This window comes from Benincasa hispida, chromosome 8, assembly GCF_009727055.1.
Source record: "Benincasa hispida cultivar B227 chromosome 8, ASM972705v1, whole genome shotgun sequence".
Taxonomy (NCBI): domain Eukaryota; kingdom Viridiplantae; phylum Streptophyta; class Magnoliopsida; order Cucurbitales; family Cucurbitaceae; genus Benincasa; species Benincasa hispida.
In genome coordinates, this window is record NC_052356.1 from 28,776,533 (window position 1) to 28,848,621 (window position 72,089).

At 34.9% G+C, this 72,089-nt stretch overlaps 2 protein-coding genes across 2 annotated transcripts in view; both read right to left on the reverse strand.

Annotated features, from left to right (window-relative positions):
- LOC120083454 (protein PHLOEM PROTEIN 2-LIKE A9-like) overlaps positions 1–537 on the reverse strand; it is a 1,800-nt gene extending 1,263 nt beyond the window's left edge. The window contains exons 1-2 of the mRNA XM_039039223.1: positions 406–537; positions 1–75 (exon numbers count right to left, since the gene is read on the reverse strand). The exon at positions 1–75 is cut by the window's left edge and continues 17 nt beyond it. Coding sequence (XP_038895151.1) covers positions 1–75; positions 406–471 — 141 coding nt within the window. The 5' untranslated portion in view covers positions 472–537. The remainder of the gene's footprint in view (positions 76–405) is intronic.
- Positions 538–28,452: 27,915 nt separating this feature from the next.
- LOC120084207 (protein PHLOEM PROTEIN 2-LIKE A9-like) lies at positions 28,453–32,169 on the reverse strand. The gene is made up of 3 exons (XM_039040102.1): positions 31,604–32,169; positions 31,114–31,199; positions 28,453–29,243 (listed from the first exon to the last, which is right to left on the reverse strand). The coding sequence occupies exons 1-3, from the start codon at positions 31,652–31,654 to the stop codon at positions 28,850–28,852; spliced, it is 531 nt and encodes a 176-aa protein (XP_038896030.1). The 5' UTR covers positions 31,655–32,169; the 3' UTR covers positions 28,453–28,849.
- Positions 32,170–72,089: the final 39,920 nt, after the last annotated feature.

Sequence of the window (72,089 nt, forward strand, 5' to 3'; positions counted from 1 at the left end):
GGGCAAACGCCAATAGCGTTTGTCGTTGCCCCATGTGATGGTGAAGCCTTTTGGATAAATTATTGTTTTTTGGTTCTGTCAAAATTTAAATAATTAATAATGTAAAATATTAATAAATAGGGGATTTTCAAAAACAGAACAATAAAAGAAATTATTTACACAAAATAATAAAAATTTAATCTTCTTTGATAGAGGCTAATAGAAACTGATAGAAATTTATCGGTGTCTATCAATAATGGGCTATCACTGAAGGCATTAATAAAAATCTATTAGTGTTCAGTATTTTTTTATTATTATTTTTGTAAATAGTTTGACATTTTGTCTATCACTGTAAAAATATCCAATTACGTACAAGATAATTATATTATTAATGAAGTTATAGATGATTAGAGGTTTTCAAATTACCTTGACCTTTTCAATTGCCTTTGGATCTCCATAGAAGTGAGGTGATGAATAGAAAAATCCAACCATTTTTGTGCTTGAGCGAACAAGTACAACTCTCTCTCAAAAATAATTGTGAGAGAAGAGATATGTGATGAAGCTTTTTATAGCTATTTGGGAACCTCGAGTATTATTATTATTATCATTATTCTTTTTGAGTTCATGGTGGAATAATTTTGAAAAAAATACAGGAATCTAGCGAATTCCAAAATATTATTAGATATAGCACAATATAGAAGAATTTGCAGACATAACAAAATTTGTATCACTATACAAAAGTCTATTAGCAATAGAATATAGATTTGGTTATATTTACAATTCTTAAGAAAAATTACAAAAAGACATAAAGACATGTGACCTAACTAAAAAAGCCAATAACTAGTACATGCTAAATTTAAGTTGTAATTAAGGTTGGTTTGGTAACTATTTCGGTTTTTTGTTTTTAGTTTTTGAAAATAAAGTTCATTTCCTCCATATTTCTTACAATTATTTGTATCTTTTTTAAATACGGTGGTTGAATTATTAACTAAATTTTAAAAAGAAAAATGAATTTTTATATATTTCAAATGACATATAGTTTATAGTTTTTATAGCTTTATAATTTCGATAACATGTATACTAATGGGTTTATGTTTAATATGTATATTTTTTTCATTCAGTCTACTATTTTAATTTTTTATATTATCATTAATATCCATAATACTAGTTTTTGGAATTTTAATGGATATTTAATTTTCTGATCATATCTACAAGTGAGAATTTTTTTTTACTACAATCTACTTAAGTGAGATTTTATTTATTTTATTTTTTTAATTTTTTTACAGTACACAAGTGAGAGTTAAGATTGTTAAAAAAATATAAATTAAACTATCAAACTTAAGGGTTTCAATAAAAAAAAATTGTAAATGAAAGGTCTCAAATTCACGTTAATTTTGTTTTAAGAACTAAGCTTGTTAATTAATATTCCTATATTATTTGTAAAACTTTAGGGACAAAAATGGGCGTTATTTTTCCATAGAATAAAATTTATTTTCAGTTTAAAAAACTATAAAGAAATTAACCTATTGTGATATTTTATACTTTACTCAATAGGATAATGGTTTTAAATAATAAAATTACTGAAAATATTTTCAAGTATAGCAAAATGGTATCGTGGTCTATCGCTCAATGATAGAACTCTAACACGGTCTATCACTTATAGACAACAATATTTTACTATATTTATAAACAAATTATCTTATTTTTCTTTATTTGAAAACAATCTCGTTCAATATTTGATTTTCGCTTTTCACTTATGAAAGAAATTGAAATATTCTTTCAAAGTCTAAAAAGGATAAATTTAGATTCTTTCTTTTTTTCCTCATTCCCTTTTCTGTTTTGCTGTTTTTATTTCCAGATTCTTTATTTCTTCTTTTTATAAGAAAAAAATATATTTTTTTTCAAAATTTCTTTTCATTCTCTTTAATTGCTTTTAGGCTTTCATTTCAATTCTATTGACTTTCAATGTATCACCTCAAATTAACTTTGATTTAATTTTAATTTTAATTTATTAAGTTTTTATGGGTTTCCAACTTTGACCCTTCTCTAATTTTCTATTGGTATCCATCCATTTCATTACTTTTAACATAAAATTAAAATTCATAACGGTTGAAGTACCCAATAAAGTAGTGAATTTAATTTAGGGGGAAATAAAAAGTAGATCTAACATAGATTTGGGTATTACATACGATATATTATGTTCATAAACTTTTATTCGTTTATGTCGAATGATTATTTTAATAAAGCTGAAATTTTATTTAATAAGTAGAGGGAATATTATTTAATAAAACTTAAATTTTATTTGATTTATAACTAATATATTATAATTAAAAGAGACGGTTGGTTTTGCTAAAAAAAAGAAAAAAGAAGAAAGAAAAAAGAAGAAAGAAGAAAGAAAAAAGAAAACAAAGCAAAAACAAAAACTTTTTGGAAGGTTCATAAACTTTATTCGTTTATATCAAAAGATTGGTTGACTTTTTCTTCCCAAGTGGCCGTTGTTTAATGAATATTATTTAATCTCTAAAAAAATAACAGAAAAAAAAAAAATTATCCGTAGTAGCCTCGAAGGTTTAGGAAGAGGAATTAGAGGGACCATTTACAAAAGTTTTTATTTTTAAGTAAAAATGTAGGTAGAAAACTAAGAGATTCGTGGTTTAAATTTTTTACATTAAATTCATATTAAAAAAATGTTTATAGTAGATTAAGGGAAAGTTGATATTCAAATTATCGATTGTAGGATCAACCTAGAACCAAACTATATTGATTGATTTTACTAGAAGAAAATTAAATTGATGTCAAATAAAAACAAAAGTATTATATTAGATTTTTTTACATTTTTTCTTCAATTTTTTTAATTTTTATTCTATTTTTGCTGTGAATTGGATTGTTTTGTTCAAACTGACCTGTTTCTCTAGATCCAAGCAGTTTTTGAAGAAAAACGTGCATGTATCATTATAATTTTTTTATGAATTTAAATCCGTAATTTACTCTTAATTTTTTTATCTAGAAATTACAAATATGACAATTTAATGTAAAATAATAGCAAATCTAACGCAAGGTAAAAATGTTTTACAAAAAGGACACAATTTAGTCTTATCAATTATTGATATACCTACTAATTAATAATAAACTAATCAATGATTAAGGTCTATCACTAACATACCTATCATTAACTAAGAAGTGTGATAGTCATATTAACATGTTATTGAATAGAGGTGACTTACAGTGTCTTGGGAGCTGCTTGAGATCTGGAGTTTTATCCAGGCAGTGGGGCCTAGGGTGAGGGGAGAGGATTATTGGGTTTGGGTGCCGGATGCTAGTGGTCGGTTTTCTATCGCTAGTGATTGGGAGAGTATATGTCCTCGTCGTCCTAGGGTGTCTTGGGCTGGTATTTTGTGGGCGGGGGTGGTATTCAGAGGGGGTGGTTAGCAGTGAGGGACAGGTTGGGTACGCGGTATTGGTTGAGGAGTTGGGGTATGTTGTCAAAGGAGGGTGCCTTCTGTGTAGGGGAGGTGTGGAGTCGTGGGATAATTTATTTTTTGAATGTGGGTTTGGGAGAGAGGTGTGGTCTAGTGTGTTGCGTCAGTTGGGTTCAACGCATCGGGTGGCTGGTTGGGATGTAAAGTTGAGTTGGTTGTGCCGAGTGGGGTCGGGTAAGGGGGTGCGTAGTAAGTTATTTCGTGTTTTCTGGTATGCTTCCATATACTACATCTGGCAGGAGCGTAATCGACAACTGCATGGAGGTCAACCGAGGTCGGTGTCTGCTCTGGTTCACCTTATGGTCTCTACGGTTCGTGCTCGTGTTACTTCTTAGCGGGTTGACCTTCTTAGTCTTATCTAGTGTGTGTACGAATGTTTTTTCTTTTGAGCTTTACATTGTTCTCTGTTTTGTTGTTGCCCTTAGTTTTGTGGGGTTTTGGGTTCTTTTCTTTGTCTTTCTCCTTGGTGGTTTGCAAGTTTGCATTTATGTGTTGGTTTTGTTCTTGTCTTATCCTGTTGGCTTTGTTGCCCTGTCTTTGCTTGTGCTTTGTTGCTTTGATGCCTTGATTCCGGGTTGTGGGATCCCCCTTGTTGTTGTATAATAATATCACTTATTCTAAAAAAAAGAACATGTTGAATATATATTGATATATCTATCATTGATGATTTTTTGCATGCTCGTGTTTGTTAGTATGTATGTTTACTATAGATATTCCACATCAATAAAGTCTAAATGTGGTATATAAGAACACTATTTTACTTCATTTTCTGTTAGGTAACTGGTTGCATGCGATTCTTTTCTGTTTAGGATGGAATTACACTGTCAATATTAATAAGAAAGATTAAAGGAATTAGCCTACTACATGACTTTTCACACAAATTTTGTAACATTTCATAACTAGGTTTCACTAACATTTTGTGACATTTTTAATATTTTGATAGATTCTCTCATCAATAATTTTTTAAATATTTAATTTAAGTTTTATTAACATTTTTAAATTTTAACTTTATTTTTGTTATTTATTAACTTCGGTTGATATTCGTTTAATGCATGACATTTCAAATTAATGTTTTCTTCATTTAAGAAATTTTGTTTACTTTTTTCCGTATTAACAGCTGAAAGTCGATCACCTGTCCATTAAAATATCAAGTATATGTCGAATATACTGGTAATATATCTAAAAAATATAAATATGCATCGCATATACCATGATTTATTTTATGGTGTATTTATAAATAGACTGTAAAATGTAAGTATACATCGCATATATTGTTCGGTATATAAGACAATATATTTTATAAATTGTCTTGTTCATACACTTACCAAAACACCCTAGTTTGTTTATAAGAAAAAAATCAAATATATTTTGTTATATCCTTCGAACGGTCAATTATGGTTTTCATTTATGAGGGCAATGATTTTTCAATTTTTGGAAAAATTTTCCTTGCTTTAGACTTTGAAACAAAAAAACCTTTTTGAAAAGTTCATAACCGCAGGAAACTTTTCTTTTTTAAATGTAAAAAAGAAAAAAAAAAACAAAATCTAATCAAATAAAACCTAATCTTCTTTTGGTGTTAATATATATATATATTAAAAATAACTTAATGGTAGGAAGAATTGAAAAGGTAAATTGGATAAGACTTTTGTCTAAAATAATAGACTATTAAGCTATTCTTGTTAAAAGAAAAAGAAAAGTTGAGATAATTGTGTATTTTTAGATTTATTTATTTAGATTATATGTGTAGAAAACCTGCATAATAAATTAAAATAAAATTACTATGCCAATAATTCTACAATAGTTTCGGCTTAGATGCCATTTGACAATTTGTAAACGATGATAAATGGAGGTTATGAAAAATGCATCTCATTTGATCTTTTTTTCTTTTTTCTTTTTTTTTTTTTGTAAAAACGAAAGAGAAAAAAAAAATGGATGTTCGGATTAATGGAAAATCATAAATGAAAGAACAAGAATGGGTGTGTAACCGAAAAGAGGAAGAGGATAACATAACATGCTATACATCTTTCCAAAATCACAATGATTTTTTTTTTATTATTATTTTTTTTTTACAAACATCAAACGTCAAAGATTAAAATGAATCTTATAGATATTTGGGATATAATTAAAGGCAATCCTATAGCTTAAAGTACTCTTTTTCTTTTTCTTTTTTTGGGATAATTTAACCTATATTAAAAAATACTTAGAAAAATTACCCATTTCATTTGTTAGGGCTAAATTGAAATTAAACGCAAAACTTAAAAGACTAAGAGTGTAACATTTTAAAACCTAGTGAAGTTGAAAATAAGACCCAAAAAAAATATTTTTTTTCATACTTTAGTTAAAACTTTGGTTTTTCCAAGATGGGATTCCCAAATATATCCCCTCATGATAGTACCTTTTTTGGATTCATCTTTCTTTATTGAATCTCAATGTCTTTTAATTGGATTGAATACCCATTTGGGCTTTATGGACTTTGATACTTTGTTTGATAGCATGACTTCCATCTCAAAACCAATTGGGTAGGGGAAGAGTAGCTCATCAATCTTATGAAAAACGTGATGTCCCTCAGTTTTTCCAATGTGGATTCTCAATATTCCCCCTAAGATGGTATCACTTTTGAGTCAATCAATGATTTAAGATGGTACCATAGTAGGTAGTCTAGAGAGGTTTTGTGTTCAAGTCCCTACAACGTTATTTCCTCTCCCATTTAATATTGATTTCTACTTGTTGGGTCTTATTTATATATTTTAAGCCCACAAGTGAATGAGAATGTTAGTCATATATAATTAAATTTAACTTTACCCGCTAACTTAAATCTTTTGATCAATAGATGATTTAAGAAAATGAAGATAACTCAACTGGTATCAAATATGTACCCTAAGTTTGAGGTTTGCTCACTCCTCCCATTATTATCAAGGAAATAAATAAATAAAAACAAAACCGAGTAGCAAAAGAAAAGAATAACGTACAAAAAGATGGTGGGAATGGAACAAGCCATTCCATGGCTAATTCCATATTTTCCATAGAAAGAAAAAGCAAAGAAGAGAAAACTAGTATTTATTTGGGGGTACTTGAGAAACAATCTTTAAATATTTTAAGGTAAAAGCACTTTTTCTTTTGGGTCCCTAGCTATGTTTTCAATCTAGTTTTTATTTGGTCTCTAGATTTTAAAATGTTATACATTTAGTTCTTAACTTTTGAGTTTTGTTTCAATTTAGTTCCTAGATTTCAAAATGTTATAATTTTAACATTGAGATTTGAGTATTGTTTCAATTTGATCCTTATGTCTCAAGATTTTACATTTTAATTTTAATTTTTTTATTAAATATTCATAAATCCTATTTGATCCTTAGATTTCAAACTAGACATGTAACACGTTTATGAAGTTGAAATTGTGAGTTACCTAGTTGCCCGTGGTTACTGTACCCATTACAATTCCCCTCATGAAAATTCTCAACTATAGAAGTGTAAACTAAATATATAAAATAATTTTTTGGTCATTAACAAAATTCAAAGTACAATTATCGTTAATTAACCTAAAAAATGAAATACGTAAGCAAATTAATTGTCGACCCCAAAAGAATCAAGGTAATGCGCATGATTTTTAAAGCATATACAGCTATTAATTGGGATTTACATGCATTAATCTTTAGAAAGATGTCCATCAATATAAAAAGAAACAAAAAGGAAAAAAGGGGGAAAAAAAAAGAAAAGCAAAGAAAAACCAAGTGGGTGCGAATAGAACAACACATTTTATTGACTAATTTAAGAAAAATAAGGTATGTAGCGCATGCATGCATGTGCGTAAGTTAATTAATTAAATTAAAGAAATAATTTATTTTATTTGTTAATATATCTCATCCACAGAATAATTTTGGGTTAGGAATATAATTTTCTAACATTGAATAATGGAGAGTGGAAAAAAACATACACAAAAACAAAACAAAGATATGTATTTTAGGTAATGTTTGGTTATGTGTTGATTAGACAATAACCCTCTTGTCAGGATGGAGTGAATAAAGGAGGGGTCAGTTGTGTTCATTTAAAATCATTTAGAAAATTATTATATATATAAAAAAGTTAAGTTTTTATCATAATTTAGAGAGAGATGATGCAAAAGAAAAAAAAAAAAAAAGATGTGTTGTCCCAGATAACTATCATCTTCTTGTTTGTAGTCACAAACTACTCAGAATTAACGGTCAAGTACACTTTAAGACTCAAGGGAGGCTATATGCTTAAGGTTTCAAAGCTCTTCAATCGTTTACCTGAAGGTAGCTCAATCGTGTAGACGAAGCTCCAAAGAACTAGACGATAGTTCAATTATCTAAAGATATTGAGAAGCACTAGACGATCGTGTAGACGATAGTTTTGTAGAACTAAACGATCATATAGATGACAGCAGAAGAGCTAGATGATCGTATAGACGATGCGATGTGGAGCTAAACAATCGTGTAAACGATGTGATAGAAACTAAACGATCGTGTACACAATACTTTACTAAAAGCTAGATGATCGTAGAGTAAGAAAGAAAGAACACAAGTGTTTAAGTGGTTCGGCCAAAGGCCTACGTCCACTGTGCAAATCGAGAGAGTCTCTTTTATTACTTCTTCTTCAAACTTATTACAGAATGAATTCCTTACTCTCTCTCTCTGTCGTTATTCTCACATTCGTTTTCCTTTTATACACAGGCGCTCATGGTCAATGAAGAAGCTCTGGCGGTTACAACAATATAACAAAAAGAAGACGACACTGTTTCAACTGCCTGCAACATCGTTTCTTGTCTTCGGTTCTTTCTGTAACAATCTCCACCTTTGTAAGCATCCAAAGTACCTTTTCCTCTGTTCTTGTTGAGCTGACTTGAGCTAAACTTTTTCAGGTAACTCGAACCCGAGAAGGTCCAAGCATCGACCAAGCTTGCTTAGTGGAATTTTTTTGGTCAGCATATCAGCAGCATTGTCTGAGGTATGTATCTTTACTACCTCAACGTCCTCTTTCTCAATCTCCTGTCTGATAAAATAGTATTTGATATCAATATGCTTTGTTCTGCTGTGAAAGTGTTGGTTTTTAGATAAGTAGACTGTGCTCTGGTTGTCACAATGTATTCGGACCTTTGTTTGTGTAATGTCGAAATCGTTTAGTAAACCATTCAGCCACAAACTTTCTTTCACAGCCTCAGACAATGCTATAAACTCAACCCTTGTTGTGGAAAGGCCCACAACAGACTGCAAACTAGCCTTCCAACTTATCAAATTGTTTCCCCATAGGAAAACATAGCCTGATAGTGAGTGCCTTCTATCCAAATCCCTTGCATAATCAGCATCAAAATAGTCATACATTTCATCATTGGAAGGATCATTCTATTTATATAAGACCATTGCTTCCTTTGATGAATAGAGATACCTCAATATCCATTTGACTGCTTCCCAATGTCGTTTACTAGTGTTTGCCATGTACCTACTGACCATACTTGTAGCATAGGGCAAATCTAGTCTAGTTGAAGTCATTAGGTACATCAGAGATCTCATTGCTTGGGAATAGGGAACAACCTTCATATGGTTTATGTGATCTTCATATGTGCTTTTAGGATTGTTTGCAGTCAAGAGCATGAAATGAGGTGCAAGTGGAGTGCCAACTGGTCTAGCATCTTCCATTTTGAACCTTTGCAGTATTTTTCCATAGTATTCTGATTGACTCACATACAATCTATTATTTCTTTTTTCTCTGTCAATCTCAATGCCTAGAATCCTTTTAGATTCTCCTAGGTCTTTCATATCAAACTCTTTCTTTAAGATCATCTTGACTTGCCCCAATTCTTTTTTGGAACTTCCGGCCAGCAGCATATCATCTACGTGGAGGAGTAGATAAACTGGTTCCTTGAAGCTTCTAAAGTTTGTATATACACACCAATCATAGAAGCTTCTCTTGAATCCCATTTTCAAGATTACTTCATCAAATCTCTCATACCAACACCTTGGTGACTGCTTAAAACCATAGATAGACTTATTTAGTAGACACACCGAGTCTTCTTCTCTTTTCTTCATATACCCTTGAGGTTGTTTCATGTAAATCGTCTCATTCAACAATCCATGTAGAAAGGATGTCTTCACATCCAATTAGTCTAACTACAAGTCCTTTTGAACAACTAAGGACAGGAGTAGTCTAATGGATGTGTGTTTCACAACTAGAGAAAAGATCTCAGTGTAATCAATACCTTCCTTTTATGTGAACCCCTTAGTAACTAGTCTTGCCTTGAATCTAGACTTTTGTACCCCTGGAATTTCTTCTTTGAACTTGTAAATCCACTTACATGAAATAGGCATGTACCTTTTAGGCAAAAGTACTAGTCTCTAGATATCATTTTGGTTGAGGGACTTCATTTCATCATTCATTGCCTCAATCCACTATCTAGCATCAGGGTTGTTTGTTGCTTCCTCAAAGCTGGTGGGTTGTGGCTTAATGAAATGGCAGCACTTAAAGCAACACTAGGAAAGTCAGATTCAAGATATGTTACTGGTGGCACAATGGTTTTTCTAGTTTTGTCTCTTGTTAGGGAATAATTCTATAAATCTCCATGTGTCTCTACTTGTTCACTTGACACAAGCTCACTAGTCTCAGCAGTGTCATCACCTTCAATATCTAGATTTTGAGAGGAAGTAGAAGCTTCATGATCATTTTGAGGCTCCACCTCAAACCTTGTGCTACTTGTCTTTGACATAGATGTTGATGGTTGCTCGGACATCATAAACATTTCATTTTCTCTTAACACAAAATCTCTACCATTTACACATCTTTTCTTAATAGGATGCCACAACCTATAACCCTTCATTCCCGGTGTAAAGCCTAGGAACATTCATTTTACAGCTTTAAGTTTTAACTTACCTTGGCTTTGATGCACATAGCCTACACATCCAAACACCTTCAAGTGATCCAGCTTGGGAGGTTGTCTTGTCCACCTTTCTTTTGGAGTTTTTAGCTCTATGGACTGATGTGGGCACCTATTTATAGTGTAGATTGTGTAGGAAATAGCTTCAGCCCAATACTTTTCAGGTAAAAGAGCATTGGACAGTTGGCATCTAATCCTTTCAAGCACTGTTCTATTCAACCTTTCAGCAACTCCATTTTTTGAAGTTTATAACTCACTATTCTGTGCCTCACAATGCCATTTTCCTTGCAAAACAAATTGAACTCCTCTCCACAAAACTCTAAACCATTGTTGGTTCTCAAGTGTTTAATATGTTTAGAGGTCTGTTTTTCAATCAAGGTCTTCCATTCTTTGAATCCACTAAACACTTCATCTTTGATTTTTAAGAAGTAAACCCAACTCTTCCTTGAGTAATCAACAACAAAGGAAAGAAAGTACCTTGCTCCACTTAGAGATGGAGAGTGAGTTGGCCCCCATAAGTCTGCATGCACATATTCAAGGATCTCTTTGGAGGTGTGTTGTCCTTTAGAGAAGACTTGCCTTGTTGCCTTGCCAAGTATACAATGTTCACAAAACCTCAAGCTGTCTCCCACACCTTTAGGAAGAATCCCCTGTTTTGAGACAACTTGATGCCCTCTCACACTAATATGAGATAGCCTCTTGTGCCATAGCTCATCTTCTGTGTTTCTTCATCAGTTGCTAGCAAGGCCGAATGTGCCATTTGCATATTTTTAATGACATACAAGCCATTCACTTTGGTTGCCACCAATACTACTTTTGAGTCTTTAATTATTTCAAATATACCTCCAACTTCTCTATATTCACAGCCAATGGAGTCGAACATCCCAAATGATAGAAGATTCCTCTTCAATGTAGGAACATGCCGCACATTCCTAATCAACTTCACTGAACCATCTTGTATCTTCAAGGATACAGATTCTATTCCAACAGCTTTGCAGGTATTGTTATTTCCCATGTAGATCATTCCTTCATCCCACTTCTTGTACGTACATAACCATCCTTTAGATGGTGCCATATGGACTGAACAACCAGAATCTATCACCCAATCTGAAGTCTCCATAGATTTTTGCTCTTCACACTCTTTAGTTGCAGCTAAGGCATCTGAATACACAAGGGAATTCTCCCCCACAGCAGCCTAGGCCTGTTTTCCTTTTTTGTTTTGTTGGTACAGGTTCCTCTTCATGAAGGAAATCGGATCCGAGATTTCCATGAGCAGCGGAAGAAAAATAATTCCAAATCACAATCATGAATGAACATAACATTTATAGTCGACTTCAAAAAAGCGGTTATGCAAATCATACAAAAATTACAGCACGAAAAAACTCAAATGCACAAAGGGAAACACTGTACGAACAGTCACAGATGTGTCTCCATGCTATTTTTCGCACGACCGCTGAAACAACAGCAACTTCAAACGCTCGATCTACACGACCGCAACACGGCACGAACTCTTCGCACTGTCCTTAATGATCGCTTCGGCTGCGAACTCCTCAGCAACACGAATGTCCTCAATAGCATCACGAACGACCTCTAGAAAAACCTCGACAGTGTCGAGTTGAGTCTGACACCACCAATAAGGCTACCTTGGTATTCTCGGTGTGAAAATCCAGAGGGTGGACTCTGTTCGGACTTCGTATGAGGAAGACAGAGGAGGAACACAGATCGTGTACACGACTGGCTAAGTGGGAGATGCGGAAACCTATCGTATAGGTCGATGCCCAATCGTTTTAGATAAAGCTAAACGATCATCTAGCAAAAACTATGCGATCGTTTAGCTCATCGTTTAGCTCAGTCTATCTTCTACAGACACTACACGATCATTTACTTAGGGCAAGCGATCGTCTAGCAAAACTATGTGATCGTTTAGTAAATACTGTACAATCGTTTAGCTCGCCTATTCGTTGTTAGTAAATTCGTATTTATTTGACGACTATTGTGATATCCCTTTTTTTCGCTGAGAGAAATTTAAAAAAAAATTCAATCTTTTGTAAAAACTCCTTTTCAAAATAGGAAAACCACTTTCCTTTTAAATTTACGGTTACCATGAATCCAATACCCACCCACTCATTTGGTTATTTAAAGAAAAAAAATTAATTATCTAATAATTAATATTATTATAAATATAAATGATAACCAACTTATCATACTATATTTATAACCAACTTATCATACTATATTTTATAACCTATAGTTTTAATAATTTTATCTCATGAAACATATAAACCATAGTTTTTTTTTTCTATTCTTAATGTAAATCTCATTTACATCAATCCTCCACTAGATATATCTCATACATCAAACCGATTATATCATATATAATCAAAATACCTTTGTCAATTTGAACATTTCAAATCAACACCAAGATCTGATCCTCAGCTGAACCATTGAGCTACCAAGGAGGCCTCATGGACTTGTAGCTCGAAGCTCCAACTGTACATGAATAACTAACTAAACTCTTTAGTCACAAGATCCACCATCTGTTAACTGTCAGGCACTCTACTAAAGACCAACAGCTGAACTCTTCTTACCACAGATATATTATGTGTCCATCTTAACCAATCAGTAGTGCGACAACCCTTCACAGATTGCCTCGTAAGTACAGCTGCGTCAATAATCGTTATGTACCTGTAGTTACATCTGTCTCCTTAAGTACCACTGATCCCTCTAATGAACATAAGTCATAGTCTTACTATGATTGAGTGCTCTCTTCCAAAGAGAAGCTGTGGCCACTATGTTCAAGCCCCGGAATCAAGCCCTTAAAGAAGCAATCTCTCTACTTATCCATACTTCGGGAAAGGAGTGAATTCCATCTTATGGATTGAGTTTCCAACTCCCAGATCAGACATGTTCCCAAGAAGGTAGTCATGTTGAGTTGGCAAACTGGCCTCTCACCCATACTAATCAAAGGACTACCCTCAAAGGCAAGAGTTCCCAAAACACTCAGGATTGAGGTCGTGTCACCTATGGTCGTTTAGGTGAGATATAATTCTCTAGTATCAATGGCATTATATATAGAGTATAGTCATCTCGTGGTTCAGGTCTTGTACAAACCTTTTGTATAGGACACCCTCGCTCACACATCTCCACATGAATGGTCAGGATCAACTATCTGTAGTAGTTTACAACACTTGTAAACCTCTACAAAGTGGGCCGTATCTGTAGTGTTACCAGGATCAGTATCCCACCTTAATCCTTATACTACAGACCTATTTGGGTTATCACTTAAGACATGATCCACTTGTATATCATTTATACATACTTAAGTTCACATAAGATAACCAAGAACCTTTGTTTATTGGATATGAGTAAATGCCAGAATTAAATAACACTTATTTTATTCATTAAACAATGTGTATCTTTACAAAACAACGAGACTCCGAGAGAATTAAGACACCAATCCCAACAATTTCCCACTTGTCCTAATGACTCGGGAGACTAATGTATAATACAATATAAATCTGTACAATATACAATAAACTAGGGCATACCCCAGTATCATCTCCCACTTGCCCTAGATAAGATGTCGCATGTCCCGCAGACCCAAACTTTCCAGGTGACCCTCGAACACTTTAGCCACGAGGGCCTTTTTTAAAGGGATCAGCAACATTGTGCTCCAATGCGATCTTCGTGACTATCACATCACCATGATGCATAATCTCCCTGATTAGGTGATATTTTCGTTCTATGTGCTTACCCTGACGATGACTCCGAGGTTCCTTCGAATTTGCCATAGCCCCACTGTTATCAAAATATAGTGTAATCGACAAATCCATATTTGAAACAACTACCAAATCTGAAAGGAATTTCCTCAGCCAAACAGCCTTCTTAGCTGCTTTACAAGCCGCTACGTATTCGAATTCCATAGTGGAGTCCGCGATGCATCCTTACTTGATGCTTCGCCAGACTACAGCCTCTCCATTTAGAGTAAACACTGACCCTGATGTCGATTTACGAGAATCTCTATCGGTCTGAAAGTTAGAGTTCGTGTATCATGTAAGGATCAAATCCTTATCTCCATACACAAACATGTAGTCATTCATTCTTCGAAGATACTTGAGGATCGTCTTGACCGCCGTCTAGTGATCAAATCCTGGGTTGGACTGATACCGACTGACGAACCCTACTGCATAGCAAATGTCAGGTCTAGTACACAACATGACATACATCAAGCTTCCTACAGTAGAAGCATAAGAAATCCGTCTCATCTTCTCAACTTCTTGAGGTGTCTCAGAATATTGATCCTTAGATAGAATGATTCCATTGCCTGAAGGGTAACAAACCCCTCTTGGAATCCTCCATCTTGTACCTGATCAACATTTGGTCAATGTACGAAGCCTAAGATAGGGCTAACCGTTTGTTCTTGCGATCTCGAATGATCTGGATCTCGAGAACTGTTGGATTTTATGTCCTAAAACTCATAGTTTGTAAATTAATAAACATATTCTGTTTTGTTTTTCGATAAAGCTATTATTGAAATTGTAATCTTGAATCCAATAAACTAAGGTCCTGAGGCTATTTAATGTAGTTTGAACTTTATGTAGTGACATAAAGGTGGATCAAGTTCAAATATATAGCCAAAATGGTCTATCGTATATGAATAAGGTTGGGCACCTTGTTCTGGGGACACTATGGATTTGGCCCACTAGTTAGTACAAACGATGTGATCCTAAATCATTCATATAGAGATATGTGAGTGGAGGCATCCTATGCAATGAGTTTGCATAAGACTGAACCATGAAATAGTCACTTTTTACGTTCAAAATGCCGTTTTATGTATAAAACTGACTATTTCGTTAATTGATGACCTAGATAACTTAATCTTAATCCTGAGCTAACTATGAACTCCTGTTCACTCGGAATTATCCTTAGATCTGCATAGGTGAGGGCAACTCATCATAGCTGGCCCAATAAGCCTCTCATTTTAAGGGTAAGATCAAGTAGATAGCTGGGAACATAGGGCGCAAGATGGAATTCACTCCTACCCGTTATAGGGATAGTAGATAGGTTGTTCCCTTTAGTACTGAATCCAGGTCTTGAACAAGGGGTCCCACCCTCTCCTTGGCCCGAGAAGGATTCGGTTTATAGGTTGGATCTTAAACCAATTGTTTATTAGAGGATCAGTGGAACTTAAGAAATAAGATGTAGTCTTGGGGGTAAAACAGTTTTTATGACCCAGCTGAGATTACGAACAACCTATGAAAGATTAGCTTACTAATTATGGTTATATCAAATGGACACAAATATATCTATAGCGAGGGGAGTGCAACTACGGGACTATAGTGAAATGACCCGTTAGTTAATGAATGTTGATTAGCTCCGTCTAAAGATATTAGCCAGCTAATCTCGAATCGTTGGAGCCCATGATCTATAGGTCCATTAGGTTCCCCTACTAGCTCATATGGAATAAACTTAGAACAGTATGATAGAATAATTCGAATTCTTCGAATTAGGTTATGAGAGAGAAATCGACAAGTATATGTGATATAGTGGTTTCAGTTTAGAGATACAGCTTTAATATTTAAATATGATTTAAATATCAAGAATATGAATACGTTCATATTCAGAAGCTCGGAAATAATAGAAATGGTCAAAGATGTAAAAAGTCAAAGAGTTGACTTTTGACTTTGAAAAGTCAAACTTTGACCGACCTTATATTCAAATGTGATTTGAATTTTGAGAAAATGAATGCGGATTCATGCTCGGGAGGTCAAAATTAGTCAACACGGAAAAAATCATAAAAAGTCAAAATGTAAACTTTTTGGTCAAAGTTTGACTTTGACGAAATGACTATTTTGCCCTTTGACTAAAGTTAGTGGAAAAATTCAAACTTTTGTTAGATAATTCCACTAACAAAATAGTGGGCTAAGTGTTGGCTTATAGTGGAGACATTAAGCCCACTTAGATAGTGGATTCTAGGTGTTGGGTTTTTATGAATTTATTTCATGCAATTGTTGTATGGTTTTTTCTATAAATTGGGCTTTTTAATTTTGTTCAAAAACTTTTGCCCATTTTGCCAAAAAATCTAAACTCTTTTCTTTGAGGAAAATTCATAACCCAATCCGGTTCTGAGTCTAGAGGGTAGTAGGTCAACTCTAGTGGTGGTCCGAAAGAATTCGGGTCGAGATTCAGCGAGGAAAAGCGAGTTTCAGGAGCTTCAAAGGTAAGGTTTCGAATATCCTATCCACTTCAATTTGCATGCTTATTTCCTTTTGTTTAGAAGCAATTAGAGTGTAATTAGGTCCTAATTCCTCTGCGTAGGTCTCGTGTTCCATCAAGAACATACTAGGACTTACCCAAATCTTTAATTTGGAACTGGGCAGCTAGCCAACTTTTAATGTCAATCAGATACCTTACATCATTCCTAATGAGTAAGATATCATCCACATATAGTACCAGGAAAGCTACAGAGCTGTTGATGATCTTCTTGTAAACACAAGGCTCATCAACATTCTGGTCAAAGCCAAATGACTTGACAGCAGTGTTAAATCTGATGTTCCAAGATCTAGATGCTTGTTTCAGCCAATAAATGGACCTATTAAGCTTGCAAACTCTTTGCTCTTGATCTGGAGCTATGAACCCTTCTGGTTGAGTCATATAGATGGTCTTTTCAAGATTACCATTAAGAAAGGCAGTCTTGACGTCCATTTGCCATATTTCATAATCATAAAATGTGGCTATGGATAGGAGAATCTTGATAGACTTTAGCATGACAACAGGTAAGAAAGTTTCCTCATAGTCAACTCTCTCAACCTGGGTATAACCCTTTGCCACGAGTCTAGCCTTAAAGGTTTGTACCTTTCCATCTACAACTCTCTTTTGCTTAAAGATCCACTTACACCCAATAAGTCTTACTCCATCAGGTGGATCAACAAGTTCCCAGACGTTATTGAAGTACATTGACTCCATTTCCTGGTTCATGGCCTTAACCTATTCATCTTTGTCAACATCCTCCATTGCTTTCATAAAAGACAATGGATCCTCGACCCCATCATTCGTAATGATGTTATGGGCTTCAGTCAAACCCGTGTAGCGATCCGGTGGGTTCATAACCCTCCCACTACATCAAGGCAGTCTCAACTCTTGAGCTGGTTGACTAGACATTCCGACCTCAACAACTCTTGTTGATCTGTTGGCCTATTCAACAACTCTTGTTGAACCCTCAGTAGTCTCAATCTCACTAGAGATCTCACGTATAACGAGCTTACTTCGTGGCTTATGATCCCTCATGTGGTCTTCTTCCAAGAAGATAGCATTTGTAGAAACAAACACTTTGTTCTCACTTGGATCATAGAAGTATCCACCTCTCGTTTCCTTGGGGTACCCTACAAAGAGGCAAACATTCGAACGCGGTTCCAACTTCTTTGGGTTAGTCACTAGCACATGTGCTGGACAGCCCCAAATCCTGAAGTGGCGTAAACTACCTTTACGGCTGCTCCATAACTTAAAAGGTGTTGCAGAAACACTTTTTGAGGGAACGTTGTTTAAGATATAACATGCAGTCTACACTGCATAACCCCAAAACGAGTCTGGAAGATGAGCATAACTCATCATAGACCAAACCATGTCCAACAAGGTTCTGTTTCTCCTTTCTGATACACCATTCTGCTCAGGTGTACTAGGGGCTAAGAGTTAGAATGCAATCCCATGTTCTATCATATAGTTCTGGAAGTGGAGGTTCATATACTCTCTACCATGATCAAATCGTGGTGTTTTTATCTTCTTACTTAACAAGTTTTCAACTTCAACCTTATACTCCTTAAACTTGTGAAGGGTTTCAGACTTACGTTGCATTACGAAGAGATACCCAAACCTTGAATAATAATCTATGAAAGAGATTAAATATTCATACCCACCTCGAGCTTTAACATTCATCGGACCACGGAGGTTTGAATGTACAAGCTCCAAGGCTTCCTTGGCTCTGTAACCTTTTCCAGTAAAATGTCGTTTAGTCATCTTGCCTTTGAGGCATGATCCACATACTGACAAGGAGTTTTCTTCTAAACTCTTTAGAAGTCCACTTTTCACCAACTTCTCAATCCTGTTGAGGTTGACCTACGTTAGGTTTTAAGAAAATACCCATTGTAAAACAAAACAACATCCAATAAGGTTTTAACAAAACTAACATGAACCCCGTGTGACATCTAGTTTCGCAATGATGCTTCAAAGGTTTAGGACAAAAGCTGTCAAAAGGAGGTCAGTTATCCCTCCTCTGAATTGAGAAGTTCTCAACTAGTCATTAATACCATAATAACTCTTGTTCCTATAACGACAAGTCATCGTTGATTTGGCCAAGAGATCATTAACTTACTTAACAATCTCTCGTAAGTGTGACCTGCCATTTTAAGCCCTAAAGGTCCATCCCAAAAGGCCAATCCGAAGGAAAAAAATCCGATTGGGGTAAAACCTAAAGCGATCCTATCCATTTCTTGAGTTCACCTTGATATTGACCAAATGTATAAAACCCATCCAAAGGGGGGCGCTTCGAAGGCGACACGAGGGCGTACAGAATGATCTCACAGTATGAACCAATGACAAAGACCATAGGACATGTTGACACACACCCTTCACCCACTTATTATAAAGACTCTCTCCATTCACCTTGATATTGACTCATGGAAACACCATTCGAAGGGGGATGCATCCTGGGCACCACGAGGCCAAGCATGAATCTCACGGTGTGAACATACAAGGAGAAACGTGAGTGGAATCATAGACATATCTGATACGCCTCTTCCTCCCACTGAGTATTTTATAACCTAGAGTTTAGCTTACTTAGAAAAAAACACGGCTATGGATTTTAACTAAGTGACTTTTAGGTTTTCCCAAGAGTAACATTTACCTTGGATAGTGAAACAACTTTTGATCATCATACATTAAACTCTTTAATGGAATCTTTGACCAAACCATCGTATGCTTGTTGAAAATCTATCCAATTCACCTTTCCAAGTAGGTTCTCAGGTAGGGGTGTTACGTCTCCGTCAACTTAAGAACCCCAGCCTAGCCAGAACCCACCTTAGACAAAAGGTCCCTTATAGATAGGCTTACAACAAATTTAATCTTTTATTTCAATCAATTTAATCCTATTAAACCATTTTTAAAAGATTAATCTAGGTTACTAAACTCTTTAAAACCACTTGAACTTAGGTCTATCTCAATCCAATTTTAAAACCCTATAAAAAAGTTTGAATTCACTCTAAGTCTGCAGGAAATTCTGAATTATTGATTTTAGGTCTAATTTCCTTTGTAACGCTTATAAACGGAAACAACCACAATGTTAAGCTAACACATGCAAGGTATTCATAACGCTTATAAACAACATAAGTGTCATGCTCAATGCATTGTCCATTCATTGCTACTTCTTTTATATAACACTTATACAAAATCGCAATGAAACAAGCAAAACATGTTTCCATCCACCTTTAGACTATAACATTTATAATAAAAGGATGATGCATGATAATGCTGACTGCATGCAAAATATAACTCTTATATTTCATGATGCATGCACATGCTTTCAAGTAATTTTTTCATGCTCGATTATAACAGTAATACATGATGCATGACCTAAGGTGGGTTTTAACTATATGACAAACACTCTGACATATAAGCACCATACATCACATGTATAAGCAATAAAAGTGAATGAAGTGGGTGAAATTGCCTTAAAAACACAAAAGAAAAGCTAACTATTACAAAGACAAGGAGTCTTCGGTTCAAACAGGAGAATCGGGTCTTGAACCGCTTGGGCAAAGCATCGCTTCTCCAACCATCAATCGTGTACTAAACACCCCGCGATTATATACACAATAAAACAAACTCTTTACTCTATAGCTTACTAGTGCTCCCAGAGTTAAACGATCATTTAGCATTTCCTAACGATCGTTTAGAAAAATCCAAACGATCCTTTAGCTATTACTATAGGATTGCGTACCTTTACTAAGCGATGAAGCTTGAAGTACACGATTGCTTAGCGTGCTCCATATGATGCCCGCCTTTCGAGATCGTCTAAACGACTACGATGCCGCAAAGCACCATCGCCTAAGCGATCACTTAGCTAGCGCATTCGTATTGCATACGTGTGATCGCATAGGTAGTAACTAAGCGATGAAGCTTGCTAACTACACAATCGTCTAGCGCACGATCCACCATCCGTTAATTGCCAGACACTCCACTAAAGATCGACAGCTAAACTCTCCTTACCACAAATATATTATATGTCCATCTTAACCAATCAGTAGTGCGACAACCCTTCACAAATTGCTCGTAAGTACAGCTTGGCCAATAACCGTTATGTACCTGTAGTTACATCTATCTCCTTAAGTATCACTGCTCCCTCTAATGAACATAAGTCATAGTCCTACTACGACTGAGTTCTCTCTTCAAAAGAGAAGTTGTGGCCACTATGTTCAAGCCCCGAAATCAACCCTTAAGGAAGCAATCTCTCTACTTATCCCTATTATACAAAATCTTTGTATAGGACACCCTCGCTCGCATGTCTCCACATGAATGGTCAGGATCAATCATCTGTAGTAGTTTACAACACTTGTAAACCTGTACAAAGCTGGCCGTATCCGTAATGTCACTAGGATCAGGTATCCCTCCTTAAACCTTATACTACATACCTATTTAGGTTATCACTTAAGATATGATCCACTTGTATATGACATATATATGCTTAAGTTCACATAAGATAACTAAGGAGCTTTGTTTATTGGATATGAGTAAATGCCAGAATTAAATAACACTTATTTTATTCATTAAACAATGTGTATCTTTATAAAACAACGAGACTCCGGGAGAATTAGGACACGAATCCCAACATTTTAAGGCATAGCAGTCCTTCTTCATGTGTCCCATTTTGTGGCAAAAATGACACTTGATCTTGGACTTGTCACCACTATTCTACTTCCCCTTCCCATTATTATTTCTTTTTCCCTTTGAAAACAAGCCTTCTCCTCCTTACTGATCTTTCTTGCTCATTTGTAACTCTAGTTCTCTGACTCGTATTGCTGAAATGAGCGCTTCTGTAGTGATTCTTTCTCTACCCTACTTCATGGTTGTCTTGACATTTTTAAATGATTCTGGTAGAGAGTTAAGTAATATGAAAGCCTCATTTTCTTCCTCAATATTATCTCATATTGATTTGAATTATGAAGACAGTCTCTTGAACTTGTTCAAACTATCAATGAGGGACTTAGCAGCATCCATCTTGTAAGTGAAAAATCTTTCCCTTAAGAAAACTTTATTAGATAAGTCTTTGTTGAGATAAATCTTGTTCAGTTTGTTCCAGAGGGCATAAGTAGTAGGTTGGTCAACAATCTACCTTAAAACACTATCTGTGACATTCAAGACAATGGTTCCATAAGCATTTACCTCGATTGTCTCTTTCTCTACATCGGTGAGTGTTTCAGGGTATTTTGCAGGGTCTGTGATGGCTAGTAGTGTCTTTTGCTGTCCCAAAACTGCCTTGATCGTTTCTTTCCATAGTTAAAAATTTGTCTTTCCATCAAACTTCTCGATTTCATACCTGGTTGTAGCCATTCTTGAACTTCAAGATTCACTTTTCTGGTTCGAAGTATACAAGAATCTTGGATCTGTCTTGAACTGTTCACTGAGCTCTGATACCTTTTGTTGTCCTAAATAACTATGATCTTCTTGCTTTCAGTCACAAACTACTCAAAATTAACGGTCAAGTACACTTCAAGACTTAGGGGAGGCTGTATGCTTAAGGCTTCAAAACTCTTCAATCGTTACCTGAAGGTAGCTCAATCGTGTAGACGAAGCTCCAAAAAACTAAACGATAGTTCAATTATGTAAACGATATTGAGAAGCACTAGACGATCGTGTAGAGGATAGTTGTGTAGAACTAAACGATTGTATAGACTGAAGGAGTATATCAGCATGTAGCGAAAGCAACAAGGATTAATAAGTATTCTAATTCATTAATTTTGGCTATAAATAAAGAATGTGCATACAATAATAATAGGGTTTCAAGTAATACCTTTGTAGAACATCCTAAATATCGATTCTCAGCTGCAAAACTTCTCCAAATCTCGTTGTGAGCCACCTCACGATCTTCCCCACTATTCTCTTGAAGCTTTAGATTGAGTTATGGGACTCAAGATAAGCTTGAATGAAAGGAACTTGGAGAAGAACCCACTACAACAACCCGCTTGAAGAATAGTTTCTTCAACTCGAATTTTCCAGAAAAAACTCTATTGATGCATGCCTCAATTCCACTTCAATCTTCTCTATTTATTGCAGGACTTTCATGCAAAGAAGATGGCTGCATGAAATGCAACTCATACTTGGAGTTATTGATGCCAAACTTAAGTGGGTTTAGTATGAGCTACTTCAAGATGATAATGTAAAAATTCACAATTCCATTTTGTGTTTTTTCCATTTTCAAATTTCAAATTTGATTTCTAAAACCAATTTGAATTTTTGTTTTTTGAAAAAAAAAAGATTAAAAAAGTTATTAATTTTACAAAAATTAATTTCATAAATTAATTTTCTAATTAATAATAAATAATTAATTAAACAATTTAATTAATTCTAATTAATTTAATATCAATTATTAAATTAATTTTACACAAATTCCACCTTCATGAATTTAAATCATATTTAAATATTAATTAATTATTCGATTCCATTTAATTCTAATTTGAACGTTTCAAATTAACTTATCACACAACTCTAAAGCTAATCCATTTATGAGCTAGTAGGGGGACCTCGCAGACCTACAGATCATGGGCTCCAACGATTCGAGATTAATTGGCTAAACTCTTTACACCGAATTAATCCCCATTCGTTAACTAATGGGTCACTCCACTAAAGCCCATAGTTGCACTCCTCTCACTGTAGATATATTATGTCCATATGATTTAACCATAATTAGTAAGTCGACCCTTCACAGGTTGTTCGTAATAACGGATGGGTCAAATATCTGTTTTACTCCCGAGATTACGTCTTATTTCTTAAGTTCCTACTGATCCTCTAATGAACAATTGGTTTGTGATCCAATCACTAAACCAGATCCCCTCTCAACCCAGCGAGAGGATGGGGCCTCTTGTTCAAGACCTGGATTCAATACTTAAGAGAACAACCTTTCTCCTATCCTTAAATTTAAATCAAGTAAGGGTAACTTATTTCTTAGTCCGATCTTATGCAATCTCATTGCATATGATGCCCCCACTGTTCATGTCAATGCATGAATGAATATAGATCACTTCGTTTGTAGTATCTTTACAATACTTTATAACAGCTATAGAGTAGGCCACATCCAATAGTGTTACCAGAATAAGGTACCTAACCTTAATCATGTACTATAGACCATTTTGGCTGTTTACTCGAACTTGATCCATCTCTATGTCTCTATATAAAGCTCAAGTATTCATATAATAGCCATGAATTTAGACTTTAAGTATGCAATTTATAGAATCAATAATAGGTTTATTGACTATAGAATATGTTTATCTTTTTACAAACTGCGAGTTTTAGGACATAAAATCTAACATAGACGATCGTATAGACGATGCGATGCGAAGCTAAATGATCGTGTAGACGATGCGATAGGAACTAAACGATCGTGTACATGATACTTTACTAAAAGCTAGACAATTGTAGAATAAGAATGAAAGAACATAAGAGTTTAAGTGGTTCGGCCAAAGGCCTACGTCCACTGTGCAAATCGGGACGGTCTCTTTTATTACTTCTTTTACAGAATGAAGGCCTTACTCTCTCTCTCTCTCGTTATTCTCACATTCATTTTCCTTTCATGGTCAACGAAGAAGCTCTAGTGGTTACAACAACATAACAGAAAGAAGGCGACAACGTTTTAACTGCCTGCAACATCGTTTCTTGTTTTCGGTTCTTCCTGTAACAGGATGCTTGAGAATATATATAAATATATTCTTTTGTTTATGGTATTCAGTCAATGGTCAATACTTTTTGTATATAAGATAAATGGCAGGAGCTAGGTGGAATATAGAACAAAATTGTTGTATACAATGACATAATAATTCAGGAAAAAAAAATAGAGTTCATCTGGAACATTAAATCGGGATCTTGCTGGCAATGGTAAACATGCAAGGATGTGATTTCGTGTGTTGACTGATGGTCTTAGGTGAATTGTTCGTGATCAGGAAGGTCTTTCCATTTTAAGTGGATGTAAATATGAAAATCTTGTTGTGTTATTCAAATTCTATCTCCTTTACTTGTCCAAAATTGTATAGTAAAAGATTGCTTATATAATACACGTATGAAACAAACATTAATTAAAAGAAACCAAATTCAACGTTAATGGTTGAATTTCTCATTACAAGATAAATGCAAGGTAAGAAATTGAGAGGGGATTATTTTGGATGTTATTTATTGAGAAAAATAGTATATAAGAATTGAATACACTAGCAAACTGATTAGAATTCAACTAGAAACAATATAGTCAATATATAATATTCAAACTTAAACTTAAGCCAGATGAAGCAACAAAAGGCTTAGATATGAAAATAATCAAAGACTGAAACAAACATCAAAACCTTTTGAGATTTAAGACCTAGTCTAGGTATACTTCTGATAAGCATTGTCCTGAAGCCAATTATTCGCTCTGCACATGCTGCAATCAGACTATAGCGACATATTAGATTCGAACTATCATCATTTCATAGGCTTTAGCCCCATTTTCCTTGATGTATATGTGACTTACTCTCTTGATAATCCTTTCGTTAAAGGATCTGCAAATTTCTTTTTCAACTTCACATAACCAATGGAAGTTATTCCATTAAAGAACAATTGCTTTATGGAATTATGAATGCATCTGATATGTCGTGACTTGCCATCATAGACATTATTTTTTACTCTCATAAAAGCCACTAAATCATCATAAAAAATACATATTGCATTTACAGACTTTGACCACAATGGGATATCTTCAAGAAAACTGTATAGGCATTTAGCTTCTTCTCCTATTTCATGATGAACTATAAACTCTGATTCCATAGTAGAGCATGTTATACACGTCTATTTTGAAGATTTTCATGATACAGCTGCTCCATCTAAGGTAAAATTATACCCACTGGTTGATTTAGCCTCTATTCGAAAGCCAATTAGCACTACTAAATCCTTCCAGTACATGTGGATACCTCGTATAATGCAATCTACAGTCTAGAGTATACTTCAAGTACCTTAGAACTCTGACTAACGCATTCCAATAATCGTGTCAAGGATTGTTGGTGTATCTTGCTAACCTTCCTACTGAATAGGCAATATATGGTTTTGTAAAATTAATTATGTACATTAAGCTACCAATAACTCTAAAATATTCTAGAGAAGACACACCTTTATCATTGTTTTTCTTCAACTTACAATTTGGCTCAAATGAAGTAACACCAATTTACTCTCAAAATGATCAAATTTTCTCAGAACTTTCTCTATATAGTGGGATTGAAAAAGTATGTATCGACTTAGATTTTCTATTATTCGAATTCCAAGGATAACATCAGTAAGATCAAGGTCTTTTATATTAAAGTTAGTTTTCAACATCATTTTAGTGGAATCAATGACACTTCTACTTGTGTCCATGATTAACATATCACCCACATACAAGCAAACAATGACATACTCTTGATTCATGGTTTTAATATAGATACATTTATCACACTCATATCTTAAATCCATTTGGTAAATAGTGTGATCAAGCTTTTTATGCCATTATTTGGGTGCTTGTTAAAACCCATACAAAGACTTGACAAGTCTGCAAATTGAATCTTCAAGTCCTTTAACAACAAACCCTTCAAGTTGTTCCATATGGATTTCTTCATCTAAATATCTATTTAAAAAAGCAATTCTTCAACCCATTTGGTGTATTTCCAAATTTTGTAAAGCTGCTATTGCAATTAACATCCTTCTAGATGTAATCCTTGTCACTGGAGAATATGTATCAAGAAACCTAGTCCTTTTTGGTGAAAGCCTTTAACTACCAAGCTGGCTTTGTACTTATCAATAGTATTGTCAGCCTTTAGTTTTCCTTAAAAATCCATTTACTCCCAATTGATTTACTTCCAGGAGGTAAAACAACCAATGTCAAGGTATTGTTCTATAAAATGGATTCTAACTCACTATTGATAGCTACTTTCCAAAAAGGTGTATCAAGAGATGATACAATTTCTTGAAAAGTCTGAGGCTCACCTTCTATCAAATAAGTTATGAAATCAGGTAAAAAAAAAAAAACATATTTTGTTTGGGTAAAATTTGAATGATTTGTCTCCATCAATCATGTCAAAATAGGACAAACCATGAGCCTCTCATCTTTCATAGCAATCACAAGTCCCTTGATGTCTATAAAAAGACTTCCAAAGCTCTCCAAAATAGTAACGAAGAATCCATTCTTCCTTCAACATAGAAAAGTTTTTAACTTCTATTTATTTTTTTTTTCTAGCATTTTTTGAAGATTTGAGTTGCAACAATAGCACATATCCGATCTCCTTCGAAAGTTTGGATGGTCATATCTCAATTCATCTTGACAAATCTTGAATTAGGCTAGATTCAAGGCTAACGTGCATCCTTTTCTTCTAAGTTTTAATTTCTTTGTTCTTTATTTCATCGTCTCAAGTTTAGTTTCATTTTGATCTATATATTTCATTTCTTCAACTTAATTTTTCAACAACATTGTTTATGTATGTCAATTTCATTTTACACTGGTCTGAATTTAAGTTTATTTAACTCTCTCTTTTACTTAGTTTACAACGAATTTCTTTTGATCTCAAATTTTGTTCTTTACTTCTTTAATCCTGAGCTAAGCTGTTGATTCAAATATGTGAATACTCCGAAGAAAGTAGCAAAGGTCTAATATATAAAATAAGGTGACTTAGCTCAGTTCAATATAACTTGATTTTCTTTTATTGATTTTCGAGTAATAATTGTTAGTACTCTAGATTGATCACCTAGATTAGTATACTAAAATTAAATCTAATACCGAAAGGGTTAGGTGAAATTTGATTATCATAAAAGTGATTTAGAAAAAGAAACTGAAAATAGGATTTTGCTTTTAACCCTAGACATAAGGCAAGACCTTTAGAACCGTGGGATTGTTTTATTTATTACCTAAGTTCATATTAGCTAAATAAATATAGGCTTAATGGTATAGAATCCTATATATACTTCTTTTATGATCGAATAGGTGGTCTTTTCAAAAAAAAGAAGAAGAAGAAGAAGAAGAAGAAGATCAAATTGGTGTTGAACTCACTTCATCAATATATTAAATTTGAGCAAAGTTACAAGTTTTCATATTAGGCTACATTTTCTTTAAAAAGGAGCATGAACATGTTGGAATTCCAACTTTTTCATTATTATTTATCAAATTAAGTTCTTACCAAATATTCAAATCAATTTTTTCTTGTGACTAGAGTTGTAATTTTGAGAAAAGTTTTTGTTGTTTCTAAGAAGTTTGTTAAAAACTGTTTCCTTGAGAGATGACTTAGATCCTTTTACAACTTATCGACAGTTTGCACTTTCATTAGACTGAAGATTTTTCTTTAAAATGATTCAACAATTTAGTCAACGTGTTTTAAGTTTATTAGAAGGTTTTGACACTCTTCTTTGGTCCATTAGTATCAAATAAGTATATTAGTGATAGATCTCAATCACAATCTACAGTGATACAAATTATGATTGGCAATAGATTTTTATTACTATTTATCACTGATCTAATAGGCAGTAATAAAGGTCTACTATTGAAATTAGCAGTTTTCGTGCTTCCATCTTTGTGTGTTCAATTGGTTTTTTTTGGACGTTTTCTATGGGTTGGAGGTAAATTTTGCTATATTTTCAATTAGTTCTAAGTTTTGCTATTTTTTTTGCAATATCTTGGCCTCATTTTTGCTATATACGGAAGGAACCCTAAAAAATAGTAAAACAAAATCCTAAACTAGAACTAAAATAATATGCATCATAAACATAGACCATTATAACCTGGACTAATATAATTTGTATCCTACAGATAGACTAATATATAACCAAAACTATTTTAGTATCAACCCCAAACACAGGACATTATAATATAAACAAAAATAGTTTACACTCCAAACACAAATTATTACAACTTACATACTATTATAAGCCGCAATCTATAATAATTACTGATTATAGTAATCACATAGCGCCTCAAACACCCGTTAACTTCAATTGGCTCCTTTAACACTCGATCGTCGATGCTTTGGCCGAATTTGACTTAATTATTTATTCTCGATTCATCTCCTAGAAGTTGTTTGTGCTTTTTACATGAATAGATTAATCCCGACAAAATGACTAGATTTGCACACGAACAAAGTAGCCTTATATAAAAATCACATAGAGTAACAATAAATAGCCCCGCAATTGGGATATCAACTACCCATTCATAAACATTACACAAATATGACGAATCACCTATTTTTTAATAGGTGGAGTGTCATCATTCAACAATCTCAACAAATGCATGATGGATCCTCAACCCTCCCTTCCACCTATTGGTCCAAACTTCATAGAGACCAAAATAGAGCTTCAAATCATCATTATCAGGCTTGAAAGCGGGGACTTGGATGATCAATTGATCATCATCGGGAATGGTAATCCTTTTCCCAGTAGGTAGGGCTGCAAGACTCATTTTCTTGAACGAGTAATTTCCCCTTCTCCCAATCTTTGCCATTATGTAAACACTACAATCATCCCATCCAAATGCATCTGGTCTTAGTGATATCACGAACCCTACTTTGTACTTTTCTTCCACCAAAACATCTTTCTCAGTTGAACCAGTTACTTCCAGCCAACATACTTGTTTCAGCTCTGCAAAACTGTCTTCGTTCCTCCTACAAGTTCATAACTTCTAAATGTCAACAAAATAGTTTCACCAAGAAGCATATATAATAACACAATTTCTTTTCCATTTTTCAGTATTTAATTTAAAAAATAAGTCTTTGGAAAGAAATTGTCGTGTTTGACAATCACTCAAAATAGCTTTTCAAATGTATTTTAATTCATTTTTATCAAAAGTATTTAAATAAAAATGAATTTTTTGAAAAACTTTTTTTCTCAAATCAATCCAAACCGTCCAAAATATAATAGAAATAGGGTAATTGCAATTAGTAGCATTTTTAGGAATAATAACAAAGTGTATAACATCATTTTAAAATAACAGAGTGTAAAACATCGTTGATAGACTCTTACCAGTGATATGGTCTATCACTGATAGACTATTTAAATTTGATCATATTTATAATTTTTTATATATTATGTTATATCTATTAATACTTTAAGTCTATATTTGCAACTATTTCATAGAAATATATATATATATATAAATTTTGAGGAGGAGAACTTCTCTGCCCTTTTCATCAAGGGTAGAAGATCCTTTTTATTTCTATGCAAGAAAATCAATCTTCTTCTTTGCAATATGAGTCACTTTTCTATTGTATTTTATTAAATATTGTATTTCAACGTCTTAGATGTGTTTTTTTTTTTATTGTATTTCAGTGTTTGTATTCTATTTTGTACTATTGTTATTAACTTGTATATTAAATTTATCTATATCCTAGATTTATTAAAGAAAAAAAATATGTATGTTCAACGTCTCAGTGTCCTTATATTTTAGAAATATATATATATTAAAAAATATATAAAAAAATGATGCATTTTTAGACGTATCCGTATCTTAATTTTTTAGAAATTAACAAATCTGATCATATATGTATCGTGTAGTCATATCTATGTATGTACTTTATAGACTACAAGAAAAATAGTCTATTGCAGCGATTTATTTAATCTATAATAGCAATATTTAACCACTGTAACATTTATAGCAACATTTATGGAAGTGGTAATTTTTTTTATATATGAAAAATTGTTAAGTTTTTTACTTCTATTTTTCCACAAGAAACAAAAAAGCTTCGAAGTGCAAGTCCAAATGTATTGCAACACATAAAAAATTGTTGCAACTAAATTGGTATAACATACAATATTGTAATATTTTTGTTTTAAATGTTGTTGCTACTAAATGGTTGCATTTGAATTAAATTATTATTTCAATATTTTAAGCTCTACAATGTTATAGTTGCAATCGTTTCTATTACAACAGTTAATAAAAATGTTGAAACATAGATATATTTGTAAGGATCTATAATTGTGTCATTAATGAATCATTGCAATTGAATATAGGTCACAACAATTTAAAAAACATTGTGAAACAAAAACCTCTTCGATATGTATACATATAGCAACGGTTTGCTTATGTGTTTTTATAGACGACTGCAATTCTATAAATCTTCGAAGCATTTGTCAAACCACTACAAAAAATTGCTACAATAGATTTGTTTTTTTTGTAGTGATACTACTCAATAAAAAAACAAGAGAGAGAAACACGACGAGGGATTCGTCACGAGGACGATTTTTTCATCTTTTCTACAACCAATATCAATGATTTTAGAGTGAATAAAAAAAAAAAAAAAAACTATGTTTTCTCTTTTTTTAGATTGACAAATTAAAGTTGACTTTTTTCTTTTCTTCAAAGGTATTGTAATTAAATTGTGGGAGAAATCAAACCTCTGACTTCGAGGTCGATAGTATAAGTACTATGTCAATTGAACTGGTTCATGTTGGCAATTAAAGTTGAATTTTAGTTCTAAAATAAGTACCATTAAAATATAATAGATTATATTAAAAAATGAGAAAGTCGAAGCTTACGTGTCTCGATGAGGTAAGTTCCAAAATCGCTTATCTTTACCCCATGTAATATTTAGAGCCCTTGGATAAATTTTGAATTTGTTCTCCTGAAATATTGTGAATTATCAAATGAAATGCTATATTTAAAAACCATATCAAAACGCAACTATATTTCAACCAAATTATAGATGCTATACGCCAAAGTCTAATGTTAAATTTTAGAAACTTATAAATCCTATGAACAAAACCGAACCATTACATATAGTCTAGAGACATTGTTTCATGTCAATTACTTTTATGACATAGTTGCCACTATTAATAATATAAATAAAAAATAGAGTATAAAAAAAACACTTTGTATAGCTGAGACTGTACATCAATGAAACTCTACCGTGTGGTAGATTTTTTTTATAAATGGACCAGATATGAGTCAAATGACAACAAAGTTTAGAAAAAATACATAGAAACGAAAATGAATAATATAGAGAAAAATGGGATTTCCGAGCTTTACCTCAATGTTCTTTATGGGAGAATCAGCCTTAAAGTGAGGATCGGGAGCCATTACGATGTTCTTCCAAGTCGAAGGTGAAAAAAGCTTCAGCTTTGGAGCTGTACGTTTTTGTAATGATGAACTCAGTTTTGTTTGTAGTTAATGATTCGATGTTTTCTTTACCTGTTTTGGTTTGTTGGTAGTAATTAAGGGCCTCTGCCAAAAGCCTTTTCTTTTATAGAAGAAGAAAGATGGAAGTTGTGGTGAATATATACCAATTTTATAGAAGATGGTATCAAAACCAAATTGAAAGGATTGGGCCTTAGCCGAATCAATTCATTTGGGACGAAGCTTCGTATTATTCAATTTCAAGTAAAACAAGGAATCGAATTTTCTTGAGATTTCATGCATACTGTTTCCAGTCGATTGTTTTTCTCTCTTCTTTTTGGTTTTCTTTTTCTTATTCCCCTTTATATCTTTTTGGAATAACATATATTCTTGTGTTAATGGACTCTCAATGTACATTATTCAAAGTTAAATGTAAGCCAAATGATGTATTAAAGCTTAAATATGGAATTAATCAAAGGTTTGAAAAAACCTCAAAATAATCGAAGATTTAATAATCAAGGTGCGCTTCTAATTAGCATTGTCCTGAAGATAATCATTCACTTTGCACGGGCTGCAAGCAGACTACAATGATCATCTCAGTAGGATACAACGAGTGACTTCGTTGGAAATGCAATCTCAAACTACTTAGATCTCGCAGAACTCTTGAATATTTTCTCTCAACTCAACTCAAGATGAAAAGAATGAAAGAAAGGAGAGAACTCTTGAATTTTGAAATGAGATGCAATAAATTAACAACCAAGTTGCTATTTATAAGCTAGCAACTTAGTAACTCTCCAAAATACAAAATAAAATTAAATAAATACAAAATGAAACATTTGTCAAATTTAACTCAGTTTAGTTATTACTTGATCAAATTCAAATATAACTCATTCAAATTGAAGAAACTAATTAACCTTCATACATGTTAATGATGGGATTTGAATTCCATGAAGTGGAAGTAATTGAATGCATTATGCCTCTAATTTTATTTTATAGAACATTACAATGTAGAGGATGGAAACTAACAGGATAAACCAATTGAATTGTAAGCATGCTTCTACCGGAAGATACATAGAGGAGAAGGGATCGAGAGGTACATACCCTTGAAGAACACTTCTTCATGGTTCCTTTTCATAGTAAGATCACGAACTAGTCTTCTCTTTTTCACCCGTCAACAACACAAAAACATGAACAACAATAAGGATACACCGCCACAAGTGAGTTCCAGTTATTCTAATGGTGAGAATTAATAGAGAGGTGTGGGCTTGTGTTGGTTAATTTTGGTGAAGGGAGGAGTTTTCTTGGTTGAGAGAATTATACGCACAGAGAGATAGGCAGGAAGATAAATGAAGAAGATTATAAAAATTGAACTTAAACTCCCACTTTGTGTTTCTAGTATATGAGAGAAAACGGGGATGAGGGAGTTATAACTCCCTCCCCTTTTTTAATTTTCAAAATTCAAAATTGAATTTTAAATAATAATATAATAGTTAATTTAATGTATATATCATATTAAACCATATATTATATCACATATAATATATAACCTATAGTTTATGTTATATCACATATAATATCACATATAGTTTATTATTCCTTCATGTAACCCATAATATTAATATGAATAAAACTAATATTAATTTTAACCTATAGTTTTGATATAAATCATATTCATAATTCATATATTTATTTTCTTCATTAAAATTTTATATTATAATGTATGACATACATTATATTAATTGTATCTTATACAATTAATTCTCTTTAATTAATTTAAACAATTCAAATTAACCCAGAACTGATTTGATTCTCATTAATCATTATTGAGCTAACAAGGGGATCTAATGGATCTATTGAAGCTCTAATGATACTTGATTAATTAATTAAACTCTTTAATTAAATTAATCGACCTTCATTAACTGTCGGTTACTCCACTAGAGACCGACAGTTGTACTCTTTGCAGTATAGATATATTTATGTGTCCATTGGATATAACCAATCAATAGTGCGTTGACCCTTCAAAAATTGGTGTTTTACCCCTATAGTTACATCTAACTTCTTAAGTACCACCAATCCTTCTAATGAACAATTACTCATAGTTCAACTATAATTGAACCCCTCCTCGAGCCAACAGAGGGTGTGGCACCACATTGTTCAGGTCCCAGAATTAGCCCTTAAGGAACAATTTATCTACTAACCCTAACAATCAGAAAGGAGTGAATTTCTTCTTGTGTAGTTGTGTTCCCAACTCCCCAACCAGATGAATCTCCAAAATGGTAGGTATATTAACAATAGAGAAGGAGTGAATTCCTTCTTGTATAGGATACCCCCGCTGACATGTCTCCACATTCGATCAAGATCAGATCATTTATAGAACATTACAACAATTGTAACAACTACAAAGTAGACCATATCCGTAGTGTTACAAGAATAAGGTATCAAGCCTTATCCCTCTATTATAGACCGTTCAGGTTATTACTTAAACATGATCTACCTGTATGTCTCCACATATATGTTTAAGTTACATCCAATATCTTTGGATCTTTATTTATTGATTTTGGGTTAATGCAACTAAATGTCAAATAAAATAAAATATATTTTAATAAATAAGTAATCTATTTGTACGTATACAATTTTACAAACTACAAGGCCACAAGATTTAGGGCATCAACCCAACAGCTATATTTGAATATGAAATATCATCTTAATTTGAAGTTTCAATCCAATTTGAAAGTTTCTAGCATTGAATTTAATCTACATAAATAAATTAATTTTTATGTTTAAATATTCACAAAAATTTCACTTTCTTTCACTATAAATACTCCTATAGGCATGAAAGAATACATTATGTAGACAAAAACCAACAAAAATATAGGCCAAAGGAAGTACTTTTTGAGTGCTTTTCATTCCCCCTTTATTGTTGATTATTACATGACATTGCAGGATTCTCTTTGATAATAAGTGTTATTTGTGTGACAGGCAATGCCTGCCATCGGCGGTTATTGAAAAACTAAAAAATAATTATTGCTGGGGCATGTGGCAAACCAAAAAATTTCTATTTCTCTTATATATATGCACAAAATAAAATCTTAATTTCTTTTGTATACACAACTCAACTTTTAATAAAAACAAAAACCAGCTAATTCACTTATTCAATTCAGAACAAAGAAAGTGAAAATTTGCTTAATCTGTAATCTATCAGCAACATACATTGATAAATATATTAGACTTTGAACTCTAAAGACCAAAAACTAGTTAACAATTTGGAGGGTCATATAGTTACTCTCCCAAAAAAGCTACAAAGAAAACATGCTTACTCTAAGTATAAAATAGAGAATCTTAAAATAGATGGATCATTGATCTGAGAAGATAAATATGCTTACTGTCCCAATTGGTTTATTTATTCTATAAAAAGTTACAAGTTTTATTTAATGAGTCGAAGAAGGATTCGACACCCTCCTTTCAATAAACATCACTCTCTTGAAGGATAAATGAAAAGACACTTGAAAAACTTAAGTCAAGGGTTTTCAAAATGTGAGCAAACCTCTTCTTCACCCTCATCTATGCATGCACGATCAAAAAGTCTTAAAATGGGGGCTATTGTCTCTTTGATTCACAAATCTATGCTCTTAATACCCCTTGGGTGGATGTTGAAAGAATTAGGTTAAAAGAAAGCTATACTATGGTTGAAGTTAGCTTAAGTTATAATTAAGATTCTTCATATTTCCATGTACATTATTTAAACAAACACCAATGAATGAAGTTCAAATTTTTTATTACTAATATTTAGAGTGAATTTAAATCAGAATTGTAATAATCACATGCAAAAAAGTATTAAAATCGACTTTGATAAAATAAAATAAAATAAAATAATTATTCTTAGTAACTCTCTATTATCTTAAATTAAGTTCCCAAATGATCCTAAACTAAGTTTAAATAATTTATTATACTAGTTTATCTATACTAACATAATATTCTTATAAAATTATGGAAATTCCCTCAATGATCGTGCAGGATATTGCAGATTTCTCCTCATTGATGGACAATGTGTCTCATGCCCTCAACTTGCACCTCAAACTCCAAGTTCGACCTACATTTTCTTTCTTTCTCTCTTCTTGATCCTTTACCTCTCCTTCATGGCTTGGTGTGCAACAGTTCGACCAGTCGTTCGATCACGTCGCCCAGTGGTGAAAAGAAAATATATAATGCATGTCTTATGCTATGCGTTGATCTCCATGTGTCGATGGTCATGCGTTGGACTTGAAAATATACAATATGCATTTAAGCATGTATGCGATGATCATGTACTCCTGTCACAAGTTTTCTCGCTTTCTTGCCAAGTATAACGAGAATGCAAGTTTCTTGGGATGATCCGAGGTCGAACACAGGGACTTGCAGCTCAATAATATTTCTGAAGTGATGCGTTTGAGGCGATGAATAAAAGTAAAAAGATAGGAGTTAAAGGATTATATGCTACTCCTACTTCTAACTAAACAGATTGAGCAATGGAAGTTTAACTATGAGAATGGAAAGAGATGCAGCAACTGTTAACACATAATAAGGTTCATTATGTTAGGTCGCTCGAGTAATCCCAGCTCGTCATACTAACGCATCGTACACCTCTCGGTGGCCAGCCACATGCCTATATCTCTATAATGCATGGTTGCGTTGATCATAAGATTGTGCCTATCTCTAGGAACAAAGCTTACTTTGCTTTAGTGTGACCCACCACTCACCTTCTCAGGAAGTTAGTTGTGGCTAGTCAGCTCATAGACAAGCATTGCGACAACTCATAGATAAGTGTTGCTACCGCCTCACAATAAGCAAAGAAGATTAACTCACTATACTCCCGCAACACACACCTCTCGGTAGGTTGCTACATGCATCCTATCTCTAGGCAACATGACTGAGTAGGTGACTACCTTTGATAACTAAGCGATGACTATTAACGATGATAAAGAATGAGAAGGTGAAGAATATGGAGCCGAAGGAACTAAGAGATGCATTGATTACAAAATATATTAATGTCTTAAGCCAAAATTTAATACAATACAGAGATAAGAGGAGAGATGGAAGGCTAGATGAAAACAATCTCTTGCTTTTCATCCAAAAGGCGTCAAGGCTACTGGTGGTTCTATGGATGGATGGTGGAGAAGTCCCTCTCGAGCTCTATCTCTAACATAAACTCCGGTTGTCACTTGGAAGGGGCTGTGGGGTGGAGAATCCTCAAAGAGTGGCTGCTCATGATCTCATCTGTGATCACAAAGATCTTCTTTAAGAAAGAAGCTCAGATGATTTGAAGTGAAGGTCCAAGGCTCTATTTATAGAGCTCAAACACCAACAGCATTGATGATTGCATTCTGACTCACTATTACCTTTGTCGCGGTATGGGCAATGTCAACATCACCTTATCTTGTTGATACTCCTAAGATATGCGTTCATGCTCGTTTCTCCCGAAGTACCAATGCATTCCTCCCACCATGCGATCTACCTTCTATCACGGTTATTACTCTGTAGCTGCAACATCCATGCGATGAACTCGTCTTCTTGAAGATTAACACATGCGATTAACTTTGCGATGGTCTGGGATCAACACATGCGATCGATTCCTATAATTGCTACAAAAATAGATATTTTGATGCAATATAATGCATGATATAGGGTTAGCAAGGTTTTTTAGTGTTGATCGACGCAAGCTCACTTTTCACATGAATTCTTAGTATTATCAACACATATTCTACTTGTTAACCCTCATAATTCTAAGTAAAAGGCTACAATAGCTTGTATTTCTACAAGCTGTCACCCAGCCACCATGTCGCCATCCTTTGTCTGTCTCTCACACCTTTGACCCATCTACTGTCACACCCCCTCCCAAATTTCCCTTTAAACTTGCAAGGAGATGTGACTGCAGCAGTTACCAACCCTCTCGCTGATACTTACTGCTTACTAACCTGCTTAACCTAACTTAGGACCCTGAAATGCATATATACTCAACTATAAACTTAAGACAATAACATTCATTAACAAAGTTTTACATTACTCTTTCATTAATACAACTTATATACTTTACATAAGCAGTGAGCCCAACACACTCAACTAGTCCCTATATGACATAATACATGCGTACTACTTTATACATAACCCACACTTAGACTTTCTAACAGTTTGGTCTTGAGAGGCAGAGCAATAGTAGAGTCGTCTTCTGAGGAGTGACCGCTCCTTATGGAGAAGACATTTAAACAGGGTGAGCTAGAAGCCCAGTGAGTGACTAACCTTTGAAACATAAAAGGCATACATATCAATCATGTTTAACAAAAGACTATGAACTAAAAATCGTAGCTGAAAACTGAGAAATTAGTCAAGTATTTACATAAAACTTCTCTACTGGTAACTAAACATAACATAGGCATCATAGTCATAAGCTCTAGAAGGCTCTTAAGCCTCAACTTCCACATTAAATATCTTTACAAGAGAACGACTCCTTTGGTCCACTCTTGAGCATAAACTTACTCAACTAAAACTTGGTTGGGGGAGGGACCCTCTGGCCCAACTTTCACTATAACCTTAGTCAAGGTGTGTCGCTTCTGACTATTTCTTGTGTCTTTAACTATAAGTCATCGGATAGCTTTCATAAAACTTGAGTCGTAAAACATAATAACATTCTATGAATACTTCCTGAATCTTAGTTGAGAATGAGCATTCATCGCTCAATTGTATCAGGGAAAGAGACCCATACTTTAGCCCTAGGTTACTGAAATACTGCCTAGGAGACCCATACTTCAACCTCACATTCAGAACTTTCTACGTGCACATGGAGTTACTAAGTACCGTCAACACCTTAGGTACTTCCTTGACACCTTCCATGCTTTCAGTATCCGGCTTACTAAAAACATATCATGCTTTAAAAATCATACATATTATGAATCTTTCAGAACATAGCTTTAAGCTTAGCATTTGCAGAAACTTAGCTATAGTCTTTAGAATGCATGCTTCAACATAGAATACTTAATCTGAAATAAGACTAACATATCACCTTGGCATGCGATAAAACAAGTACGTACTTGAGGAAAATGCTAAGCAATCTCATGAAACTTAATTGCTTGAAAACATATAAACATATCAATAATTATCACATAAACATCACACTTAGCTTTGTCTTATAGACTTATCTTTCCCTAATAGATTATGAATACATTGTTTGCATGCTTCTATTGTGATGGTATAATTTGCTATGATTGAATGATTTATCATGATAGTTTGATGAATTGACTATTGAGGTGTTCTGGAAATCAGTGACTTATGTTACTATGATCATTATAGCATGTTTATGGTTGATATGAAATATGAATGTTGTATATTGCATGATTTGACTGATGGTGATTGTTAGGACTGAAGGAACTCTTACATAAGAGTACCTTTGAACGGAAGCGGATCTTTATAAAGACATTGTGACAGAATTACCACATTTACATTCAAACATACAAATATGCATCATACTGTAAAACTACCGGCATGCTTTAAAATAAACAAACAAGAGAATAAGAACACTTACCAGTCCAAGAACCTTTCTTCATAGCAAATCTCCCTCTCCCCAAGGAACGGGTGCTCTCGCTCTCGTTGAAATGTTGTTCGTTGCTATAATGATTTGCTCTGGGAGTGTATTGTATAAAATAAATTGGAAAAATAGGTTCTAAATACAAGTGATACATTTAAGCTTTGATGCGTTTAAGTAATTGTAATGAGTTGGGGCGTTAGATATATGCACAGAACGCACACAACTCCGTGTAATAACGTTAAAGTTTTCCTAAACCAGACCCAAGTATAAATCTAATTTAGATTCCTGGTAAGTCCAGGGTCGAACTCAGGAATTCAGTTAAACAGACGCAGACCTTGCGTTGTATCTACTGTAGGGGTTTTCCTAAATGAATGTGAGAAATGTATTATTTACACTAAATTATCGTGCCTGGGCAAGAAGATACAAAAGAGGAGTGGTGAATGATGGATCATGCAAAAATGGAGTTTAAGGTAAGTGGACGCGTCGGTCTAAGATGAGTGTACATAATTAGGGTGTGATGTGAATGAGATGGGATGATTTGCTTATCTTTTGTTTATGCGTCAGACTTCATTCAACATTTCTCAACGTGAATAACATACAAAGCCTATCTCTAGGATGCATTCATCTAACACAAAATGCAATAGACACCAGTAAGTTTATCTCTAGCCGTACTAGGCATCCTACTTAATGCAGCTTAGTTATTCTTTCGAATAGTCTAAATGAAAGATGCTTTTACCAAGTTGTCAAGTTGGCTTGAGCGTTAGAATGAAGTTGTGCATAAAGTATTAATGCATTCAACATAAACAAGAAATAAATAATAGTAAGTATGATGGATCAAATATATGAATTTTATAAAGAAACAAGGAGTCTTTACAAAAATAATATTCAATCAAATGGAATGAAGGTGATAAATAAGAAGGAAACTGAGTCAAGCCAAAGAATACAATTTCTTGTAGTTCTTTGGCTCAATCTCGTTGTGTACAATCACTTGTATAGGAAGTGGACGGAGTGTCTTTCTCAAGATTGGCTTCCTCTACTCCCTGACCGGCGGTGGTGGTGGTTCTCAACCCTTTTGTTCGTCTCGACACCACGGTATAGCTTCTACATAATTAAGACTATGACTACAATATACAGAGAGTAAGGATCTTGATAATTTCCGAACTCTTAACTCTGGAGGGACTTCATCTATTTATAGGTGTTGGTCATGTCCACTTGGTGAATGGGCAGCATTAAAGTCCATGCCCTGGTCAGCATTAAAGTCCATGCCTTGGTTAGCCGACTGACTCTTGGAAGCTTTTAGCCGACTGACTCTTGGAAGCTTTTTAGACGCCGCCTGCTGTAGATGCCCATACTTGCAAGTGGTGATGTGACACAATCACCCTAGAGCAATGAATCTTCTCTGCGTTGAACTCCCTCCGACGCATGGCCCTTGCGTTAGAGCTTTTCCTGCGACACTTGTCTAATGCGTTAGCGTTAATCCTTGCATTGAAATCCTGCAGTACAATGCGTTAGTGCCGCGATATTTAGTAATAGAACTTTTTTTGTATGAGTTTGCGAATGTTTGAATAAATCCATGCGTTTCTTTTAAAAATGAGGAGAATTTATTATTAAAAACCTTAGTTGTTCCAACTTAAGAGCAAAAATAACTTGTATTTCTACAAGTTATCAAATGTCAAGCTATCGTTCAGCATCACCACCAGTCGTGTACCACTAACAGTCTCTACACAAACAGAAGGATGGGAACGACACCACCACTTGGAACCCTTAGTATTCTTGGTGTGAGAATCCAAAGTGTGGGCTTTGTTCGGATTTGGTAGAGGGGAGGAGGAAAAGAGGATCGTATACAACGATCAAGCAAGTAGGAGAAGGTTGCGTCTATCGTATAGACAAAATGCTTCATCGTTTAGGTTAAGTCCACGATCGTGTAGGAAATAGGCAGCGATCGTCTATACGATCATTTAGTAAATGCTCGGCACTACACGATCGTTTAGTAAAACGTAGGCAATCGTTTAGAAAGAAGCGCACGCGTGTAAGCGATCGTGTTGTAAACTCGAGCTATCGTATAGTCTCTGATTTCACTAAGCGATGGGCAGAAAACACTTTATGAGCAATTAATCGTGATTCTTGCAAAATGAAATTTTTTTTTATTTTATTCTTCAGTTACAAAAACCGATTGGAACATCCCACTAACGCACAGTTACGGAGAAAATGGCATGCACAATTATCTCATAATTGTCAAAATAAAATAATAAATATAATCATATTATATTCATTAACCTATAGTTTAATATCATATAACAATCATAGTGTTTTCTCCTCTACTAGATATAAATCATATTTATATCCATTTTCCTCCAATTAATGTATCTCATACATAAAGTCAATGATATCAAATATAATTAACCAATTTAATCATATCATATATAATCGAACTCCCTCTTGTTAATTTGAACATTTTAAACTGACCCAAAAACTGATTCTCAACGTGAATCCATTGAGCTACCAAGGGGACCTTATAGACCTATAGCTCTAAGCTCCAATAGTACGTGAATAGCTGACTAAAATTTTTTGACACGAGATCCACCATCCGTTAACTGCCAAACATTCCACCAAAGACCGACAATTGAACTCTCCTTACCACAGATATATTTCTGTGTCCATTGGATATAATCAATCAACAGTACGATAACCCTTCACAGATGCTCGTATGTACAGCTGGCCCAATTTATCGTTTTGCCCCTGTAGTTACATCTAACTCCTTAAGTACCACTGATTTCTCTAATGAACAATACAACATAGTCATACTATGTGTGGACACCTCTCAGACCATGAGAAGGTGTGTGGCACCACATCATTTAGGCCTCAGGATTAGCCCTTAAAGGAGCAGTCTATCTACTTACCCCTACTTCGAGGAAGGAGTGAATTCCATCTTGTGTAGCTAAGCTCCAAACTCCCAAATCAGATGAATCCCCAAAGTTGTAGTTTTAAGTCGACGACCTGGTTACTCGTACCCATGCAAATCAAAGGATCGCCCTCAAAGGCAGGAGTTCCCAACTCACTTAGGATTAAGGTCATGTTACCTATGGTCGTCCTAGTGAATGAAGTCTTTATCATGAACGACGTTATATAACGAGACGTTAACACTTTGTGGTCAGGTCTTATACAAATTCTTTGTATAGGACGCCCTCGTTCGCACGTCCCCACATGAATGATCTAGATTAGACCATCTGTAGTAAGACACAACACTTATAACTATTCCACAAAGTGAGCCACATCTGTAGCATTACCAGTATAAAGTTTCCCTCTTATATCCATATACTACAGACCATTTTAGTTATCACTTAAGACATGATCCATTTGTATGTCACCACATACATGCTTAAGTTACATAATGACAATAAGGGATTTTTGTTTATTGGTTTGTGGTAAAGAAAATAAAACATCCAATGTTCAAAGATAAGTAGTGAAGAAAATATCATATATTACATCACAAGCGTTTGTACAAACTGTGTTTACAAACTACAGGACACAAGACTTTAGGGCATCATCCCCAACAAGCACTCCTAATTGGTCGTGTACATCACATATTATAAACCTTTTAGATCACTTATTATGTTCATGAAGGACTGTGAGGTTCGATGCAGAAGTGTGGATCATGTCTCAATTTCAATTTCAAAAAATTATAATTACAGAGAAACACATTGTGCATTTTACAGAAATTTTACAACATGTTTTTGAATTAAGTAGAGAAGGGAGATTAGGTTTATAAACAAACTTACCCTTGAATGAACAACCTCCTCATGAATCTCCTCCTCGATCGGTCACGAACAATTCGAAAAACTCCCAAGAACATAATAATCCAAGATGACCACCACCACAAAATCATCCTCTATATTCTCCTTAGGGTAGGCTGAGAATATCAGGGAGTTGTAGGCTCTGAATCTTTTTGGGATAAAGATTTTAACTTTTTGAGAGAAAAGGAACTTTTGTGGGAGAATTCGTTTCAAATCACATAGAGTCCTTCTTTGTAATCTTCTGTGAAGAAGATGAAGAATACTTAAAAAAAAAAAAAAAAAAAAAAAAAAAAAAAAAAAAACTCCCAGATTCTCCCCTTTCCATGATTTCTCTTGGGGGGGGGGGAATTAAACTCCCCCTTTAATTTAAATTTAAATTTAAATTAATTTAATTAATAAATTATATATATACACACACATATATATAATAATTAACTTATTAAATATATATAACTATATGTTATATCAAATACAACACATAGCCTATAGTTTATATATTGTATCAAATACAATACAATCTATAGTTTAAATTCTCCCAATCAATCATGGTATTTAATATAAATCAAATTTATATTAAATTTAATTATATAAATCTCATCCATATAATTAGTATTTGAATTATATTCAAATATTTAATTCCTCTCAAAATAAACTTTATGTTATAATGTATCAGACACTATGGACTTGTAGATTATATCACATATAATTAATTTAAATTAATTATATCATCTATAATTATTTCCCTAATTTAATTTGAACAATTCAAATTAATCCAAAAATAATTCTTAACAATCCCAGTTGAGCTACAAAGGGGACTTTATGGACCTGTAGATTGAAGCTCCAATGACACTTGAATAATTAATTAAACTCCTTTAATTAAATTACTTAACATCCATTAGTTGTCGGTCACTCCACTAAATATCGATAGTTACATTCTTCGCACTACAGATATATTTCTGTGTCCATGGGATATAACCAATCAACAGTGCGATGACCCTTCACAAGTTACTTATAAGTACAACTGGGTCAAAATTACCGTTTTCCCCCTGTAGTTACATCTAACTCTTTAAGTATCACTAATCTCTCTAATGAACAATAAGTCATAGTCCAACTATGATCAAATCCCTCTCAGGCTTAGCGAGGATGTGCCATCATATTTTTCAAGCCCTGGAATCAGCCTTCAAGGGAGAAATTTATCTACTTACCCTAACATTATCGAAGAATTGAATTCTATCTTGTATAATTGTGTTCCCAACTCCCCAATTAAACGAATCCTCAAAATGATAGGCTTATTGAGTTGGCAATCTGGCCACTCTCACCCATACAAATCAAAGGACTATCTTCATAGGCAGGAGTTCACAACTCATTCAGGATTCAGGTCATGTCAGCTATGGTATTCCTGGTGAAAATAATTCTCTATTATGAACGGCGTTATATAATGAGACTAGTCACTTCGTGGTCCGGTCTTATACAAACCCCTTTCTATAGAATACCCCCACTCATATGTCTCTACATGAATGATCAGGATCGGATCATTTTTAGCACTTTATAATAATTTTAACATCTACAAAGCGGGTTGTATTCATAGTGTTACTGATAACTGCCAGAAATGCATGTGATTATAACGCAAAGATGTAAAACAATGAGGGAATGCGACAGTAAAAATATATAAAATCATGTCCAAAAAGCGTTAAACTAAGAATATTGCGATCGCATGCACCTATCGTATAAAAGCAGCTAATTCACTTATTTTGTGTAGGAGAAATGTGTTGGCGCAAGTAAGATTGCAATCCAAGGAATTCGGCGTCCGCACCCATTGAAAGATTGTGACCGCAAGGCCATGCGATCGAATGCGCTTGCGAGGAGTCCTTCAAGAGGGTGGCGTCATAAAGTTGATGCATCAAGGTGAAAGCATAATAAATCATGATGGGACGGAAAGCTGATGACGGTCGAATCTGAATTTAGTTGACAAGCCGTTAACGACACACTGTAGCAGGTACATTCAACTTTTCGGTGACAATTGATCGGTGCATCAAACAGAAGATTTAATGATCTCCTATCATTGCAATCATTAGAAAGAAAAGCTTCCTCACATTGAGCTCTATAAATACTGAAGGCCACCGCCGTTAAACGAGTTCGACACAGTTTGCCACATATAGAAGATAGATTATATACAAATAAATAGCTATAGTCTGTAGTTGTTCTTATACATAGAAGGCAGAGGCAAGCAAAGAGAAGAAGATGTCGAGAGATCATTCCTGGTTAGCTCGAAAGACTGCTGAGAAGTGCTGTAAAAGGAGAGAGGGCTGACACTTGCGAAAGCAAGGATATTCTTCTGGACAGAGTAGAGTAAAAAGAAAGTGTAAAAGCCATGGGAAGCAAGACATTGCTACCGGGCTTCTTATCCCTACATCTGTTCAATCTCTTCACATTTCGCATGAGTAGCTAAATTTTTGAATGGGTTGAGAAGTACTTAGCTAGCCTGACTAAAGATATTCACTTTATGTGATCATCTTGTCTTATGTATGCGTCAATCACCCTTTAGAGATACTTGAGAGAGTAGTCTAAAGAAAGAACCTAGACTTGAAAGAGTCAGGTTAGAATCTAGGCTTGAGAGAGTCAGATTAGAACTGCATAAGCAAGAGATAGAAACGTAGACATATGTTCTGTTTGCTATTATGCATCGCATGCATCCTATAAATAGGATATGATAGTATACGGTCACCTTGTGTATATATGTATCATTCATCATCGCATAGACAAGAATAGAGGCTTAGACATAAGTCCTATCGACATTTTCGTATACATCGTATGCATCCTAGAAATAGGAACTATGGCATTTTCATTGAGAGATGACATGCTATTGTGTATGTGTAGCATGATCGCATAACTTGAATCTTAGGAAGTGTTAACTAAATCCCTTCTCAACCCGTTCGTTGCATACTCAGTGTAACTTTCGATTTCAACTCTTTACTCAAATCCATCAAATAGATTTATACTTAACAAAACTCTAACCAACTTATTTGTTTTGCCACCACAAATGAATCAAAATTTATCGTCGCATAGTAACTCAGTAGTCCCTATGTTTGACCCTGGACTTATCAGGAAACCTAATGAGATTTATATTTGGGTTTTACTAGGAAAACTTGCATGTGCAACGCATAATTCACCACTGCAATTTCATACCATTATTTCATCACATTTACAACGTATCAAGTTTTTGGCGCCATTTTCGGGGATTACGGCAGTACATATTACGCTAGCAGTAATTTTTTTTAAAATTTTCTTTGCAGCTTTCGACCTTTGTGCACTGCCTTTCTTTTGGTAAGGGAAGAAGGGGGTGCTGTGTGAGTGAAGGAGAAGTTCCTGAGCCCAACTACGACCCAGAGATTGAAAGAAGTTTCCAAAGAAGATGAAGAAACAACCGTCGATAACAACAAGAGAGAAATCCCAACATGACGAAACAACTGGAAGATAGAGCAGCTAATGCGAATAATATCATGGCAAACCCCATTCTCCCGGCGAACAACCGCAATAGACCCATCTGGGACTATGCAACGCCTAACCTATGTGATTTCTCCCTAGGAATCATGAGGCCAGCCTTGGACGGATCGAGGTTTGAAATGAAGCTGGTTATGTTGCAGATGATTCAAACGGGCGGACAGTTTGGTGGAAGGCATGGCGAGGATTCACATGCCTATCTCTAGAGTTTTATCGAAATCTGCAATACTTTTGTATTCTCAAACATCTCAACTGAGGAAGTTCGACTAACGTTGTTCCCATTTTCGCTATGCGACCAAGCAAGGAAATGGGCCTATTCTCTCGAGCCAGGGGAGATAACGTCTAGGGAACAAGTAGTAGAGAAGTTCATGAAAAAATACTTCCTCCCAACAGACGACGCAAGAAGAAGGAAGTTGATTACAAATTTTGAACAGGAAATTGAAAAATCGCTCAGCGATGCCTATGCGAGGTTTAAGAGATTGGTGCGAGATTGTCTGCACAATGGCTTACCTGACTGTCTTCAAATGGAAATCTTTTATCACGGTTTGAACCCTGCATCGCAGACGGCTACCAAAGTGACAGCAGCTAGGGGCCTGCTTGACAAAACATATGATGAGGTTAAAAATATCCTTGATCGCATATCAAAGAATCACGAAGAATGGAGGGAAAGCAATCAACGATTACAAATTCGATAAGGTGACTTAAACAATAGGGCCATCACATCCCTACAAAGTCAAATGAATGCGATGATAAATCTGATATAGGGCATCGTAATCAATAGCCCGGGAACGCAAAGAGGGCAGGTCAACGCAATTGAGCAGACAAGAATAAATTGTGCTAATTGTGGAGATTTGGATCGGATGGAAGAATGTCCGAGGAGCCCGCAATCTATATGCTTCGTCAAGAACAATCCCTTCTCCAACACTTACAACCTCGGGTGGAGAAACCACCCCAATTTCGCATGGAAAAATAATCAATAGAGTTATCAACCCATGGCATAAAAAGAAAGGCTGCCAGGATTTTTCCCGCGAACAAATGGTCAATCGCAAAACGAAGATAGCAGCTCGGAAGCGCCGCCATCTTCTCCCCTGGAGAGCTTATTAAAGCAATACATAAAAAAGAATGAGACGGTGCTCCAGAATCAGCGACTTCGATCCGCAATCTCGAAATCCAAATGTGACAAATTGTAGGCGAGCTAAAGAATAAACTACAAGGGGCGTTGCCGAGTTCAACTAAGCTCCCTTGCAACCCAGGGAATACGAAAAAGGAGTAATGTCAAGTTATGAATTTGCGAAGTGGGAAGACAATAGCGAAAGAGAAGATGGAGCCAAGTAAGACTACTCCAGTTGCGATGGAATCCAAGTCCCCGTTGACACAGGATGAACCAGAAGAAAATGAGACGATGGAACCAGAAGTTGCGTCCACTTTTAAGCCTATGGAATAGGGAATCGTGAAGATACAACTGCCACCATTCCCTCAAAGACTTAAGAAGAAGAAAAATGATGAAGTACAGTACCATCGCTTCATGGACATGTTAAAACAATTACACATCAACATTCTTTTCACTGAAGCGATTGAACAAATGTCAAAGTATGCTAAGTTTTTGAAGGGCATGGTGACAAAGAAAAGAAGCACAGGAAAGTTCGGAACGGTGGCGTTAATGTAAAAGTCAAAAACCATAATTTCACCGAAGATGTGCGACCCCAGAATTTTCACGATACCTTGCTTAATTGGTGGGATATATATAGGTCAAGCGCTTTGCGATCTTTGGGCCAGTATCAACTTAGTGCCCCTTTCAATTTTCAAACAGTTGAATGTGGGTAGCTGGCACCCACGACATTGACTTTCCAGCTGGCGGACAGGTCTCTAGTTCACACAGAGGGGAAGATGAAGGATGTCCTTGTCTCAATTGAAAAATTTATTTTCCCGACAGACTTCATCATTCTCGATTACAAAGCGAACAAAGATGTACCCATCATATTAGGACGACCATTTTTATCTACAGGTCGCGCTCAAATTGCTGTGTACAAGGGAGAGATCACGCCGAGTGTGTATGAAAAAAAGCTCAGGTTTGACATTATTAAAGCCATGAAGTATCCGGAAGAAGAAGACCTATCTGATTCCGACAATGAACCCAGTTGTAATGAAGAAGAAGAGTCTGAAGATGAAGATGAAAGAGAAGATGACCGCATCTGTAGTAACCTGCAAAGTGTTCATGGAAACAACAAACAACAAACAAAAATTGACGTTGAATGAAGAGAGAAAAGCACAAAAACCATCCTTGGAACAACCACCTACCGTGGAATTAAAAACCTTGCCAAGCCACCTGAAGTATGTTTTCTTGGGACAAAATGAAACTCTATCAGTGATAATTTCCTCTGCGCTACAAGAAGAATATGAAAATGCAATGCTTAGCATCCTGAAGAAGTACATCAAAGAAATAGAGTGGACGCTAGCGGACATAAGAGGAATCAGCCCTGCATATTGCATGCACAGAATAAAACTCGAAGAAAACCAAAAAGGGTTTAATGACCTCAACGCAGACTAAACCCTATGATGAAGGAGGTTGTGAAAAAGGAGATAATCAAATGGTTGGATGCAAGTATTATATATCCAATCGCTGATAGCATATGGGTTAACCTCGTGCAATGTATGCCCAAGAAAGGAAGAATGACGGTGGTCCCAAATGCAAACAATGAATTAATACCAATGAGGACCTTCACTGGCTGGCGGGTCTGCATGGACTACCGTAAACTCATTGCGGCGACGAAGAAGGATCATTTCCCCTTACCTTTTATTGACCAAATGGTAGACCGCCTAGTAGGAAGTGATTACTTTTGCTTTTTGGACGGGTATGCGGGCTACAACCAAATAATGATTGCTCCTGAAGACCAAAAGAAAACCACATTCATTTACCCATATGAAACGTTTGCTTTTCGTCGAATGTCGTTCGGATTATGCAATGCGATGAGTACGTTTCAGAGGTGCATGATGGCCATCTTCTCTGAGTATCTTGAAGACTCAGTGGAAATTTTTATGGATGACTTCTCGGTTTATGGGCAAACGTATGAAATTTGTCTAAACAATTTAGAAAAGATACTGAGGAGATGTGAAGAGACAAATCTTGTGCTGAACTGGGAGAAGTGCCACGTCATGGTGAATGAAGGTATTGTGCTCGGGCACAAAGTTTCCAAGGAAGGGCTGGAGGTGGATAAGGCAAAGGTTGAGGCCATTGAAAAGCTTCCTCCTCCAGCAAATGTGAAGGCTGTCAAGAGTTTCCTGGGACATGCAGGATTTTATCGACGCTTTGTGAAGGACTTTTCGAAAATTGCTCGACCATTGAGTGTGTTTCTAGAGGCCGAGAGAACGTTTGACTTTGATGAACAGTGCATCAACGCATTCAAGATACTGAAGAACGCATTAATAACTGCACTTGTGTTGATCGCACCTGACTGGACACAGCCATTTGAGCTGATGTGCGATGCTAGCGGTTATGCGATGGGGGCGGTGCTAGCACAAAAGAAGAAAAAAATGCTACACCCTATCGTATATGCAAGTAGAACCTTGAACCCTGCAAAAATGAATTACACTACCACCAAAAAAGAACTTTTTGTGGTGATCTTTGCACTGAAGAAATTTAGAGCTTACTTGCTAGGATCCAAAGTGATCGTTCACACCGACCACTCGAAAATCAAATATTTAATGACCAAGAAATATGCAAAACCGAGGTTAATTCGATGGGTTTTCCTCCTTCAAGAATTCAACATGGAAATCATTGATTGCAAGGGGATGGAGAACCAGGTTGCAGACCACCTATAAGGATTAGAAAATCCGGAAGTCGACCACAACCAGTCGAAGGTGAACGCAACCTTCCCAGATGAGCAGCTATTCAAAATTGAAGAATTACCATGGTATGCAGATGTGGTCAATTATTTGGTCTGTGAACAATTCCTGAAAAATTACACAGCGCACCAAAAGAGGCAGCTTATGCACGAGTGTAAATATTATTATTGGGACGAGCCAAATCTTTATAAGAGGGGGTCAGACCAGATCTTGCGTCTATGTGTACCAGAGACTGCTCACCAACGCATACTATCCTAATGTCATGACTCACCGTATGGTGGACATTTTGGAGGTCAACGCACAGCAGCAAAGATGTTACAAAGTGGATATTTTTGGCCAATTTTGTTCAAGGACACGAGAGACTATTCAATGAAATGCGACACGTTCCAACGAACTGGAAAAATTTCATAGAAGAATGCGATGCCAATGAATATTATCTTAGAATTGGAGCTATTCGACGAATGGGGCATAGACGATCATTTCCACCATCAAATTGTCACAAGTACATTATGTTGGTCGTCAATTATGTTTCCAAATAGGTTGAAGCGGTATCATGCATCGTAAGCGATGCGGTGATAGTCTCCAAATTCTTGCGGAAAAATATCTTCACTCGTTTTGGCACCCCATGTGCCATAATTAGTGATGAAGGCTCCTACTTTGTCAATGGCGTCATCAACAAATTGCTACTTAAGTATAATATCCACCAAAAGGTCGCCACCGCATACCATTCACAGGCAAACGATCAAGCAGAGATGTCCAATAGGGAAACCAAACTGATCCTAGAGAAGGTGGTGAATCATTCACTCAAAGATTGGGCCATGAAGCTGGATGATGCCTTGTGGGCATATAGGACCGCCTATAAAACACCTATAGGCATTGTCCGTATGCGCTGGTGTTTGGGAAGGCATGCCACTTACCTCTTGAATTGGAGCACAAAGCATTGTGGGCAGTGAACAAGCTCAATTTTGATTTGAAGACCATAGAGGAGGCAAGAAAACTTCAGTTGGTCGAGCTAGACGAATGGAAAATTCAAGCTATGAAAATGCCAAGATCTACAAAGAGCACACAAAATGTTGGTATGACAAACGACTATGTGAGAAGAATCTCCAGGTTGGACAGAAGGTCTTGTTATACAATTCTCGGCTACGACTTTTTCTCGAAAAATTAAAGTCACGTTGGTCTGGACCATTTATAATCAAAGAGGTATTCCTGCATGGTGCGGTCGAGTTAACCAATGAAGAAGGGACCAACACATTCAAGGTTAACAGGAAAAGAGTCAAGATGTATCATGGAGGAAACTTGCATTGCCAGAAAACCTTTGTGGACCTGAGGAATTCCTGATTGAAGAAGAAATGAGCAGTCCCAGTGATAGTATGCTATACAAACTCATCAGGGACGCAATTTTTTTAAAGTATCCTTTTTATATCTTTATTTCATGAACTTACTCTACCTTTTTCGTACAATCACCACTCAGACATTTTCAGAAAGAAAAAAAGAAAAATTTTTAACTCTGTCTTTCGTATTTTTTACCTTCTTCATTTTTTTAGCAACGATTGTTGTAAACAATTGCGGTGGAACTACGCGATAACCAAAAAATGCGACCATTTTGTTCAGATCATCGCAAACGAAAAATCGACCTGCCACTGGAAAGAAGGATGCGATCACAAATGATGCAGGCAACAGAGCAAATTTGGGAGTTGTATCTCGCTTTGACTCTTTTATTCCAAATTGTGCATTCTCGCATCTCATTTTTAACATTTATAATTTTATGATCACATCCTCTTTGTTTAGCGCAATCATTAAATTTTGATGACTTTAGTTAGTCGCCACATTTTTTTCGTACCAATTATGATTTCAATGATGAAGCGCATGCCTCTATTTCTCATCGCATTTACTAGAATCAACTTAATTTATGTACAGTCAATTCATGAAATATTTCTAGAAGTTAGTGGTCCACTAGCTTTCTTTCAAAATGAATTTTACGAAACTTCCTAAGAGCATCACATGAATCATTTCAGCCTATCAGTAATGAGGACATTGTTGCGTTTAAATTTGGGGGTGCCGATATTTATTTTCAACCTTGCTACTTTTAGACATTTTAAAAAAAAAATTCATAACGTTGAGATCGAATCCTACTCGTAGTTGGATGTCCGCATGACACCCATGGGGGCAAGCCAAAACGAAGGTAGGAATTGTGATCAATGCATAAATCAAGTGATCGCAACTCCGCTGCCAAATGGGCATGAGTTTAGACTGAGAAAGAGCGCCTTGTTCATAGTTGAATGCTCGCATGACACCCGTGGGGGCATGCCAAAATGAAGGTAAGGCACTTGGATCAGTGCAAGGTCACAAAAAGAATATCTAAACCGCGTTAGGATAAAATCACTTTTGAAACACCCCGGTTGGAAAAGGTTTTGAAATAAATCATGCGATTTCTTGGAAACAAGTAAAGTCTTTTTTAAGGTTAAACTTGCAGTCCTTAAGCTTTAGAAATAATTTAGGAAGAGATCATGATAGAAACTAAGAAGATTTTAGTTCATAAGATTTGAATAAGGCACCTCGAGAAATCTAGGTAAGGAAAAGGCGACTGACTCTCTAAAGAAAATCTTTAGTTTATGCTTGAGGACAAGCATTGTTTTAAATTTGGATGTGATAACGGGCAGAAATGCACGTTATTACAGCGCAAATATGTAAAACAATGAGGGAATGCAACGGTAAAACTATATAAAATCATGTCCAAAAAAATTAAACTAAGAATATTGCGATCGCATGCGCCCATCGCATAAAAGCAGGTAATTCACTTATTTTGTGCAGGAGAAATGTGTTGGCACAAGTAAGATTGCGATCCAAGGAATTCGACATCCGCACGCATTGAAAGATTGCGACCGCAATGCCATGCGATCGAATGCGCTCGCGAGGAGTCCCTCAAGAGGGTGGCCGCATAAAGACGGCGCATCAAGGTGAAAGCGTAATAAATCATGATGGGACGAAAAACTGATGACGGTCGAATCTGAATTTAGTTGACAAGCCGTTAACGACACACTGTAATAAGTATATTCAACTTTTCGGTGACCATTAATCGACACATCAGACAGATGATTTAATGACCTCCCATCATTGCAATCATTAGAAAGAAAAGCTTCATCACTTTGAGCTCTATAAATACTGAAGGCCACCACCGTTAAACAAGTTCGACACAGTTTGCCACATATAGAAGATACATCAAATACAAATAGATAACTGTAGTCTGTAGTTGTTCTTATACTTAGAAGGCGAAGACGAGCAAAGAGAAGAAGACGCCGAGAGATCATTCCTGATTAGCTCGAAAGACTGCTGAGAAGCGTTGTAAAAGGAGAGAGGGTTGATACTTGCGAAAGCAAGGATATTCTTCTAGACAGATTGGAGAAAAAACAGTGTAAAAGCCTCGGGAAGCAAGACATTATTATCGGGCTTCTTATCCCTACTTTCCATTGTTGTTTTGTATTCTGAGTTTATTTATAAAATGGAATTTTCATTTCAATATCTGTTCAATCTCTTCACATTTCGCATGAGTAGCTAAATTTTTGAATGGGTTGAGAAATACTTAGCAAGCATGACTAAAGATATTCACTTTATGTGATCATCTTGTCTTATGTATGCGTCAGTCACTCTTTAGAGATACTTAAGAGAGTAGTCTAAAGAAAGAACCTAGACTTGAGAATGTCAGTTAGAATCTAGGCTTGAGAGAGTCAAATTAGAATCGCATAAGCAAAAGATAGAAACTTAAACATAAGTTCTGTTTTCTATTATGCATCGCATGCACCCTAGAAATAGGATATGATAGTATGCGGTCACCTTGTGTATGTATGTATCATTCATCATCGCATAGACAAGAATAGAGGCTTAGATATAAGTCCAATCGACATTATCGTATACATCGCATGCGTCCTAGAAATAGGAACTATGGAATTTGCATTGAGAGATGACATGTTGTTGTGTGTGTGTAGCATGATCACATAACGTGAACGCAATCTTAGGAAGTGTTAGTTAAATCCCTTCTCAACCCTTTGTCGCATACTCAGTGTAACTTTCGATTTCATCAACTCTTTGCTCAAATCCATTGCATAGATTTATACTTAACAAAACTCCAACCAACTTATTAATTTTTGCCACTACAAAGGAATCAAAATTTACCGTCGCATAGTAACTCAGTAGTCCCTGTGTTCGACCCTGGACTTACCAGGAAACCTAGTGAGAAATATACTTGGGTTTTACTAGGAAAACTTGCATGTGCAATGCATAATTCACCACCGCAATTTCATACCATTATTTCATCACATTTACAATACATCAACCAAGATAAGGTACCTACCCTTATCTATCTACTATAGACTATTTAGGTTATCACTTCAACATGATCCACTTGTATGTCTCTACATACTTGTTTAGGCTATAGAAGATAACCTCAGATTTTAGTTTATTGATTTTGTGGGTTAATGCTACTAAATGTCAAATAAAATGCCTCAAACTTTATTAAATAAATAAGTCATTTGTACATTACAATTACAAACTAATGAACCCAAGAGATTTAGGGCATCAACCCCAACAGTTAATCTCTCGACATCCTTACAGGATCGCCAACTATCCTTATGATTGTGACTATTTATGATCACTACCTAAGAAAGTGTGCCTTTGAGTTTTCCCCTTATGCCTATGCCTATGCCTATGCTTATGTCTATGATATGTGATGTACCCTTGTGTCTCAATAGGAAAGCTAACAAATTAATCTAGTGGCTCAGTAGTGGGTCGATTACGGAATATTTTTTTACTCACATTATTCTTTACATGTTTTTAACCTTTTAGTGTGTCACTTAATAAAAGGGTTTTGTTACTTTTACTTAAGTTTGCAAAAGTCCTATTTTCTTGATACACATGTATGTAGTAACATCCCTAAGATATGTCTAGAAAGTAGGGTCGTTACATTGACCATGTCCTCTAAGGGCATACTCAAACTACTCGGACCATGGTTCCCCTGATTGCCCCAACAATTGAGGTTGTACATCCATCCACCTTGTTGATTTCCAACATAGTTCACCTTAGGTACTGGCACCTAAGCTTGATAAGCCTTTGAAAAATAAATTTGACTCATAAGAATAGATAATTTAGCAATTTCAACTCTAAGTTCACTTACCTCTTGTGAAGACGTAAAAGATTGAGAGATGCGATCTCACGTCCCAAACTGCTGGGCATTTGCTGCCATGGTGGAGATGAGTGTTTTTTCCTCTGAAGGGATCTTATTAACTAAGTCTCCTCTTGCAGCTACATCAATGGCACTCCTATCATTAGAGACAAGCTCTTCATAGAAAACTGTATCAATAGCTCGTCAGAGATCTAATGATGTGGAAAGCTGCCAAATAGGCGCTTAAAGCACTCCCAATACTTGCACAGGGTCTCCTTGATGTCGTCCTTGAGGGAGAATGGGAAGGCCCTCAGATTCATATACTTATTTCTAATGCCATGAAGTCTCATACTTTCACACACAATATGAAACTTCTTCAAGTGCTTGTGTGGATCCTCTCCAACTAAACCATAGAAAACGGGTAATAAGTGAATCAATCTAGACTTAAGCTCAATGATACATGTAGTCTCAGGATATGTGATGCAGAAGGGGTGCTGGTCAACATTGGGCATAGCAAGGTCCCTTAATTAATGTTCGGGCTTTGGTCGACCCATCCTCTTGCATGGATTTTCTCTTCTCTAGCTCTTCGTTCTGTAGTTTCTCTCCTACGTCTCCTCTACTCCCTATCAAGCTCTATAAAATATAACAAAAAAATTTGATCCTGGGAGGATCAGACCATACAAAGAAAGAAAAATTTAAGAATGAACAAAGAACTGTTAACCCTCTAAAAAAGAAATTTCTTAGTTCCATGAAAACAATGCCAATTTAACGAATGAAAAGTTATCGAGGCTTTTAGTTGATCAAATGATATTTATATTCACGATCTAGAATTTCAACTACAAAGTAGTCTTAGTGGCAAGATCGGGTCGAACACAGAGAACCTTCGAATTTCTCTAATAAATGGTTTGCAGCTCGAGTGTAACAGGGGGGAGTGGGGTTGGAAGTTGACTAATTTGAAAAAGAATAAATTGTAGGAACTAAAAATTTAATAAATTATACTAAAATGCCTAGCTTGGGTTACAATGAAGTTTTCCTTATTCAAAATATTTGGTCATTGAATTCTCATCATCAAAATTAATTAATTTCTTACACCTAATAGATTCAATTAGAACAGCAAACTAAATTGTCCTCAACAGCTACCTATGCCAACTTGAATTGTTGAAAAGCATACAAATTCCAGTTGTTTTAATTGTGTTAAGATCTAGGGCATGTTGGGCTAAATGTTTAATTTTCAAGTGCTTAATTAAACATTCATTTGATTCAATCCTAAGTTGGTTAAAACAATACTCATCTAATTTGATTCGCAAGCTAACCTAACCTATCGCTGTAGAATTAATATACAATCAAATGTCACGAATCAAACATTAATCAAAGTAATGATGATAAAATCCTCAAATGTACTGTAATACAATCATAATCTAAATAAGAATAGAATTCAACCAATAGTACAAGATAGAATTTGGTTCGAAAACTCACAAATATATGAAAATTCGAAAAACTCCTAAAAACTCAAGCTAGAAACGATTACCTTAACCTATGATTGATATCATGGACACCAATGATTTATTTAGGTTCATAAATAGACTAAAAATATGGAGAAAACAGAGAAATCTTCCTTGGTTTGGTTGGAATCCAAGATCTTTGACTTAAGCGGTGATGGTATTTATAAAAATCGTGATTATCCCACAACATTACAACGATGAAAAAAAATTGCGTGGACAAAACATCAGAGTGTCGTAACAGTGTGTGCTTTGCATAAAAATTGGGCATTTTGCCTTTTCAACATCGAGCACGGCGCCATAGAGCACCACGGCGACATGCAAGCAAGGGCAAAACTTGTTTTTTTGGCCTTCTATTTCCCATTGATACAATTAAGCTCTGTTTTTGCCCGTTTTAGCTCCATTCTATCACTAACTCCTATTTCCACCCTTTATGTACTCAAAATCTACAAAACTATCGAATAAACATAGAAAATCAAAGAACAATCTCGATGCAGAGCTAAATAGAACATTTTCGGTGCTATTAGTGTGCCAGTGAAATTAATTTTCGAAAAATGTGAAAACAAAGAAATTAAGAATATACGGTATAAACATATTAACAACAACATGCTTTAGGGACAAAAGAATTCGTACCTTTGAAGATTGATGTTGGAGGAAATAATTCTTGTTTTGTTGATGATTTGATCTGCGTCGATCATCATACACTGATCATGTGATCATAAGAAGAATATGCGTTCCTGCCACAAGCTTTCTTACTCCTTGCCAAGTATAACAAGATCGCAAGTTTCTTAGGATGATCCAAGGTCGAACACGGGGACTTGCAACTAAGTGATGTTTGTAAAGTAATGTGTTTGAGGGGGTGACTAAAAAGAAAAAGAAAGAAGTTGATTAGCTATGCGCTACTCCTACTCCTAGTTACAAACTGAACAATTGAAGTTTGACTATGAGAATCGGTCGAGATGGACAACCGTTAAAGCATAATGTGATGCATGGAGAAGTAGGATTGGGGGAGAAAATTTCACCAAGTTGGTCGCAAGAGTAATCACACACCTCTCGGTGGTCAGCCACATGCTTATATCTCTATAACGCATGGTTGTGTTGAGCATAAGATTATTCCTATCTCTAGGAACATTACTTACTTTGCTTAGCGAGTTCCACTACTTACCCTCTCGGGTAGTTGATTATAGGTACTCTACTCATACACAAGCATTATGATCGCCTCGCACTAAGCAAACAAGATTGGCTCACAATACTCGTGCAACGCACACCTCTTGGTGGTTTGCTACATGCATCATATCTCTATACTGCATGATTGAGTATGTGATAACTCTTGCAATCTACACTTAACTCATTGCAATGGAAGTAAAAGATGATAAAGGAGAAGAAGATGATGAAAATGGTGTTGAAGGAACTAAAAAGATGCATTGATTACAAAATGTATTAATGTCTTAAGCCAAAATGTAATACAATACAGTGGTAAGAAGAGGGGTAAAGGGCTAGATGTAGGAAATCTCTTGCTTCTATCAGATATATGTTAAGGTTGCCGGTGGTGGAATGGATGGTTGCTGGAGTAGTCTCTCTTGAGCTCTATCTTCGGTGAAGCTTCGATTGTCCATCGAAAAGGGTTGTGGGAATGAAGAACTCTCAAGTACTGTTTACTCATGCTCTTGTTTGTGATCACAAGAATCTGCCTAAGGCTGAGACCCAGATGCTTTGAATTTGGGCTCCAAGGCTCTATTTATAGATCTCAGACATCGATAACTTTGATAATCCCACTCTGAATTACTGCTATCACTGACACAATAGGTGAAATTTCACCGCTGCATCATAGTCTGACCGCTTTTCAGAAGGTCTTCTGAGTAGCCTAGACATCCCGAGGTATGCGTTCATATTCATTTCTTCTGTAGGATCAATGCATTCCACCCACTTTGCGATCATTCTCCTATCATGGTTATCACTATAGTTGCGACATTTCATGCGACGAATGTGTCTTCGTTAAGATCAACGCATGCGATCACTTTGCGATGGATTGGGATCAACGCATGCGGTCGATTCCTGCGACAACTACAAAAATAGATATTTTGATGCAAAATAACGCATGATGTAGGGTTAGTGGGGTTTTTTTAGTGCTGATTGATGCAAGCTCATTATTCCACATGAATTCTTAGCGATATTAACACATGCTCTACTCATCAACCCTCAAGATTCTAAGTAAAAGGCTGCAATAGCTTGTATTTCTACAAGCTATCAATTAACTTCTAAGGATTCCCCTCTACTTCATGAATTCTTCGAACTCAAAATACTGCAAACTCGTCCCTAGAGCTTGAACGATCACGAACAAGGGCACTACCACTGAGAAACCTTTCTATTCTCCAGACGGAATCAGAATTATGGGATCATTTGGAAAGGGGAAAGAGTTACATAACAAATTTTCCGAAAATCTATTGAGAAAGATCTTGGCTTTGGTGGAGAGAATTTTGTAGACAAATTTATGTGCACAACTACAACAAATTGATGTTTCGTCAATTCCCCCATAAAACTTCCTTAAAGTGAGAGTGATGGATGGAGAGGGAGTCCTAACTCCCCTCCACTAAACCGTAGAATAACTCTCAATGAAGTTATTTTAATTTTCTTGAATTTATTTAATAAATACTATATTTAATTTCATTTGAATTATATTCAAATAACATTCTATCACATAACCTATAAATTATGAATCTTATTCATATTAATTTTTAATTTATAGTTTTATATAAATCTCGTTCATATAATTAATATTTGAATCTTATTAAAATATTTATCTCTCTCATGTAATAAAGTATAATTTTGAATCTTATTCCAAATTAACTTTATATTATAACATATCTATATACATTATATTAATTGTAAGAAAATTGCATTGTATGACAAATACATTTTAAAAAATCAAAGCCATGATTTCAACTTTTTTATAATTGCAGGTGTGGCAATCAAATAGCAATCACATAGCTATCCTGTACAAATAAGATAGCAATCACTTAACAATCACATAGAAATCAGATAGTAATCAAATTTTCAGGCGGATGTTTTTTGCCATGTTTGCAAAAAAAAGCAAAACCTAGGGACACATGCCCAATTTTAAATTTATTTATTTTTTATTGAAGTTGCAATTGCCCCTTAATTGTATCTAATGGAATTTATTTCCTTATCTAATTTGTACAAACTAAATGACTCTTGTTTTACCATTGGTAAGTTAGCAAGGGGACCCAATGACCTACAGATTAGAAACTCCAATGATAGAAGATTTAATTAATTAACTATTTAATTAAATTAATTTATATTCATTAATTGTAGGTCACTCCATTAAAGACCCATAACTGCACCATTCATATTGTGTATATATTTTCGTGTCCATGGATATAACCAATCAATAGTCAGTTGATCCATCATGAATTATTCATAATTATAGCTGAGTCAAATTACCGTTTTATCCTGTATTTACATCTAACTGCTAAAGTTTCATTGATCCCTAAAATGAACAAACAATTAATAGTCCAACTATAAACTAATCCTTCTCGGGCTAGTGAGAAGATGAGACCTCATTGTTCATAATCCGAAATGAACCCTTAAGGGAGCAACTCATCTACTTACCTTAAAGACGAGAATGAGTGAATTCTATCTTGTGTAGCTATGTTCCCAACTTTATATTTGGACAAATCCCCAAAATGGAAGGCATATTGAGTCGACGAATCTGGTCACTCTCACCCATATAGATCAAAGGATTGGACTCATAGCCAAGAGTTCATAACTCACTCAGGATTAAGGTCAAGTCACCTATGGTCATCCTATGAAATGTTAATCTCTTGAATTAATGTTGTTATAAAGAACGACTAATCACTTTGCGCTCCGGTTGTTACAAACTCTTTGTATAGGATTTGTATAGGATACCTCAATTTGCATGTCTCCACATGAATGATTAGGATCAGATCAATTGTAACACTTAAAGTTCTTATAACATTTACAAAATGGATCATATATGTAGTGTCACTAGGATAAGGCATCCAATCTTATCCATATACTACAAACCCTTTTGGGTTATTACTTAAATATGATCAATCTATATGTCAACCACACAAATATTTATATTACAACATATAGTCTTAGATCTTAGTTTATTGGATTGGCAATCTAAATGTCGAATAAAACAACTTACTTTTTTAAGTAAACTATTCAAATATAGTTTATAAACTACGAGAACTACGCGATTTAGAGCACTAACCCCAACAATTTCATACTTGTTCTAAAGCTAGTGGGGAGTACAATAAAAAGTACAATATAATAAACAAGAGCATATATTATACCTAGTAACATCTCCCATTTTTCCTAGATAATATGATGCATGTCCTGTAGACCCAGATCCTTTAGGTGACCCTCAAATACTTTAGCCATGAGAGCCTTTGTAAACAAATCAACAATATTGTGCTCCAAAGAAATCTTTGTGATAATCATGTCTCCTCATTGCAAAATCTCCCAAATCGAATGATACTTGCACTTGATATGATTTTACTCTCTTGTGGCTTCTAGGCTTCTTGGAGTTCGTCAAAGCACCACTATTATCACAATAAAGGGTGATGAACATTGACATGTTAGAAATACCTTCTAATTTTATCAAAATCTTCCTAAGCCAAACAACTTCTTTAGCAACTTCATAAGCAGCCACATAGTCTGGCTCTATGGTAGAGTCAACAATGCAGCCTTACTTTGTGCTACACCAGACTACAAAGAGTGAACATTGATCCTGGTTTGGATTTGCTCGAATCCCTATCAAACTGAAAATCATAGTCAATGTATCCTATAAGAATCAAACCTTAGCCCCAAACACAAGCATATAGTTTCTCATTCTCATAAGATACATGAAGATGATTTTAACTGCAGTCAATGATCATATCCTAGACTGGGTTGGTATCTACTAACTATCCCTACTTTATAGAAAATGTATGTCCTTGTAAACAACATGGCATACATAAGGTTGCCCAAAACTGATGCATAGAGAATCCTTCTCATTTCATCAACCTCTTGAGAAGTCTTCGGACACTGTTCATTAGACAATAAAATTTCATGCCTAAAACTGTTGGCTTACAGATACATGCTACGGAAGAAAATAAGATCATTAAGCATTCTAATTCATTAATTTTGACATTAAAATAAGAATGTTAATAGAGAATTAAGAGGGTTTCAACACATACCTTTAAAGAACCTCTTGAATCTTGATCTTCAGCTGCAATCTCCTTTTCCTTTAGTTGTAACTACCATAAAGTCTTCCCTACTATTCTCTTGGAGCCTTAGATTGAGTTTCGGGACTCAAAACAAGCTTGAATTAGAGGAAAAAAAGGAGAGGAGGTCACTGGTTTACCTGTTGAAGACTTCTTCAACCTTCAGAATTTCTCAGCAAATTTAGTCAATTGCATGTGAGTTTTTCCAGCTAAAGCTTATGTGATATATCTTGGAATATCATGGAATCAAGTTGCATCAAATTTTGCCAGCTTCAACTCCAATTTTTGGTAGTAAGAAGTGAATAAGTTGCTTGGTTGGAAAGTGGAAAAATCCCACTTTTGGTGAGTTTTTCAAGGTTCCAATTTTTCATTTTTCTATTATTTTTAATCCATTTTCAAAATAAAATGTCATTTGTAGTTTTTTAATTTCATAATTAAAACTGAAAAAATTATTAATTTTACAATAATTAATTCCAAATTAATTTTTCTAATAAAATGAATAATTAATAATTAATTAAATAATTTAATTAATTTCAATTAATTTAATATCAAATATTAAATTAATTAGTCACCAATTCCACTACCAAGAATCCTTATTCATGAAATTAATATTTAAATCATATTTAAATATTAATCGATATCCAATTTTTTTTAATTCCAAAATTAAATGTGTAATTATATCGCATATAATTACTAATTCCCTTCATTCGAATTTGAACGTTTCAAATCAACTTATCACGCTATTCTAAAGCTTATCCATTTGTGAGCTAGTAAGGGGACCTAATTGACCTACAGATCATGGGCTCCAATGATCCGAGATTAATTGGCTAAACTCTTTACACCAAATTAACCCCCATTCGTTAACTATCGGGTCATTCCACTAAAGCTCAATAGTTGCACTCCCCTCACTGTAGATATATTGCATCCACTTGATATAACCATGATTAGTAAGTTAACTCTTCACATGTTGTTCATAATAATGGCTTGGTCAAAAGGCTGTTTTACCCACGAGATTACCTCTTGTTCTTTAAGTCCCACTGATCCTCTAATGAACAATTGGTTTGTGATACGGTCATCAAACTGAGTCCCTCTCATGCCAATGAGAGGGTGGGGCCCCTTGTTCAGACTCAGAGTCCACACTTAAGGGAACAACCTCTCTACTATCCCTGAAATTGGATAGAAGTGAATTCCATCTTGCACCCTATGTCCCCAGCTATCTACCCAATCTTACCCATGAAATGGGCGGCTTATTGAGCTGGTGCTGTTGAGCCAACCTTCACCTATACAAATCTAAGGATAATCCTGAATAAACAGGAGTTTATAGTTAGGTCAGGAATAAGATTAAGTTACCTAGGTCATCGTTGTGAAATAGTCAGTCTTAACAAATAAACACCGTTATAAAATAAGAGTGACTTATTTCTTGGTCCGATCTTGCACAAACTCATTGCACAGGACACCTTCACTCCTCATGTCACTACTTGTATGAATCAGGATCACTTTGTCTATAGCACTTTATAACTCTTGGTAACAACTATAGAGTGCGCCGCATCCAATAATGTTACTAGAACAAGGCACCCAACCTTATTCATATACTATAGATCATTTAGACTATTTACTCAAACCGGATCCACTCTTATATCTCCACATAAAGTTCAAGTACTCATGTACTAGTCATGGATATTTCAGTTTATTGGATTTATTTCTAAAATGAAATAAGCAATTCATATATTCAATACAACTTTATTGAATCAAACTTCAATAACAACTTTATTGAATATCAAAATAAGTTTATTGTTTACAAACCACGAGCATTAGGATATAAAACCCAACAAAAACGTGATAAACATCTCTTGGAATTGTGCATCTAATACCTAACAAGCATATTGTCAACATACGATGCTTGAGACAAGGCCAGCATTTTGTTCTTACGATCCCTTATGATCTGGATCCCAAGAACAAATCGTGCCACACCTAAATATTTCATTTGGAATTGGGCAACTAACCATTTCTTTACATCAGACAGTAAACCTACGTCATTTACAATAATTAGGATATCATCCACATACAACACTAAGAAAGCTACTGAATTGTTGTTGATCTTCTTGTCGACACAATGTTCATCAATATTCTGGTCAAAGCCATAAGACTTGATTACTATATCAAATCTTAAATTCAAAGATCAAGATGCATGTTTTAATCCACAATGGATTGATTAAGCTTGCAAACCATTTGCTCTTGACCTTGTTAAATGAATTCTTCTGGTTGCTTTATGTATATGGTCTCTTCAAGATTACAATTCAGAAAAGCAGTCTTGAGGTCCATTTTCCATATCTCAAAGTCTAATATGTGACCATGGACAAGAGAATCCGAATAGACTTAAGCATGACAACAAATGATAATGTTTCTTTATAGTCCACTCCCTTAACATGGGTATAACCCTTTGCCCCCAATCTTGCTTTAGAGGTTTGCACCTTTCTATCTACACCCTTTTTCCTCTCGTAGATCAATTTGCAACCTATAGGTTTTACCCCATCAGGTTGATCTACAAGATCCCAGACAGAATTGAAGTACGTACTTTGGCTTCATTTACAGATCCATGGCTTTAACTCATTCATCTGTGTCCACATCATTCATTGCCTGATTATAGGTTAGTAGATCCTCAACATCATCATTTAATATGATGGCCTAGACTTCTATTAAACCCAAATAACAAGTTGGTCAGTTCACAATCCTCCTACTATGTCAAGGCATACTCAACTCTTGATATCGATGTGCTTGACTAAATGAACCAACATCAACAAATCTTGTTGATGTATTACCTGTTGAGATGTATGCCCTCATGACTCTTAGTTAATAAGTTATTTGAAATAATGGTTGATTATTTTATACATGTAATTATCTGCTAAAGAAAGATCCAAGGTTATTTTATGAAACTTGAATCGTACGTGGTAGACATACAGGTGGATCATGTTCAAGTATTAACCTAAATGGTCTAAAGTATATGGACAAAGTGTCTTATCTTGATGAAACTACGGATACGACAAACTTTGTAATTGTTACAAGAGTTGTAAAGTGTTACAGACAATTTGATCCTAATTATTGATGTAGGGGTTTATGAGTGGGGGTATCCTATAGAAAAGGTTTGTATAAGACCTAACTGCAAAATGATTAATCTCTCGTTATAACATCGTTAACTGAAGATATTAGCATTTCATAGGATAGGTAACTCGACCTCAATCTTGAGTTATGAACATTTTTTTATAAAGACATTGATTTGTATGAGTGAGAGTGGCCTAACTTGCCGACTTAATAAGCCCACCATTTTAGAGATTTGTCCGATTAGAGAGCTGAGAGCATAACTGCACAAGATAGAAATCACACTTCCCCGTCTCTAGGGTAATTAGATGAATTGATCCTTTAAATGTTGACTCCGGGTCTTGAACAATAATATTCCTCTCTTTTACTTGCCCGGAAGAGTTTTTTTTTTTCTTTTTTTATGGTAGGACCATAAATAGGTTGTTCATTAGAGGATCAGTGGGCCTTAAGAAGTAAGATATAGTTATAGGGGTAAAAGAGTAATTTGACCCAGCTACAATTACGAACGATTCATGAAGAATCAACTTATTGTTGATTGGTTATATTCATGGAGACAGAAATATATCTACGTGCGAAGAGTGCAGTTGTGGGTCTTTAGTGAAGTGACCTCTAGTTAATGAATGTTGATTAATTTAATTTGAATGTTTAATTAATTGATCACGTATCATTGGAGCTTTTAATTTGTAGGTTCATTAGGTCCCCTTGCTAGCTCACTAAGGGTAAAAACAAAAATAATCTAATTTTGGATTAATATGAGATACGATTAATATAATGTATATAGATACATTATGATATAAAGTTAATTTTGAATGAGATTCAAAATTCTACTTTATTATATGAGAGAATAATGTATTTGAATAATTCAAATATTAAATAATATGGATGAGATTCATATTATAACTATAGGTTAAATTTAATATTAATGAGATTCATATTAAAACTATATGTTATAATTAATATGAAATGAGATTCATACTAAAACTATATGTTAGAATTAATATGAAATGAAATTCATATTAAAACTATAGATTATACAAGAGAAATTAATATTTGAATAAGATTAAAATATTATTTATATGAATGAGATTCATATAAAACTATAGACTAAAATTAATATGAATGAATCCATATTAAAACTATAGGTTATGTGAGAGAATATTATTTGAATATGATTCAAATGAAATTAAATATATGATATTAAATTAATTACTTAATTAATATTTATTTAGTTATATATATATATATTAAATAAATTAGTATATCTCCCTACATATTGGTGGAGGGGAGTTGTAAGTCCTCCTCCAACCAATGCTTTCACACTCTTACATTAACAAAAACTTTATCTTCTTCGTCAAGTTCTCTCTCACAAATTTTCTCCCTTTCAAAAAGCATCCCACCATCATATACACTTGTCCGGAGAATAGCAAGGAAACAAAGTGGTAGTGTCTCACTCGGTGTTCGTGACTGTTCATAGGAATTGGAAGACGTCTCGAGTTCATGTCTATTCCTGAGATCGCCACAAAGAAAAGGATTTTATTGATGGCAATCTTCAAGAGCTAATATTCTCATTCTTTAATAGTATACTATAGAAGTAATGTTTATTCTATACATGTTCTATGTATTTTCTCTATTTTTCAAGTTTTCCAAAATGAATTTCATTGACACATGCATTCACACACTTTTGCTAAGAAATTTGATTCCTTCATTAGCCTCTTCAACAACTCTTATTCAAGTTTCAATAATTTCAATGGAAAAATCATTTACACGATTTTACTGCACATGTTATACTCCCTTATGTGGTATTCTTCTAAAAATGTAGTATTTGTCGATACAAATACATTATTTTCTATAGGATCAAAGAAGAGATCACCTCTCATTTCCTTGGAGTAGCCTACAAATAGGCATACTTTTGAAAGAGGTTTCAATTTCTTTGGATTTGCCTCAAACATATGTAATGGACAACCCTAAATCCTGAAGTGTCGTAAACTACTTTTACGACCTCTCCATAATTTTAAAGGGGTTTGAAAAATACTTTTGGATAAAACATTGTTCAAAATGTATACTACCGTCATTACTGCATGACCCCAAAACGAGTCAAGTAATTAAGCATAACTCATCATAGATCGAACCATGTCATACATGGTTCTATTTCTCCTTTCTGATAAACCATTTTACTGAGGTGCACCAGGTGCTGAGAGTTGGGAGGTGGTTCTATGTTCTATCAAATAGTTTTAGACTCTCAAATCCATATACTCTCCACCTCAATCTGATTGATGTGTTTTAATAGTTTTACCTAATGAATTCTCAACTTAGCCTTATACGTTTCGAACTTTTTAAGAGCTTTAGACTTTTGTTGCATTAGGTAAAGACACCCATACCTTGAATAATCATCTACAAAAGAGATGAAGTATTCATACCCTCATTTTGTCTTAACGTTCATCATAAAAGACAAAAGATTTCCTTTTTTTCATTTTGCCTTCAAGGCATGACTCACATACAGGTAAAATATTTTCTTCTAAATTCTTTAGAAGTCTAATCTTAACCAATCTCTCAATTCTATTGAGATTTGTGTGACCTAACCTTAGATGCCAAAGATGGGCATTTTCTTTAGGAGAAATATTTTATCTTTTATGTTGAGTTCTTGCAGTTTTGAACATTTCAGTATTTAGAAGTGCAAGTGCATTAGATGCTAACACCCTTAGCACATACAAATTGCTCTCCAAATCTATAGAACAAATATTAATCTCATCTTTATTATTAATAAAAAATAAGATATTGAATTGATGTTCAAGCAAACACTTTATAGAAATCAAGTTCCTTTCTAAACCATGAACTACAAATACGTTGTTTAGTAACAAATAATATTTATGAAAGAGTAATTTGACACCTCTCGATGCAATCACTGAGTTGACCTACCCAGTTCCAACCCGCATGGTCATTTCACCATTCCCAAGCTATCACCAGGAACTAACTCCCTTAAAAGAAGAACAAACGTGATTAGTGGCTCGTGAATCAACTATCCAGGTCGAATAATTGTTCTCCACTAAACTAGTTTCCAAAACCAATAAATCACATTTGCCTTTTTTAGCCTTCTTTTTCTTTGTCAAATACTTAGGTGTTGGGTTTTATGCCCTAAAACTCATAGATAGTAAATGTTATAAATTGATGGTCATCAATAAATAGTTACTAATGTTAATTCAATAAATGTTATTTATTGTGTTGTATTATATTTGGTCTTAATAACCCTAAATAAAATAAACTAACATCCAAGACTGCCTTATGAGTCTTGAGCTATATGTGGAGACATATAGGGATCAAGGTTCAAGAAATAGCCTAAAGGGTCTATAGTATAGAGAGAAAATTGGGTACCTTATCCTGGTGACACTATGGATATGACTCACTTTGTATTTGATACAAACACCTGATCCAACATATTAGTGTAGGTGACACGCGAGTTAGGGTATCCTAGGCATTGAGTTTGCATAAGACTAGACCACGAACTAGTAACCATTAGATGTAATTGAAGGAAATCAGACACGAGGATTTCCATGAGCAGTGGAAGGATCTTTTCACATTTTAATCGTATATGAACATTACAATTACAATCACAAACGGAAACATACGGTTATGCATAAAACAAAAATTACAACATGCTTTACTACATGATCAAGGGAAGGAATTAACAAACCTTTGAAGACTTATCTTCAAGTTCCTTGATCATGAACGCTCAATCACAACAACACAATAACACACGAGCGTTCGTCCAATACAAATGCTATGTTGCACGATCACAGCACGAACACCCCGAACATTGCGAACGGCCTCCACAGAACCTCGACTGCATCGAGTTGAGTATGATACCACCAAGAAGGTTACCTCGATATTCTCGGTGTGAGAATCTAGGGGGTGAGCTCTGTGTGGACTTGGTTAAAGGAAGCACAATCGTGTAAACCATTGAACAAGTGGGAGATGAAACAGCCTATCGTATAGGTCGATGCTCAATCGTTTAGTAAAAACTATGTGATCATCTAGCAAAAGCTATACGATCATTTAGCTCATCGTCTAGTTGAGTGTCTATTGTGTAAGAACACTCCACGATCGCTTAGCTAACTCCAAGCTGTCACTTAGTAAATATGATTTACTTGACAACTATTCGTGAGTAATTTTTGAGATTGAAATCTCAAATTAACAATTTTGCAAATCCTACTAAAATTAGAAAAACATTTTTCCTTTTATCTCATGGTTACCATTAAACCACCAATACCTCCCACTCAATTGATTATTAGAGAAAAAGAGATAATTATCTAATAATTAATATTAGTTATAAATATAAATGATAACCAACGTATCATACTATATTTATAACCTATAATTTTAATATTTTATCTCATAAAACATACAAACCATAGCTCTTTTTCTATTCCATGGCTCTTAATGTAAATCTTATTTACATTAATCCTCCATTAAATGTATCTCATACACCACATCGTCATCATATATAATCGAATTACCTTTTGTCAATTTGAATACTTCAAATCGACACCAAGAACTGATCATCAACTTGAATCCATTGAGCTACCAAGGTGACCTTATGGACCTATAGCTCGAAGCTCCAATGGTACGTGAATAACTGACTAAACTCTTTAGTCACGGGATCCACCATTCGTTAACTGCTAGGCACTCCACTAAAGACTGATGGCTGAACTCTTCTTACTACAGATATATTATGTGTCCTTTCTAACCAATCAACAGTACGACAACTCTTGACATATCGCTTATAAGTACAGCTCGGCCAATAACTGTTATGCCCTGTGGTTACATCTAACTACTTAAGTACCACTGATCCCTCTAATGAACATAAATCCTAGTCTTACTATGTCTTCTCTTCAAAAGAGAAGCTATGGCCACTATGTTCAAGCCCTGGAATCAGCCCTTAAGGGAGCAATCTATCTACTTACCCCTACTTCGGAGAAGAAGTGAATTCTATCTTGTGTATTGAGTTCCCAACTCCCAAATCAATCAAGTCCCCAAAAAGGTAGGTATATTTAAAACAAAACCCGCCTTAGACAAAACCCGCTTTAGACAAAAGATCCCTTATAGATAGATCTAAAACAAATTTAATCTTTTATGCTAATCAATTTAATCCTATTAAATCGATTTTAAAAGATTAATCTAAGTTACTAAACGCTTTAGAACCATTTGAACTTAGGTCTATCTCAATTCAAATTTTAAAACCCTTTTAAAAAACTTGAGTTCACACTATGTCTGCATGCAACTCTTTCTTATTGATTTTAGTTCTAATTATCTTTATAACGCTTATAAACAGAAACAACCAAAACCATAACACAAAGCTAACACATGCAAGGCATTCATAACGATTATAAACAGCCTAAATGTCATGCTTAATGCATTGTCCATTCATTGCTACTTCTTTTATATAACGCTTATACAAAACAACAATGAAACAAGCACAACATGCTTCCATTCACCCTTAGACTATAACACTTATAATAAAAGGATGATGCATGAATATGCTCACTGCATTTCAAATATAGCTCTTATATTTCATGATGCATGCACATGCTTTCATGTAATTTCTTCATGCAAGATTATAACATTTATAATACATGATGCATGAATAATTGCACAACCTAAGGTGGGTTTTAAACTATATGTCAAACACTTTGCCATACAATAAAAAAATGTTGATGAACCGGGTAAAATTGCCTCAAATTCACAAAACTAAAGCTAACTATTACGAAACCAAGGAGTTTCTGGTTAAAACAGGCGAACTAGGTTTTGAACCATCTAGGTGAAGCAACGCGTCTCCAACCATCGTGCACCAAACTCCCCGTGATCGTCTACACGAAAGCACAAACGCTTTGCTCTATCGTTTACCAATGCTCCCAAAGCTAAGCGATCATTTAGCAATGATCGTGTACCTTTTACTAAGCGATGAGACACGAGGTACGCGATCGTCTGGTGCGCTCTGCACAATGCAAGCCTTACACTATCGTCTAAACGACTACGATGCGGTGAAGCACCATCGCCTAAACGATCGCTGAACGAGTGCCTTCGTATCGTATTCCGCATGATCATGTATGTAGTAACTAAGCGATGAGGCATGCTAACTAAATGATCGTTAACACGCTCCTTCAACTAAACGATGAGCATCATATGCTTCCACTACGATCGTCTACCTCAAATGTCTACACGATCGGGCAACCAACGCTACGTGATAGATTAAATGATTTACCCATTAGCTAAACGATCGTTTAGTAAATACTACACGGTCGTATAGAAAAATCTACACGATCGTTTAGATAAATCCCAACAATCGTTTACTTGAGGCTACACGATACGACAAACTTTTGTTCTTCTTCTTTGTTGAGAACCGCATCTCCATTCATGTAACCTCCCGGTTACCATGAACCACCAATAACCTCCCACTCAATTGGTTATTAGAGAAAAAGAGATAATTATCCAATAATTAATATTATTATTCATGTAACCTGTAGCTTGAAGCTCCAACGATACGTGAATAACTGACTAAACTCTTTAGTCACAGGATCCACCATCCGTTAACTGCTAGGCACTCCACTAAAGACCGACAACTGAACTCTTCTTACTACAGATATATTATGTGTCCATCTTAACCAATCAACAGAGCGACAACCCTTCATAGATTGCTCGTAAGTACA

Excerpts from the sequence above, each read along its gene's own strand:
- LOC120084207 (XM_039040102.1), bottom strand. The coding sequence starts at position 31,654 with ATGGCTCCCGATCCTCACTTTAAGGCTGATTCTCCCATAAAGAACATT. Across the intron at positions 31,200-31,603 it reads CTCCCATAAAGAACATTGAG|GAGAACAAATTCAAAATTTA; the intron begins GTAAAGCTCGGA and ends ACAATATTTCAG. Across the intron at positions 29,244-31,113 it reads AACTTACCTCATCGAGACAC|GAGGAACGAAGACAGTTTTG; the intron begins GTAAGCTTCGAC and ends ATGAACTTGTAG.